Source organism: Telopea speciosissima, chromosome 4 (assembly GCF_018873765.1).
Source record: "Telopea speciosissima isolate NSW1024214 ecotype Mountain lineage chromosome 4, Tspe_v1, whole genome shotgun sequence".
In the NCBI taxonomy this organism is placed as follows: Eukaryota; Viridiplantae; Streptophyta; class Magnoliopsida; order Proteales; family Proteaceae; genus Telopea; species Telopea speciosissima.
The window spans coordinates 53629779-53701867 of record NC_057919.1 but is presented as its reverse complement, the minus strand read 5'-3'; the positions used below and the strand labels follow the sequence as shown (position 1 = coordinate 53701867).

The following is a 72089-nucleotide window of genomic DNA, read 5'->3' as shown; positions in this document are numbered from 1 at the left end:
GCGGAAGCGTCTAAGAGAATAGTTACTTTATGTTCAATCGCTAAGTGATACAGTAGGTTAACACCATATTCGGATTGACCATAACATAACTATACAAAATATATGTATAACAAAGAATGTTAATACATGGCCCAAGGCCCAAAAGTAAACAAAAAGTGGGAACAGTCCCAAGTGTCAGTACGGTCCATCAGAACAATCGTCGCAAGGACAACCCTCACCGTGTTCCTCAAACACAGCTTCAGGTTCCTCGGCGCCTATATCATCGTACTCAGAAGGCTGGGCTTCAAGTCCAGCAAGATAACCACCACCTGCATCAAAATCTAAAAAGAGGTGTACACAAGGGTTAGCTCCACTAAGCCAGTGAGGGGATGGGGAATGCACAAACACATAGTTCACAAATAGTCCATTATGTATGCATTATTAATAGATTTTATACCTAGCAATCAACTAAGTCAAAGGTATATGCTACTGTGATAACTCGGATAAACACCGTGGGTTAACTTATTGCCATAGTGAAACCTACGTTATCACAAGGGACCCTACGCCAGTCGAAGCCTCAATACCACCCAGTGGCAAACCCTGATAGCCATTACTACCCCTGGCCTGGCCTCTCTCACCTCCACAGGCGGTAGGTGCTCTGGCTATCCAACACCTAAACCCCTGTTGGAAAGGGTCGTAACATAAGGATACAAAGATCCTAGCCACAGTTATACTACATGCAAGATCCCATCGTCCTGAGAGGTATTTCGGGTGCATCAACGTCCCATACCATCTAGCACCCGGGTACCAGCACGACACGACGCATATAGACCAATATGACAAGCAATTTAAAGACCATAATCATTTCTGGGGTTTCGGCACCGGTATTTCCTGGCATCGTAACCCGAGGCTAGATAAGCCATATGTGTCATCACAGTCACATCAATCATAACAAGATAGATAATATGTAATATGTAACATGCTTGATAATGATGCATTAACGTATATAACATGCTTAATAAATATACAAACCCAAACAAAGCCCAAAACCCACTTACCAAGGATTCACGTAATGTTCGGGTGTTTGAAAGAGGTTGTCAAACACACGTCTCTGAACAAGTTAGACTACCTAGGAATGCGTGAGATAAGTGTTAGAAGAGTTTAGGTGGGCCCCTTGATGAGTCCCAAGAGTCAAAGTTGAGTTTAACAAGAAACAACACGGACAGACTCAGGGACGGAGGCAACAGAGTGAGTCCATTCCTGGTTCCGTCCAGGCTATGAGGTCAAATCGCAAGGGATGGATTCACGGACAGAACCAACCTATGGATCCGTTTGTGCATCTATCCGATATCTGAGACATTCCCGAGGGGAAAGGATCTACAGATGGAGGCACAGGTGAATCCATCCCTGGTTTCGTTCGAGCCAGACACTAGAATACACTGGACGGATCTACGGACAGAAGCACAATGCTGGATCCGTTCGTGGATCCGTCCAAGTTCCTGTCCAAAATTTGAAGGATTTTTACTTCCACCTTCAACCCCTAAGATCCAATGGTTGAAAGAGCTAGGGAGGGATGTTTTAAACCTTCCTAGGGCCCTTAGTATATAGACCAATCATTGGCCTAGGGTCTTCAAGGTTTGAACCTTTCATTGGTCAATCTAGGGTTATGGTTAATGGGAGTCAAGAACAGCAATAATATTGCAAATAAGGCATTCTTGGGGTTCAATAATAGTGTCCAAACCCCAAGAGGAGTCCAACATACCACTATGCACAAGACTTGGGTCCCAAGTAGAACCCCAGGTTGATCCACACCCAAAATGAGATCCCCAAAACCCAAAATGGAAAGGTGGGGGAGGAGAGAGAGGTGTGAGCTTTACCTTTAGACACTTGGAAGCCAAGATTCCACCTCCAAGCAATCAAGCCTCACCAACTTAGCCTTCTTCCCTCTTCCTCCTCTTCATTTCACCTCTCTTCAATGCCCAATCTAAGGTGGTTATGAAGAGTAATGGCTAATAAAGGCCAAAGTCCCCTTATAACTAAGTTATGGCCGTAGGGCCTGTTTGGTTTGAGTCTCTTAAGTTAAATCACATTTTAAAATATTACTTGGGCTTGTGGGCCCACCAACGAGGCACACATAATAAGGGGGCCAAGGGTAGGGTCCACCATGCCCGAGGGCATAGCTACGAGGTCTGGGACACGGGGAGGTGGGCCCCATATAAGAAAACACCCAAAGCGTATGAGATAGCACTAACGGATCATTGGACGGATTCAGTCCTATACGTCCGTCGGTGACTCCGTCGCTGCTGTAAAGGCTGAAAGCATACTAAAAGCCATCAGGCTTTGGCCCACACTTTAAGGCCATAAAGGGGAGGACGAACAAGAACAGATGAGGTTAGTAACTCACCCTTTGGTCGTCACGGCGTGTCCCCCATGCTTCCGAAGAGCTTCCCCACAGCAATGCTGAGTTCATCTCTGAGCGAAGTATCCAAATGGGGCGACACTGGGTGTGCCCTCTGATACTCCTCGCTTTTAGGGCTGGTACTAGGAGGGTAATCGACGAAGTCGCCAACGATGAATTTTCCCTACTACCGGTTGAGGAACCTTTCTTCGATGGGCAAACCTGTGTAGTGGTCAATGATCTTATGACTGGGCTTGACCACCAAGGAGAACAACTCACCGTCATACGTGGCAGCACCATCTACATGTCACCAGGATAACAATAAAATATTAGGACTTCGGGTGCGGGTATAACATTTCCCCCACCTTACAAGAAATTTTGTCCCCAAAATTTATCGTATCTTATAAGTTACCCAAGGAAGGGTACTTCGCTCGCATTTCCACTTCCGCTTCCCAAGATGCTTCTTCCTCCGGATGATTGCACCAGCTCACCTTCACATAGCGGATAGGCAGGTTGCGAAGGTAAACAATCTTACTATCCAGGATCTTCTCGAGCTGTTCCTTGTAGGACATATCAGCTGCAAGCTCCGATGGTTCCTGAGATAGAACATGGCTCGGGTTGTGAACGTATTTCCGTAACATGGAAACATAGAAGACGTCATGCACACCATCCAAGGATGGTGGGAGTGCCAACCGATAAGCCACCGGCCTGATCTTTGCAAGGATCTCGTATGGTCCAATGAATCTCGGACTCAACTTGCGTTTCTTGCTAAACCACATCACCCCTTTAGTAGGTGACACCTTAAGAAACACCTTGTCGTCAATAGCAAATTCTAGATCCTTTTGACGCTGATCTGCATAACCCTTTTGTCTAGATTGGGCTACCTTGATTCGCTCACGAATCAGATCCACCTTCTCGCTCGTTGCCTGGATCAACTTGGGACCAAGGATATGACGTTTACCCACCTCATCCCAGTATAGAGGTGTTCGACACTTCTTACTATACTGGGCTTCGAACGGTGCCATTCCAATGGTAGCATGGTAACTGTTGTTATAAGCAAACTCAATAAGTGAGATATGCTCATCCCAGCTGCCTTGCATATCAATGGCACAGGCTTGGACCATATCTTCCAATGTATGGATGGTCCTCTCTGATTGTCCGTCTATCTGAGGATGGAAAGCTATACTAAAACTCAGTAATGTACCCATTGCCTTCTGAAATCAGCCCCAGAACTTAGATGTAAACCTGGGGTTATGGTCAGAGATGATGCTAACAGGAACTCCGTACAGGCGAACCACATTATCAATATACCAACGAGCTAACCTGTCCATCGAGTAAGTGACCTTCATTGGGATAATGTGAGCTATTGTAAGTACCGTGGTCCCTCAGGACAAAGGTTTCCTCTGCCCTTCCCTTTGTGGTATATTGGCGACATAGGGTTTTGGGAGATACATGTGTGTGTATGGATGTGGATAACATTGTCAATGTATGATAAATAGGGGATGGGGATCATGCATTAAAATATGTTAATATAATGAGAAGTCGCCACTTAGGGTTAGGGCCTAGGACCCATTAAGTGTAGCCCTACCCGTGGTGAGCGGAATCGGGCTACGTGACTCCATATGGTTCAACCAAAGGTTCGGGTAAGGGGTCAGGTTACGAGTGTGGGAAGGTGTTAGGCACCCACCTCGCCCGGTCGAAGCCGGTCTCTCTGTGTTAGATGCTACATAAGGACGAATGTTGTCTCTCTCTTATTACGGGGATGGGGGATATTATGAACTACATTCAGATGCTATGAATTGAACTAAAGCATAATAAACTACATTATATATGTGAAAAATGCGGACTAAAACGGTAAAATATGAAAGGGCTACATTGGATCAACAAAATGCAATAATTATACCTGTATGGTTGTATGCCCCTGGCTCAAGGGAGATGGACGAATGGACCGACGTTGCTTCTTTCTTGGCAGAGTAACGGCTCTTTCGAGTGATTTGGGATAGAGTAAACAGACAAAATAACGTCTATAACAAAGGAGTTTTGATGGTTATCCGTGCACAGACGGGATACCAACGCCAAGGAGCCAAAGCGCTCTATACTCAGAGGGACAATCGAAGGATCTGTCCGCCACAAGAAAACTTCAAATACTCACACACTTATGAGAGAAGGAGGAGAAATGAGGGTGAAAAGGGAGAAAAAGAGGTTAGGAATCACTTGGGGAGGGTCTCTCTACCCAAAATTCCTTGGGAAATGTGGGAGGGGACCCTCTTATTTATAGGGAGGGACCCTTTCTCTCTCCTGGCCGGATAAGTCCTCCACGGTGCCCTAGGTGACGTCAGTAGGCTGATGTCACACCCCCTCATGGCGCCGTGGAAATCCGGTACACATCCCCATGGTGCCGTGGGAAGGTGCCCACGGTGCCGTGGGAAGGCGTCCACGGTGCCGTGGGAAGAGTCCATGGCGCCGTGGGAGCGCAGTGCTATTTTTCCTTGTTTTTGGGCCTAAGATGGCCATTTTGTGCTCAGTATGGTTCTTGGTTTTATGGGTTAGGTATCTTTGGGTCTGAAAAGAGGGAGAGTACGTCGTCCATCGTCCATGTCCCGTTGTGATCATCGCCAATTAGGGGGTGACAAAAACCAGCGTCTACAGTTTGCCCCTCTTTGGCCGAGGCCTGTGCCAATAGCCGAAGGGTAAAGACAAAAGACCAACTAATTTTGTCACCAAGAGCATGTACTGCTGACGCTTTGCTCAAAGGCAGCAGAGTTGCTAAAAACAGGCGGTTAATCACGATGAAATCTTTCGATAATCCTCAAAAGAAAAACTCGAAAGAACCAAATCTTTATCTTGTGAGCATTACTCAAACAATTTTTGAGGGTGATAAGGCACCGCTCGACCAAAGATCTAGATAAGGCATCACTCGGCCCACAAGATCCAATATGAGGGACTCCACTGGGATAGAATTTTGAGAGTGATAAGGCACCACTCAACCGAAGATCTAAATAAGGCACCACTCGACCGAAGATCTAGATAAGGCACCACTATGCCCGAAGATCCAATTTGAGGGTGATAAGGCACCACTCAACCAAAAGTCAAACTTGGATGGTTATAAGGTGCCACTCAACCGAAACCATCAAGTTTGGAGGGTGATAAGGCACCACTCGACCGAAAGTTAGTATTGAGGGATTTCACTGGGGATTTTTTATTTTATTTTTTTTGGTCCACGGTGCCGTGTGGGGGTCCGCACGGCCTTGTGTATGGGCGGCACCGTGCTTGCACAGCCCCATGTGCACGGCTCCGTGCCAGACTTCACGGCTCCGTGGGCAAACCTCCACGGCACCGTGGGCCACTGTTCCACGGGACCGTGGAGAATTCCACGGCGCCATGGGCGCGATAGAGAATTTATAAATAGAGGGCTCCCTCCCTCATTTCTTCACTCTCATTTCTGCTGCAAAGCTCTGCTGTTTTTGATTTTTGACTTCAAACCCTTTTTATCCGCTCACACCATGTCTTTCTGCCGATGAGGACGCCAGTCTCACCGGGAGCCACTACTCGGTACTACTGCTCGCGATGCACGGGCTGCATGGTATCTTTCAGGGGTCACCCTGGCCGACACTGCCCGCCATGGTTGCCGCTCCATATGGGGCCAGGTCAGTATTCTTACTCTTCCCCTTTCAATTTATGCATTTATTTATATTAGCTTCATACCTCACCACATAGATTAGAGGTAACGTCCCTAGATTCTGCCCCAAGCTCCTAATGGCACGCAAGTCCAGGTAATGCCCCTAGATATCATCCTAGGCACCTAGTGGCACACAATCCAAGCGAGGCCATCAGACACTACCCTAAGTGTCCTTTCGTACGCAAATCTAGGTAACACCTCTAGATACCCTCCTTGGCACCTAGTGGCATGCAAATCAAAGCGAGGCCATCAGACACCACCTTAAGAGTCTTTTGGCATGCAAATCTAGGTAATGCCTCTAGATACCCTCCTAGGAACCCAGTGGCATGCAAATCAAAGCAAGGCCATCAGACACCACCTTAAGTGTCCTTTGGCATGCAAATCTAGGTAACGCCTCTAGATACCCTCCTAGGCACCCAGTGGCACGTAAATCAAAGCGAGGCCATCAGACACCACCTTAAGTATCTTTTGGCACGTAAATCAAGGTAATGCCTCTAGATACCCTCCTAGGCACCTAGTGGCACGCAAATTCAAGCGAGGCCATCAGACACTTCCCTAAGTATCTTTTGGCACGTAAATCTAGGTAATGCCTCTAGATACCCTCCTAGGCATCCAGTGGCATGCAAATCAAAGCGAGGCCATCAGACACCACCTTAAGTGTCCTTTGGCACGTAAATCTAGGTAATGCCTCTAGATACCCTCGTAGGCACTCAGTGGCACGCAAATCAAAGTGAGGTCATCAAACACCACCTTAAGTATCCTTTAGCATGCAAATCTAGGTAACGCCTCTAGATACCCTCATAGGCACCCAGTGGCATGCAAATCAAAGCAAGGCCATCAGACACCACCTTAAGTGTCCTTTGGCATGCAAATCAAGGTAACATCTCTTGATATCATCCTAGGCACCTAGTGGCATGCAAATCTAGGTAACGTCTTTAGATACCCTCCTAGGCACCTAGTGGCACGCAAATCCAGGTAACGTCTCTAGATACCCTCCTAGGCACCTAGTGGCATGTAAATCAAAGCGATGCCATCAAACACTACCCTAAGTGTCTTTTGGCACGCAAGTCTAGGTAACTCCTCTAGATACCATCCTAGGCACCTAGTGGCATGCAAAGCAAAGCGATGCCATCAAACACTACCCTAAGTGTCTTTTGGCATGCAAATCTAGGTAACGCCCCCTTTTACAGCCTCTCCCTCTTTCTCTCTCTTTTTTTTTAATTTTTTATTTAATTGTTTAATTGTTGTCCTCATTATTTCGGCTAACCATTTGCCTTATTTTTCTTTGCAGGGCAGCTCCCTTCCTTCGCCCAAAAAGTATTGTGGGCTGGAGGCTGTTTCAGAGTGGTACCGCACACTTTGCCCGATGGTACAGTCGCGGGTAGTTCGGACTGGGCTGGGGCACATCGCCTCATCCCTAGCTCGCGAGTTGGACAGTCCGACTGCGAGGGTTCTGATAGAGAGGTGGTGGCCGAGCACCCATACATTTCACCTTCCCTTTGGTGAGGCGACGGTCACCGCCCTAGATTTCTACATGATTACAAGACTACCCTTTGGTGGGTTACCCGTGACACTGACTCCGGAGGAGAGGATTATAGCCTCGGCGGAGCCATCAGAGCGCCTGGAGTACTACAGGCAGTAGTTGGGGATTGCCGTTACAGGGAGAGAGATCCCCGCGTCGGTCCTGAGGGGTAGCTGGGATGAGAGGGTCGTTACAGACCAGTCGCCGTCCGTCCTTCAAGGTCAGCAGGCTTGATGCTTCCTCCTATTCTTGCTGGCGGAGGTGATCTTCAGCGATATGACGGGTACGGTGACAGCCGATGCCGCATATGTTCGCTTCTTTGAGCATTTTGACGTGGCCACGAGCTACGATTGGGGGGGCTCGACGTACGCCTACTTCCTGGATATGTTAGACTATCTGGTTGTGGGGTCACCGAACCTAATCGGATGCTGCTATGTCTTATGGGTTAGTTCTCTCAACTTTGCCTTTTTCTCTTTCCTTTTTTATTTTTATTTTATTCTTACTTTTTGAGCTCATGTATGATTGCCTATTGCAGACGTGGAGCTATGAGATCCTTCGATTTTGGGTCCCTACTTTCAGACCTGGGGATGACCCCGAAACCACCTTTCCTCGGACTACGCGATGGCGTAAGTCCCACTTGCTCAGGAGCGGTCGCCATAAGGACCTTGGGTCCATTCGCGGCCTCCTGAACGAGCTGCAGCCGACCGAGGTAAATTTAAAGTGGTTGTTTATCTTATTTTCTCTTTTCTTCTCTTCCTTTTTTTTTTTTTCCATTGATCTTGACTCTTACTTGACAGGCTTCTCTCCGTCCTTATTTAGGGGAGGTGATTTTAGAGTCGGACATGTTTGACAGGGCCTTAGCTCTCTCCACTCGCAGGATCCTTTTTGAGGGCCCATGGGGGTTTACTTTTTACTTGGGAGAGCGAGTATCCCTACAGTGGTCTGAGGCTCGCTTGGTGCCCTGCCCTCCTCCTGCTCGGGTCCATCAACCAGCCTTGATGGATCGGGATGAGATCAGGCACTTGAGGGTTGGTGAGCCCGCGATTGGGCTGGTGCTAGCCGAGACGGTCTATACCGACTTCCTTCTCCTAGAGACAGTCTACGTCCCCCTCACCCGCGAGGGTCCTTAGGTAAGATCTTCTCCATTTTCCCCTCTTCTCCTCAGATTGTTAATCTAGCTTTTATTCTGATGTGTTTCTCTTCTTGATAGTTTCCAGGTCGCCCCATGATTCCAGGGGTCTATGGTGGTGGGAGTTCTTCTCGCGCCTCCCGAGTAAGGGAGGTGGAGTCAGGTGTTGGGCCTTCTGGAGAGGTTCCAGCCCTGCGGATTGCTGGTCCAGATGACCACATTCCAGGGTATCATTCGTGGTTCATTCACCACCACGAGCCCAGGATGGTTGAGGTCAACTTACCACCCCCTCAGGTTGCAGATACGGACCTAGGCCTCCCTCTTCCTTATGATGGGGTAAGCACATCCGACTTTCCTAACTTCATCCATTATTTTTCAAATTCTTGACATCTTGGGTGATTATCATGTTTAGGTGGATGCGAGCCGATACGCCGACATGAGGCGCATGATGGCGAGCATGAATGAGGTGATCATCTCGCGTGTGGACGTGGGCCATAGTATGGTAATGCTTCGTCTCTTTCCCCCCCCTCTCTTCTTTCTTTTTCTTTATTTCAATTTTTTTATTATTATTATTTTTTTCTTGCTTATCTTTTGATTTTTCTCTCTCTCTCTTTTTCTCCCTTTTTTTAGAGGGTTGAGCTTGACCATTGTCGGAGAGAGATTGAGAGACTCAGGCTTGCAAATGATCAGCTGCAGTTCAACCTTACGCGGGTTGAGGTTGAGAGGGATGCCCTGATAGCGTCCCAAAGCGGAGAGGGGGGAGGCTTGGATGTTGACGATTACTCCCCTGAGTCATGACCGCTCCTCTTCTTTTTTTTAATTTTTATTTAGAAGTATTGTTACAACTATGTACATTTACTCTCCGTCCCCTCTTCTTTTTTGTTTATACATTTTGGTATGGATACTGGTGCAATTTTTATGTACACTTTTCTTCTTCTTTTTTTTTGTACACATAAACGAATTGTTTATGAATTCATTGGATTTTTTTCTTTGCACATGAGACTCCATCCCTTTCCTTAGAAGCACAAATTCCATTGGTAAATGGTTCCATTACATGATCAAGGACAAGAGAAATTGAGAAAAGACAGACAAACAAGTAAAGATAGGAACATCCAATTGATATCACTTATTTGTAACATCTTTCGGATAACAGAATCACCACTTCTTATGTCACATCTCTGGGATTCTGAAATTCTCCACCTTAGGTCGTTCCTGTCTCGGAGATACTAAGGAAGTGATATAAAAACTGATGTGAGTTAAACCCATGAATCTCACATAATTGTTCCCTGATGTTTCTGATTTTTCTTTCTCGGCCTTCATCCAAGGGCAGCTCCATTGGATTTCTTGGACATCTCTCTCCTCCAAATATTTCTTCCAGTCTTGGACCTTGTGGAATTCTGACTTTTCCCTTTGTATTTGATAATGCATAGGCCGGAGGTGAGGACACGGAATTGGTGTGATCAATTTTAGTTTTTCCATCAACCACATTTGGAATACCGCCGGAGATCCATGAAGGAAGTCCATACCGTATTTCTGAGACTGACTCATGGTATCAAATCCTTGAATGTTTTTGCTAAAATGGTAGGAGCGATGTCGCATCCTTCTTTAATTTGCCTAACCACTTCTGCAATTATTGGAGACATGCCTTTTCCTGGAGATGCTAACAAGTACCTCCCAATCATACAGAATAAGTACGCCCACTTTCTGCGTTGGATCTGTCTTTCTTCTTCAAATCCATTGTTGTTGAAGATCTTCACAACTTTCAACGCATCCACCTTGTCATAATTGAGAACTTGCTTTAACTCCTTCTTATTCATGGCAAAGAAATCTCCCAAATTTTTGAAGAGCTGTTCTTTCTTCATAGTTGGGAGGAACAACTTTCCTCAAGGGGGTGACATCATGCAAGCCCGGAATTCTTCAATGGTCGGAGCCATCCAGACTTTTTCGAAGCGAAACGCGTGCAATTGGGGGTTCCAGCACTTCGACACTTCCCTTAGTAAATCATGATGGAGCTTGAAGCAACCGATCCTTCCCAATACTATCAGATGGTGATCCTCTAGGAGTGTAGGCTCGTCCACATTCATCCGGAGAGTCTACTGTCGTAACTGTTCATCCGGTCCTTCTTTCTTTGGTCCTTTCATGCTACCTGTATCAAGGATTGGGTTAGCATTTTGTGACACAGAATGAATAAATCCTTTGTTAATAGCCAGCTCTAGATGACTTTTACTCCTAAGCTAGGCCAAGGAATGGAAGGCCAAATGGCGAGATTTACCCATATGTGCAAGGGACGCCGGCTGGCGGAATTTATGGGAGGAAACCAATACAACGCCTTCTTTTTTTTTCTTCTCTCTTTTTTTTCTTTTTCTCTTTTTTTTTTTGAGACCGTACCCGAATACATCGAGTTGCCTATGTATCCCTTCGGAGGAATCAGGTCGAACATAGTTCAAATTGCTTCACATATCTCAGACAAAATACTTCTTTAGCTGGTCCATATTGACCAGACCCCGAAGATCTTCTCCATCAAGGCCAGAGAGTTGGACTGCCTGTCTTGGCAATATGGTCTTGTCTTTGTAGGGTCCACTCCAATTGGGTCAGAATTTTCCTCTTGGGTCGTGGATTGGAGCTCGCTGCTCTCTAAGGACCAAATCTCCTTCTTTAATGCTCCAAGTGCGGACACCCTTATTGAATGCCCTAGCCATTCTTTGCTGATATTTCTTGAGATTGTCTATGGCCTTCATCCTTTTCTCATCCAGGAGATTGAGCTCTTAGTACCTGGCCCTTACCCATTCCCCTTCTGGCAATTGACTATCGAGTAAGCAATACGGCTTCCATCCCATATACCAGGGAATACGGGGTAGCTCCGGTAGAGGATCGGATGGATGTTCGATACGCCCATAAGGCTAGTGGAAGTTTCTCCGCCCAGTCGTTGTGTGTATCTGCCATCTTTTACAATATGACCTTCATATTCTTGTTGGCTGCTTCTACTGCTTCATTAGTCTGTGGCTGGTAAGTAGTAGACTTATGCCTCTTAATGCCAAATTGGTTACAGAGTTCTTCCACTTTTCCCCTGAAATGTAGGCCTTGATCTGAAATCAACTGTTGCGGCACACCGTATCTGTAGATGAGATTCTCTTTTATGAACTTTGCCACCTTGGTGGAAGTTAGAACTGCATAAGATTGAGCCTCTACCCATTTTGTGAAATAGTCGATGGCAACTAACACGAATTGATGTCCATTTGAAGCCTTTGGAGTTATTTTTCCAACTACATCAATTCCTCAGGTAGAAAATGGCCAAGGGGCATTTAATGAGTGTAACTCTGTCGGAAGAATATGAATGATGTTGGCAAATATCTGGCATTTATGACATCGCCTTACAAAGGCAGCACACTCAGCTTCCATAGTAGCCCAATAGTATCCCATCCTGAGAATTTTCTTGGCCAGCATCCTTGCATTCATGTGTGGTCCACATATTCCTTGATGGATTTCTTCCATAATGATTTGAGCCTGATCCTCATCCACACATAATAGTTGGATACCATCATAAGACCTCTTATACAACGAGTTTCCTTGGAGGATGAATTGAGTGGCATATTTTCGCAAATGCCTCTTCTCTCTTTCTGAAAACTCTTCAGGATATCTCCTTTTCTTGATGTAGTCGACCACTGGAGCATACCAAGGTCTTCCATCCTCGGTGAGCGTATTGACTGGTTCTCCATATGCTGGGCAGATCCTTCTTTCTATTAGGAAGGGCTGGAGTATCACATTCTACCATGGATACCAAAGTGGCTAAAGCAACGGCGAACCAATTGCTATCCCTGGGCAGATACTCAGAAGAAACTTCCTTGAAGCATTGCGTCAGTTGTTCTAGATAGACTTGGTAGGACTTCAACTTCTCATCCTTAGTCTTCCACTTTCCTTGTGTTTGACAGATCACCACAGAGGAATCTCCGTAAACTTTAATTTTGTCAACTCCTACAGACAGAGCCATTTCTAACCCAATAGCACAAGCTTCATACTCTGCTATGTTATTGGTACAACTAAATTCCAATCTGAAGGCCATTGGCAAGTAAAAGTCCTCTAGGGTTATCAATAATACCCCTGCGCCAAATCCTTTTTGATTGACGGCTCCATCAAAGTACAGTTGCCACCCCCTAGTTGGTCCGGCTTCTATGGAGTGCAAATCTTCATACGGGAAGAGGTCCTCTGTTACTCGGGAATCATCCTCTGAGGGAAATGCTGCTAGATGGTCAGAGATTGCTCGCCCTTTCACAGACTTTTGACTGACATAAGTTATGTCGAATTCTGATAACAGCAACAACCACCTAGCCATCCTCCCTGTCAATGCTGGTTTCTCGAAGAGGTACTTAATTGGATCCATATGAGAGATCAACCTGACGGGATGTGACACCATGTAGTGCCTCAGGCGCTTAGTTACCCAAACCAGAGATGTACATGTCTTTTCTACTGGGGCATATTGAGTTTCATACTTGATGAATTTCCTGCTTACATAGTAGATTGCATGCTCTTCTCCATCCGCCTTGCCAACTTGGGCCATCATTGATCCGACCGCTGTTTCTCCTACTGACAAATATAGGAGCAAAGGTTCACCGAACACTGGAGGGACAAGTATGGGAGGAGAAAGTAGATACTCTTTGATTTTCATAAAGGCATCTTGACATTTCTCGTTCCATTCTTTTGGCTCTTTCTTCCTTAGGAGTTTGAAGATAGGTTCACAAGTGGATGTCAACCGAGATATGAATCTGCTGATGTACTGGATACGGCCCAAAGACCCTCGTACCTCTTTTTCTGTCCGGGGTGGTGGCATTTCTGTGATGACTTTTATCTTGTCAGGGTCCACTTCTATCCCTCTTTCACTGACAAGAAATCCCAGTAATTTTCCTGCTTTGGCCCCAAACACACACTTCTGAGGGTTTAGCCTTAGCTTGTATTCTTTGATTCTTTCAAAAAACTTTCTGAGAGCTGCAAAATGGCCTTGTTGATCAATAGATTTGACTATCATATCATCGACATATACCTCTACTTCTTTGTGTATCATGTCGTGTAGGATAGCCGTGGCCGCTCTTTGATATGTTGCCCCAGCATTTTTCAACCCAAAAGGCATTACTTTGTAACAAAACGTGCCCCAGGGTGTGGTGAAGGTAGTTTTCTCCCTGTCCTCCGGGCACATACTAATTTGGTTATATCCTGAGAAACCATCCATGAAGGACAGTAGAGCATGGCCTGCAGTGTTGTCTACCAAAATGTCAATGTGGGGTAACGGAAAATCATCCTTCGGGCTGACCCTGTTTAGGTCACGAAAATCCACACATTCTGACCTTCCCATCTTTTTTAGGGACTGGGACAATATTGGACAACCATTGAGGGTACTGGGTTACTTGAAGAAATCCTGCATTCCATTGTTTGATTACTTCTTCCCTGATCTTCTCACTCCATTCCGGCCGCATCCTTCTTAACTTCTGCTTGACTGGGCGAGCCTCCGGATATGTTGGTAATTCATGTTGCATAATCTTTGAATCGATGTCGGGCATATCCTTGTAGGACCAGGCGAAGACTTCCTCAAATTCCTTGAGGAGAGAGATCATTTGGGATGTTTCGTTATTGTTGAGAGAAGCACCAATTTTGATTATTCGAGGGCATTGATCGGTCCCTATATTTACGGGGTGGGTATCCTCTCGAATGGGTTGAGCTCTTCTTTGCTTCAATTGTTCTAATAGATTACGATGTTCTAAGACATTATCATCATCAGAAGAATAGGAAGAAGAAGAAGAAACATACTCAGAATCAGTAATTTCATTCATGATAAGGGGAAGAGTACAGACAGACCCAATGGACTGGACATTTCCACCGGACTCAGATACAGACTTAGAGACAGACTTAGACAGGACTATGCTAGAGCTGGTTACAACTTTAGACTCATTAATATGGAAATCTTCCATCATTCTTGCCCAATTCGCTATGGATCCTTGGAGAGGTTGTATGAGAAGATGTGGTGTCGGTCCTTCTTCTTCTTCTTTAATGATCACCGCTAATTCGAACAGTTCGCTGATCCCTTGATCCCCTGTGACTTCCTTCTTGCTGGCTTGATCCAATTCCATGGCTATCCAGTCTACTTCGTTCTTAAAGAATATTTCAAGTCCTGGTAGACATTCGCCCTGCTCTTGATTGAACCATGGTTCTGGATTTCCACAGTAAGGGAAGTCTTCTCCCTCTTTCACGAAGTACCCGTTCAGAGTCTTGAAATATGGCTCACCATTTGCCGTACTATTCTTCTGTCCTGTGGCTTTCTTCCTTGGGTTCTTCAGGTTAAACCCTAATCCACAACAGTTGGCATTGGCTGGTATCTCCGGGAACGCTGGTACCCCCTGTTGGTTCTTACCCAATCCTAATCCAGGGAAATATTTCATCTTTCTCATAATCTTCACAGAGGCCTCGCTCCACATTGTCAGGAATTTCCCTAGACTCTAGTCTTCTTCACTTGCAGAGGTAGTACAAATGTGGCCGATTTCAAACCCACCCAGCTGCACTTCTTGTGAGGATGAACCACCTACTTCAATGTTGGCCAAAGTGTGTACCATTTTCAGGTCTCCAAAAATGGTAATCACTTTCTGATCATATATGAACTTTAGCTTTTGATGAAGACTTGATGCTAGGGCTCCCGTTGAATGTAGCCATGGTCCTCCAAGCAACATATTGAAGGATGCTTGAATGTCGATGACTTGGAAGTCTATGGTAAAGCAGGCTGGTCCAATCTTGACACTGGTGGTAAGAATCCCAATTACCTCCCTTCTGGAATTGTCGTATGCCCTGATGGTTTGACTGGACGACTTCATTTTGTCTAGAGATAAACCCATGCATCTGGCTGCTTTGAGGGGCATCACATTGAGGGTGGACCCATTGTCTATCAGAACCTGGGGGACCTGATTCTTGTTACATTCCATCGTAATGTAAAGTGCCCGGTTGTGATTCTTTCCTCCTGGGGGTAAATCCTCTTCTGAGAAAAAGAATGACTGAATGGCATAAGTGGCCCCCACTATGTTAGATAATTCCTTAGGCCCCATTTCTATGGGCACTTGAACCTTGGTAAGAGCTTTCAAAACAGCTTCTCGGTGGGTTGGTGACGCCATTAATAATCCCCAGATTGAGATGTTGGCTTGGGCTTTCTTCAATTGGTCTAGTACTTGGTTTTCTGGCTCAACAACCGCCGTGGATTGGCTAGACCGATATTTTTCCACTGTCAACTCTTTATTCTTGAAGTTTCGGCCACTCCTGGTTTCCGCCACCCCTGACTCTCTTTCTTTAACGACCAACCAGACTGGGCAAAAGTCCCCATCTTCTTCGTCACTATCAGTGATGATAAGAGGACCCTTGGGACAAATTTGGGTTTTACCTCCTTCATCAGACAAGGCCACAATAGACTTCTGGGCTTGATTTAGGATTTCTGACAGGGTTTCTCACTTTTTAGCAACCTGCTGGACTGTATGGGATTCTTCTGGTATCAATTGGCCAATGGCATGAAAGGCTTCCGAAGCCGCTTGGTACATCTTTCTTGCTTCCGCCAATGACTTATAGAAGCTACGATCCTTCTTTTCTCCTTGAGAAACTAAACTTTCGGACCTCTTTTCTGGGGTTGAAATAACTGGGTGGATATTCCCTGTTGGGTCATTTACTGCTTCTCCCTCATTGACAAAACACATATAGAAATCATTATGTGCTCTTGCCCACACACGGTATTCTCTGTTACCCTGATACGGAGACGGGGGAGGAGTCCCACATAGGTCTTGTGTCAAGGCCAAAGTTAACTTTACAGAGTTTTCCAAATGGTGAATTGCTTGAGGGAGCGCCCACTGTTCTCTAACAGGTTTCAGCTGTTGAAGCTCCTACTGGTACTTATCATCCAAGACCACCGTTCTTATGAGTGTTTCCTGGATTTTATCTACATCCCGGTGGATCTTGTTCACCCAGAATGATAATTCCCATGGTGCGGGTCCATAAATGTTCTCATACTTCTCCAAACGTGTCCTTGGTTGCCAAGGTTCCTCATCCTCTGTTTCTTCTTCCCCTTCGGACACTTCAACATTGGATTCCTCTGATGCAGATTCTTGCTCACTTTCATCTTCTTCAGATGATTGTTCTTCTTCCAACGGCTCTTCCCCTTCATCATCGATGTCCATAGGAAAGATACCTCTGGTGGGATCAATCTGAAATTCCCCGAGGCTGATATCATTGATCCATGCGTCCCATGTTTCACTTCTTTGGGGTGGATCTGGATAGGAGAATGAATCTGAATACAAGACCAGGTCTTCTGGAGGAGTTCCGAACAGATCACAGGCCAAAGCATTGACTAACCAAGTCATATTTTTTAGCTCATGCAGGGTTCGAGCGAGTTCATCACTCTTATTTGGCATCACCAAGCTCTCGCAACGTGCTATGAAGTTACTACACACCAGATCTGAAAATAGAGAAGTAGCCTTGTACAGGATCTCTTGAGTATGGGTGGAAACATCGAGTATATCTGTGACCTGATAGAAGGCGCTCATGTTCCAACACTTGAAATCTTCTCCGGACACCGTCCAATCGCCTCTGGGAACCTCTGGAGATGATATCTCCTCATCATCTCTGCTTTCATACTCATCTGATGATACGGGTTGAATAAGGCTAGTAGGGTCATTATTATCATCGCTTCCGATGTTATTTACCCAATCCATCGCTTCTACTCCTTCGTCCTCCATCGTTGGACTTTGCTCGGCATTCTCTATCCATCCCTCATGGATATCTTGGTCGTCTTCCTCATCTGAGTTGTTGTCAATATCTCCCCCTATATGGGCAAGAGAGACTTCTTTGGTCAGAGCTTGTCCAATAGCTAGTGCTGAGACTGCTTTAAGAAGCTGAGGTATGACTCTGGTGATTTCAGTCCCTTCTTTTCCTTCAGGAACCAGGTGAGATATTTCGGATGATGAGAAACCATATATACTTGCACAATGGTGTCATTATCTCGAGACCCTCTAATCCATACTCCAAGAAATCCAACTTCCGAAGCCGGTTGATGGATGCTATACCTCTACCTTGGTCACATGGTTGCCCGCCTGTTCGGATATTCCTGTCACAGTTGGTTCGGGCACAATAAATGTAAATCTGCATCCTTTCTGCCCGTGCTTGCCGTGACTGCTCATCTCTTCCTGAATACCACGGGATGGGCTGGATCAATGTAGTAGGATCTTGGAATGGTGTCTCTTCCTGTAGCATGTTTACTGATCCTGTAGATGACTCTGGGGAATAGGTCCCCTTCACCAGTGGTTGTGAGATTTTCCATGCAGGTATCTGGTATTCTACCCATGTGGCACCTTCTGACTTTGGATGATAGAAAGGGGAATCGGGCCGATCCACTTCCTGAGACACCTCTTGTCGAATCTGTGGTTCTTTTTCCTCCTTAAGTTTCTTGGTCAACATTGCCATATAGACGTGTGCCTTCATTAGCTTCCTCTTTCCAACTGGATGAATCAAGGTGGTAGGATCTGCTTGCTCGGCATCCTCTTGAAGCATATTTACTCCATGGTTAGGTAGAGGATTTATGGTGACATTTGGCAGCTACTTCTTCTGAAGTTCAATTTTACCCTCGTCAATCAAGTCCTGGATTGCATGCTTAAGAGCTAGGCATCTATCCGTATGATGGCCTTGTTGGTTGTGGTAATGATAGTACAGATTGGGCTTATACCAGGTAGGTGGATTGTTCAAATCCACAGGCTTAGGAGGAACGGAATTGATCATTCCCTGTTTCTTGAGCTTGGTGAATAACAATGAGGGCGTCATTCCTTCAAAGTTGAAATTCCTCCTGGATGCTTCAGATTCAGTTTGGATCACAAGAGGGGTGGATCCTGTGGCTACCACCTGGAATTCTGACGCCTGGCTGCTTGTCCCTACAGCATTTCCTCCTTTGGCTCTTGGGCTTTTCCTTGCCGAATAGCTTCCTGATTTTTCACGGGTCATACCCTGATTCTGCCTTTCTTTAAAGATCTTATCTTCAATCTTCTTCCCGATTGTCATAAGAGCATCAAATGTTTTGATGTGCTGGTAGTATATCTTCTCACGGTACTCCCCATACAGATTTTCTAACAATATCTCGACCTGCTCCTCCTCAGTAGGGCGGTTCCACATCTTCGCGGCCTTCTCCCTGAACCGTATGATGTAGTTTGAGAACTCCTCACTTGGTTCTTGCCTCAAGGTTTCCAATTCTCTTCGAGCAATATCCATCTCAGTGTTGTATGAATATTGCTTAGTGAAGGCTTTAACCACAGAGGCCCATGATTGGGTTTGGGTGTGATCAAGCTGGGTTAACCACCTCAAAGCAGATCCGGCCAAAGAATATAAGAACGCCTGTCCCATTTGGTTTTCAGAAAGTCCCCATGATCTGGCAATGGTGGCAAAAATCTTGAGATGAGCCCTAGGATCTCCCGATCCGTCGAACTTATCCAATTTCCATTTGAAATCTTCGGGGATTTTCCCTTCGGGAAAGAACACCAGGTCTTCTTCATCTTTTTCTTTGACTTTGCCCTTGACAACCACTTCCAACTCGGCTACTTTTTCTCTCATTTTCTTCTCCCTTTCAGTTTCAGAAGGGTCCATAGGGTGGCTATCTTCCCCTTCTTCTACTGGTATGATGATTGGAGTCTTGAGGGTTGCAGGGTTAGTTTTCCGGACTTCTTGCTCTGTTGGTCCAGCTATGGATCCTCCCCTAGATAGTTCATTGACTGACTGAACTAGTTGTGCCATGAGTTGCCGCATTTCGGCCATGTCTACTTGCAGCCTATCCACTCGATCTTCGACGTGACTTTCAGACACGTGATCCTCCGGAGGATTCATGTTACTCACAAGTAATATCTCAGAAGATGAACTAGAAGAATGAGAAGGAATCAGGGATCTTGAGGAGAATGGTGGGCTGGCTCGAGTCAACCTCCCGCCGCGTCGGACCCAGATGGATGAGGACGGAATCGTGCTTCTACGAAAGAGAGAAGAATACCTAGTTTAGACCCTAAGAAGGCTAAAGAAGAATTTTATTTTATTTATCTATATTTTTTTTATTTTTTCCTTTTGAGTTTTTTATGATTTTTTTTTTGGTATTTTATAACATTTGTTTCATATTATTTTATTATTTTATTCGACTCAAGTAATCGGAGTGGTCATCAGAGTTTCAGCAGACTCCTTCTGAGACCAGACTTCGAATGCCGTCATTGCCCAAGCATTTTCGAACACAACAACAAAAAACAAACAAAAGAAATCCTAGTTACCGGGTTATTGATGATTTTGTCTGGAGTCAAGATGAGATGCCTTCTTTTTTTTTTTTTTTTCGAGGGACATGTAAGGTTCCATTATATGGAAGTGGACTTCCATTTTTCTTTGAGGGACCATCGTGGGACTATGGAATTCCTTATCTTTGGCGGTATCTCATATCAAAACCAGGTTAATCGTCAAATGACCCTAAACTCGGTCTTTCTTACAGCTAACAAAGGTTAGTTTGTGTCGTACCCTAATCATATGTGGTCTATTTTCCTACATGATGCATGTAATGGGTAGGCTTCCATAGGACAGAATAAGGCCACCCTTGACAGAACCGATATACCTATCGCTCGTGGTCGTGAATTGTAGGCACGTGGTTCTTTTGATATACCTGGAGAATAGGTCACACAAACTCAGAGTAATCAAGTTAGTGCCTTTTTTGAGTGGCAAAGCACTCCACAGCACACTAGTGAATACCCTCGCTGGTGATTCTAAACTCGTACAGTAAATATCAAGGGTTGTAGCTTCGCCGCGAATTACCCATGACTACTCATGGGGTCCAACGACTAACTACGGGGGTAAGAGGAGTTCCCATGCAGTGTATGTGTGCAAGAAAGTGATACAGGAAGCGGCTATCATCCGATCTCAGAGTACTTAGCATGACGTGCCTCACCTCTCCGGGGGTAAAGGCACGACAGGGAGTACCCTCGTCGTTTGATTTCAGTTCGAGCACTATGCATGCTGCGGTTAGTACACACAAGGGTTAGCCAGACAAACATATTATGGTATTTATTTATTCATTTATTTATTTTTTTGTATTTTGTTTTGTATATTTTTTTTTATTATATTCTTTTATTATCATTATTTTTTCCCTTTTTTTAATATAAAAGTTTAGAGAGAACATTCTGTCATTTATTGATAGCACCTATTTAGAGAGTTTGACCTCGGGTGGACATTTGCCCACCATATCCCCAGTGAAGTCGCCACTGTAAGTACCGCGGTCCCTCAGGACAAAGGTTTCCTCTGCCCTTCCCTTTGTGGTATATTGGCGACATAGGGTTTTGGGAGATACATGTGTGTGTATGGATGTGGATAACATTGTCAATGTATGATAAATAGGGGATGGGGATCATGCATTAAAATATGTTAACATAATGAGAAGTCACCACCTAGGGTTAGGGCCTAGGACTCATTAAGTGTAGCCCTACCCGTGGTGAGCAGAATCGGACTACGTGACTCCAAATGGTTCGACCAAAGGTTCGGGTAAGGGGTCAGGTTACGAGTGTGGGAAGGTGTTAGGCACCCACCTCGCCCGGCCGAAGCTGGTCTCTCTGTGTTAGATGCTACATAAGGACGAATGTTGTCTCTCTCTTATTACGGGGATGGGGGATATTATGAACTACATTCAGATGCTATAAATTGAACTAAACCATAATAAACTACATTATATATGTGAAAAATGCGGACTAAAACGGTAAAATACGAAAGGGCTACATTGGATCAACAAAATGCAATAATTATACCTATATGGTTGTATGCCCCTGGCTCAGGAGAGATGGACGAATGGACCGACGCTGCTTCTTTCTCGGCAGAGTAACGGCTCTTTCGAGTGATTTGGGATAGAGTAAACAGACAGAATAATGTCTGTAACAAAGGAGTTTCAATGGTTATCCGTGCACAGACGGGATACCAACCCCAAGGAGCCAAAGCGCTCTATACTCAGAGGGACAATCGAAGGATCTGTCTACCACAAGAAAACTTCAAATACTCACACACTCATGAGAGCAGGAGGAGAAATGAGAGTGAAAAGGGAGAAAAAGAGGCTAGGAATCACTTGGGGAGGGTCTCTCTACCCAAAATTCCTTGGGAAATGTGGGAGGGGACCCTCCTATTTATAGGGAGGGACCCCTTCTCTCTCCTGGCCGGATAAGTCCTCCACGGCGCCGTGGAGATGTCCACGGCGCCGTGGGGGACTTTTCCACGGCGCCGTGGGTGACGTCAGTAGGCTGATGTCACACCCCCTCATGGCACTGTGGAAATCCGGTACACATCCCCACGGTACCATGAGAAGGTGCCCACGGTGCCGTGGGAAGGCGTCCATGGCACCGTGGGAAGAGTCCACGGCGCCGTGGGAGCGCAGTGCCATTTTTCCTTATTTTTGGGCCTATGATGGGCCATTTTGTGCTCAGTATGGTTCTTGGTTTTATGGGTTAGGTATCTTTGGGTCTGAAAAGAGGGAGAGTGCGTCGTCCATCGTCCATGTCCCGTTGTCATCATCGCCAATTAGGGGGTGACAAAAATCAGCGTCTACAGCTATCTTCGTCAATCTGTCAACAATAACCCATAAGGCATCGACACCTCTAGGTGTACGGGGTAACCCAGTGACAAAGTCCATAGTAACATGCTCCCACTTCCACTCTGGGATGGGTAACGATTGTAAAAGACTTTGAGGTCGCTGCCTATCCGCTTTCACTTGCTGACAAGTGAGACATCTCACCACAAACTCTACTACATCCCTCTTCATTCCACTCCACCAGTAGTGACCCTTCAAGTCTTTGTACATTTTTGTGCTACCTGGATGGATTGAATAAGGAGAGTCATGTGCTTCGAATAACACTTCCTTACTCAACTGTGTATCACTAGGAACGTATAGCCGGTCTCTAAACATGAGGACTCCACTCTCAATTAAGGTAAAGTCTAGTTCTCGCTGCGCGGCCTCTTTGATTGCTTCAATGATTCCTTGAAACTCTTCATCGGAGGCTTAAGTCGACTTGATCTTTTCCACCAAGGTTGACTGTGTACTGATAAGATTGCCATAGACAAGGTAACACCCTCTACTAGTAGCTCTGGGTCCATCCTCCTAGCTTCTTCAATAAGCTCTTCACTGACCGCCAAAGATGCTAAGGACAAAGTTTGTGATTTTTGGCTCAACGCATCAGCTACTACATTTGCCTTACTGGGGTGGTAATGGATGGTGCAGTCATAGTCTTTCATCAACTCCAACTACTGCTGCTGCCTCATATTGAGTTCCTTCTATGTGAAGAAGTATTTAAGACTCTTGTGGTCACTGTACGTCTCGCTCTTCTCGTCGTACAAGTAATGTCTCCAGATTTTCAGAGCAAAAACCACAGGTGCAAACTCTAGATCATGGATAGGGTAATTCTTCTCGTAATCCTTCAATTGTCAAGAAGCGTAGGCCACTACCTTCCCATCTTGCATTAGAACACAACCCAAGCCCATTTTGGATGCGTCATTGTAGACTACCATCCCTCCAGTACCATTTGGAATAGTAAGTACTGCAGCAGTAATCAGCCTTTGCTTTAGCTCCTGGAAGCTATTCTCAAACCACTCAAACTTCACTCCCTTTCGGGTCAGTCGAGTCATAGGAGCGGAAATCCTTGAGAAGTTAACAATGAATCTTCTGTAATAGCTTGCTAGACCCAAGAAACTGCGAATGTCTGCCACATTCTTGGGTGTCTCCTAGTCGACTACTGACTTTACCTTACCAGAGTCAACTTCAATACCCTTGACGGAAACAAGATGTCCTAGAAATGCCACTTATTGTAGCCAAAACTCACACTTACTGAATTTGGCGTACAGTTGTTTCTCTCTCAAGCACTACAGACAAAGATGATCTGCATGCTCTTCTTCACTCATGGAATAGATCAAGATGTCATCTATGAAAATGATAACATACTTATCTAGGTAGAACACCCGCTTCATCAACTCCACGAAGGCGGCCGGGGCATTGGGCAGCCCAAAGGACATGACCAAGAAATCATAATGACCATAGCGAGATCTAAATGCTGTCTTGCTAATGTCACGTTCCCTGATCTTCAGCTGGTAGTACCCCGATCGGAGGTCAATCTTTGAGAAAACCTTGGCCCCCTGTAATTGGTCGAACAAGTCATCGATTCTGGGTAAAGGATACCGATTGTTGATCATCAGTTTGTTGAGCTCACGGTAATCAATGCACATCCGCATACTATTGTCCTTCTTTTTCACAAACAACACAGGTGTTCCCCAAGGAGACACACTAGGTCTAATGAAACCTTTCTTCAATAAGTCATTTAGTTGCTCCTATAACTCCTTCAACTCGGATGGGGCCATTCTGTAGGGAGCCTTAGACACTGGAGTTGCACTAGGTACCAGGTCAATCATGAACTCCGTCTCACGGTCTGGTGGCAACCGTGTCAGATCTTCCAGGAAGACATCTGGAAAGTCTCTTACCACACTTATCTCTTCCAAAGGCTTAACTTTCATCTTCGTATTTACCACAGATGCCAGGTAATATTGACATCCCTCATCCAACAGTTTCTGAACTTAGAGAGCAGAGATAATAGCTTCCATGGGTTTCTCCCGCCTAATACCTTTGAACACAAACTCTACACCACTCTCTGGTTGACTTTCCTTTTAGCACAGATTAGGCTAGCTCTGTGATGGACAGCCAATCCATTCCCAAGATGATGTCAAAGTCCTTCATGTCAAGGACTATCAAACTTGGCACTAGTCTGTGATCACGAACACGTACAGGACAAGGATCATAATTCATGTCGAGTTCAACCTTGCTGCCCATTGGTGTACTAACCACTAGGTTTTGTGCCATCTTCTTTGGTTTGATAGGCAACTTCTTCGCAAAAGAAGGGGATACGAAGGAGTGTGACGCACCCGAGTCAAACAAGGAATAAGCAGGTAGGGAGCAAACATAATTCATAACTGACAAACAACAAATAACCCATCATAGAAATAAAACCTACATGTATGCACATCTTAAGAGTTGAGTGCGTTACCTGTGATAAAGCTGGGATCAGCCTGGGCCTCTTCATTGGTGACAAAGTACACCCGTCCTTGAGTTCTGCTGACTGGGGTAGGGAGAAGAGAGTGAACAACTGCCTTAGCTTGAGGTGACTTTGGAGACACAGTAGGCCATGAATTTCCTTAGTGGGGCTTCAGGCAATCTCTACCCATGTGCCCAGTTTCTTTGCAGTTATTGCATGTGAGGGTCTGAGTCCCATAGTGAGGGTTTGGCGGGGGCTTGGGCGCATCGGGCTTGTGAGATTAAATCGGGGGCGCAGTAGTGTAAGGTCTCCTTCTCTGAAACTTGCTAGATCCTCTAGAATCATAAGAGGTCATAGGCCTCTTGCCAGCTTGGATCGCCCTGTAGTTCTCTCTTTGCTCATCCTCAATGATCTTGGCCGCCTACACTACCTCAGCATAGGTGGGGTAGTTGTGCAACACTACAGATGTGCTAATGCTAGCCCTCAACCCTTTTTCGAACTTCCTTACCTTGACGCCGTCAGGCTTCTGGTGAGCAGGGACAAAGTAGAACAAATCCTCGAACTGCTACTGATACTCGAGGATTGACTTAGAGGCTTGGTATAAATTCATAAACTCTACTTCCTTTTGTCCTGAAAGTTCCAAGGAAAGAAGTTCTATAGGAAGACCTCTGTGAACTGAGCCCATGTAGCATTAGGGTGTGTGGCCCAGAAGTTTTCCTTAGTGGAAAGCCACCAAGAATTGGCATCGCCCCAAAATCGGCAGCTCGTACACCTGATCTTCTCAGCATCAGTGCACTGAAGCACTTCAAAAATCCTCTTAAAATTCTGAATCCGATGGGTTGGTAGCAAGGGGTCACCGACAGGCTTCTCAAACACAGGAGGGCAGTGTTTCTAAAATTTCTCCGAAAGCTTGGAGGGATCCGCATAAGCTGGTGCTACCACTGGAACTTGTTGAGCCTCAGGAGTAGGAGGGAGAGGTGGTACTGGAACAACTTGTGCCAAGGGAGTCCCGACAGCAGCGGGTGCCGGAGGGATTTTAGCTAGGCCCAGTAGCAGCTGCAGGAGCTGGAGGGGGAGGAACTGCATGTACTGAAGGGGGCACTTGTTGCCGTTCTCTAGAGATCTCTCGAAGTTGATTAGTCATGTTCTACATGAAGGTGCACTGTTCTTGTTGCGCTTCTCGATGCTCCCGTTGCATGGCTTGCAACGTATTACTCATCAACGCGGCTATATCTGTACTATTATTGATTGGCAAAGGTACCAATAAGGCCGTGTTAGAGGCATCGTCGGCATCGTCCCTAGGAGGGGAACGGTTTCAGTTTCGAGTATTGACCATGTTTTAGCACTTGTTCATGTTTTAAGATGCCTGATAGGGTTAGTACATGGGAAACAAAAGGAACAACAAGATTTGGCACCTAAAGGGTACAAGCACAAAGGAAAGTGTACATGATAAGAAATAACACACAAGGGAGAAACAAGGAATATGGGAGAAGTGCCGGTCCAAAAAACCAGACCAAAAGCTCGTTAAAAGGCGGACGAATTCACGGACAGAACCAGTCCTATGAGTCCATTCGTGACTCCATCCCAAAATAGGCAGGAAAGACTAACGGATAGATTTTGTACCGTGAGTTCGTTCGTTGTTCCGTCCTCGGGTTTTTTGGGTTTGAACAAACTACCGAATCGAACGGAACTACGGATGGATTTTGAACTATGGTTCCGTCCTCAAGGTTGTGCTGAAGGTTAAAAGTCCCGAAGCGTACGGATCATCGGACGGATCCTTGGTCATGGTTCTGTTCGATGTTTCGTGCAGTACAAAACACGAAAAATTATCTCTTTATGCTAGACGGATTTACGAATGGAACCACGATAGTGGATCCGTTCGTGCGTCCGTCCGTAGAATTTTCATAAAAAAATAGGACCGTGAGTTTCAAACTCATTTGGCTTTTTTGAGAGGATGAAGCCACAGAGTAGGGGAGCCCCAAACATCGTCCGTTTGAGGTTCCATTGCCACCTCCTTGTGATTTTGAAGCCCAACCACATAAGGCTTGAACCTCCATCACTCCAAGGTATTGGTTTCTCCTCCTCTCTTGATTTTCCATAATTTCTCTTATTAGTTTCTAGGGTTTTTGTCCATTTCCCTTCTTTGTTGTACAATGAGCATGAACTCGTAATTTCGGTTGTACTTCCATGATATATATATTAATTTTTTTGAGGTTGTTCATCTATGGAGAACTCCAACACACATTTTAAGGAAAAACCACATTATGTTGTGAGTATGCTTAAATTTCCTTTCTAACCCCACACACACATACTAGTTTAGATGTGTCTTTGTTTGTTTGATTTATTATACAGTTCCTAAGTAGTACTTGGGAGAAAATCCCCCAATTTCACTGTTTTTTTTTTTTTTAATGCATTGCATAAGCCTATCTTCACTAGATAGAAGAAATCCTCCTATCTCTAACTCATGTTCAAGGAAATATAGTTTCCCTAATGTTGTATTTTGACATTTAGAGCTTGTAGATTTGCTGTATATATTTATTTATTTAACTATTTTTTGTTAAAGCAACACCTTGTTTCAATTATTATACCCATCCTTATTTGTTGTTTTGAGTTAATCAATTGCATTTCTTGCCTCCTTTTCCTTGTAGGTAAGCAATCACAATGGCTCCCAAGTAAAGAGGAAACAGGGCTCTCGCAGCGGCACCATTTGATGCCAGCTTATTTGTGTTCGTCGAGGTAGAGGGCTTATTCAACGAGCACTTCCATAATAGGAAGATCCTCGTGGGAAGAGATGCCATCGCCGAGGAGTTGGTTGCCTTTAAGGTGGGGCAAAAATTCGATAGGTTGGGGTGGTTTAACATGTTGACACTCCCCAAATTCTACTACCCCAAGCTAATCAGGCACTTCTACTCTAATTTGGTCATCATTCACGAGGATGCAGTGAAGCGCTAGGTCACCTCCTTTGTGAAGGGGGTACCTATCTCCTTCGATGAGGTGGAGTTAGGGGTGATCCTTGGTGTAGCTTCTGGATGGGACCGTGTCTATTACCCGCCTGGGAGGGATCCGAACTCTTGCCTCTCAAAGGAAGATTACAAGCACTTGTATGCAACGCTCACAAATGACAAGTTCCAACATAGGGTGAACTTGACTGAGTTTGGTAGTTCTCAAAGGATCCTGACCTACCTGGCCAAGACCAACCTAGTCCCAGTCAAGGGCCACAGTACTGAGACTTCTCTGATGGCCGCCTCCCTAGGTTACTCCCTTTATGAGGGTGTGCAGGTGTGTCTGCCCTATGCTATCATTCGACATATGGGGCAAGTAATGTCCAAGACCCGGCGCAAGAACACCCTGCCATATGGGAGGCTACTCACTCGTGTCTTTTTACACTTTGGGTTGAACCTCAACAGTGAAGTTGCAGCAGAGAGATTTAAGGAGCCACTTGGGCACAATGCCCTTGCCAGGATGCACATCCAGTATGACAGTTTCAATGATGGCGAGCCCGTCAACCCGTATGAGGATGAGAGAGGCCAAGAGAGTGATAAGGATGAGGAAGATGAGGCACCAGTGCAGCATTTTGCAGGAGCTTCCAATTCAGGGACTACAGATATAAGTACTGTCCTGGTTGCCATTGGACAGTTGAACTCTAATATGGCCAAGCTCAATATGGACATGGTGCAGGGGTTCGCAGGCATACAAGGGCAATTTCTGCATATGACCATCGATTTGAGAGGATGGAAAAGGACATCCATGACATTAATGCCTACTTATACTATGAAGGTAATAATCAGGAGGATGAGGATAGTGATGATGATATGGAGGACTAGGCTCCATAGCCTCGAAAGTTATCTTTTGGTCTTTTTGATACTGTTTTACTTTATGTCTCTATTTTTTTTTATTTATTAAGAATTTGGTGACCAACTGTAATTTTGTAATTTCTTTTGGCTTTTTGAATGAATGATGTAATCGCCTCCACGGGAGGTCAAGAATGTATGCAACAGCTGAAACTATGGAAGCGGATATATATGTATATATATATATATATATATATATATATATATATATATATATATATATATATATATGTATATATATATATATATATATTTATAGTCTTCATTCTCTCTATTACCTCTATTATCATTGCTATTGTTCTCGGGTTTCACCCTTGCTAGTTTTCTTCCTAGGTTATCCACACATTCCAGTTATCCATGTTAGAAGCTTTTAAACAGGAACCTATTTGTATAAAGTAAATTAAGAATCTTCACTAGACTGTGGTTGGTGCAGAGCATCACGCTCGGATACCATGCTGTCACACCCTCATTCCGATGGGAATAAAATACAGTAAATAGGGGTGACTAGGATGACACGCGTCACCCTATAAAGCTACCAGGATCACTGACACAGTGTCCCAATCCACAGTCCTGTACTAACATCAATATCACATTAATATTAGAGTGCAAAAGAAAGTAAATATTACATTACCAAAAGTAAACAAATATGCGAAAGCATTTAAGAGAATAGTTACATTATGTTCAATCACTAAGTGATACAGTAGGTTAACACCATGTTTGGACTGACCATAACGTAACTATACAAAATATACGTATAACAAAGAATGTTTATACATGGCCCAAGGCCCAAAAGTAAACAAAAGGTGGGAACAGTCCCAAGTGTCAGTACAGTCCATAAGAACAGTCATCGCAAGGGCAACCCTCGCTGTGTTCCTCAAATACAGCCTCAGGTTCCTCAGTGCCTATATCATCGTACTCAGAAGGGTGGACTTGAAATCCAGCAAGATAACCACCATCTGCATCAAAATCTAAAAAGAGGTGTACATAGGGGTTAGCTCCACTGAGCCAGTGAGGGGATGCGGAATGCTCAAGCACACAGTTTACAAATAGTCCATGATGTATGCAATGTTAATAGATTTTACACCTAGTAATCAACTAAGTTAAAGGTATATGCTATTGTGATAACTCGGGTAAACACCGTGGGTCACTTAACTTATCGCCATAATGAAACCTCCATTATCACAAGGGAGCCTACGCCGGTCAAAGCCTTAATACCAACCAGTGTCAGACCCCGATAGCCATTACTACCCCTGGCCTGGCCTCTCTCACCTCCACAGGCGGCAGGTGCTCTGGTTGTCCAACACCTAAACCCTGGTTGGTAAGGGTCGTAGCATAAGGCTACTGAGATCCTAGCCACAATTATACTACATGCAAGATCCTATCGTCCCGAGAGGTATTCCGGGTGGATCAATGTCCCATACCATCTAGCACTCGGGTACCAGCATGGCATGACACATACAGACCAATATGACAAGCAATTTAAAGACCACAATCATTTATGGGGTTCCGACACCGTAACCCGATGCTAGATAAGCCATACGTGTCATCACAGTCACATCAATCATAACAAGATAGATAATATGCAATATGCAACATACTTGATAATGATGCATTAACGTATATAACATACTTAATAAATATACAAACCCAAACAAAGCCCAAAACCCACTCACCAAGGATTCATGTAATGTTTGGGTGTTTGAAAGAGGTTGCTGGACACATGTCTTCGATCAAGTTAGATTGCCTAGGGATGCATGAGATAAGTGTTAGAAGAGTGTAGGTGGGCCCCTTGATGAGGCCCCAGAGTCAAGGTTGAGTTTAACAAGAAACAGCATGGACGGACTCAGGGACGGAGGCAGCAGAGTGAGTCCGTTCCTGGTTTCGTCTAGGCTATGGGGTCAATCGCAAGGGACGGATTCACTGATGGAACCTACCTATGGATCCGTTTGTGCATCCGTCCGATGTCTGAGACATTCCCGAGGTGAAAAGATCTATGGATGGAGGCACAGGGTGAATCTATACTAGATTCTGTTCGAGCCAGATACCAAAATACACTGGACGAATCTACGGACGGAAGCCCGATGTTGAATCCGTTCATTGATCTGTCCGAGTTCCTGTCCGAAATTTTAAGGATTTTCACTTCCACCTTCAACCCCTGAGATCCAATAGCTACAAGAGCTAGGGAGAGGTGTTCTAAATCTTCCTAGGGCCCTTATTACATAGACCAATCATTGGCCTAGGGTCTTCAAAGGTTTGAACCTTTCATTGGTCAATCTACGGTTATGGTTAATGGGAGTCAAGAACAACAACAATATTGCAAATAAGGCATTCTTGGGGTTCAATAGTAGTGTCCAAACCCTAAGAGGAGTCCAACATACCACTATGTACAAGACTTGGGTCCCAAGTAGAAACCTAGGTCGATCCATATCCAAAATGAGATCCCCAAAACCCAAAATGGAAAGGTGGGGGAGGAGAGAGAGGTGTGAGCTTTATCTTTAGACACTTGGAAGCCAAGATTCCACCTCCAAGCAATCAAGCCTCACCAACATAGCCTTCTTCCCTCTTCCTCCTCTTCCTTTCACCTCTCTTCAATGCCTAATCTAAGGTGGTTGTGAAGAGTAATGGCCAAAGTCCCCTTATAACTAAGTTGTGACCTTAGGGCCTGTTTGGTTTGAGTCTCTTAAGTTACAACACATTTTAAAACATTACTTGGGCTTGTGGGCCCACCAACGAGGCACACACACAACAAGGGGGCCAAGGGTAGGGTCCACCATGCTCGAGGGCATAGCTACGAGGTTCGGGACACAGGGAGGTGGGCCCATACAAGAAAACACCCAAAATGCATAAGACAACATCGACGGATCATCAGACGGATTTAGTCCTGTGAGTCCGTCCGTGATTCCGTCGTTGCTGTAAAAGCTGAAAACATACTAAAAGCCATCAGGCTTTGGCCCACGCTTCAAGGCCATAAAGGGGAGGATGAACGAGTACACATGAGGTTAGTAGCTCACCCTTTGGTCGTCACGGCGTGTCCCCCATGCTTCCGAAGAGCTTCCCCACAGCGATGCTGAGTTCATCTCCAAGTGAAGTGCCCAATGGGGCAACACTGTGTGTGCCCAGTGATACTCCTCGCTTTTAGGGCTGGTACTAGGAGGGTAGTCGACGAAGTCGCCATCGATGAATTTTTCCCATTGCCGGTTGAGGAACCTTTCTTCGACGGGCAAGACTATGTAGTGGTCAATGATCTTATGACTGGGCTTGACCACTAAGGAGAACAGCTCACCGACATACGTGGCAGTACCATTTACATGTCATAAGGATAACAATAAAATATTAAGATCTCGGGCGCAGGTATAACAGGAGATCCTTCAAGAAGATCGTGGGGACTCCAACAAAGACTTGTAAAATGAAGCAACTACTTTCCACGTTAAAGACATGTTCGAAGGAGTGATTGCTGCATTAGATTGTAATGAAGATTGGAATCCAAATCTACAAGCAATGATCTACCCAGCTAAAGAGCTATACCTGATTGGACCCAGTTTTCGGAGTATCGCTTCTATGAAGGCATCAACAGTTAAATGAATTGACACATTTAACCCTTCAATGGAAATGTACTATACCCTACCCTAAACCCTAGCCAAGTTTAGATGTAGATTCTTCTTTTCAAGGAATATAAGGTTTTCTTTCCATTAATATAAAAAAAAAACCACGATGACGGACTGATAGTACAATAATGTCCATACGAAGATTCAGAATCCAACTGATGTCAGTAGTTAAATGAATTGACACATCTACCCCTCTCGTTAACATCAAACCATTAACAGCATGAGAGCCACCTAAGCTGGTCCGCGCACGTCGTGCTGCCCAAGTAATCTGCTTTTAGGGCAAGTCGTTAGGATGGTTAAAAAAAATCTTAAAACGTGGGTTTCCTTAGTCATCTCAATAATCTCAAACTCTTAACTCTAACTCTAACTCTCTCATAAATTCTTATATAAAGCTCTTCTTTTGCGACTCTGCAAGAACTCCTCAGTCTCCTCATCAGTTCAGTAGTCATTCTCTCAGTGGAATGCAAAGGTGAAGTCTCGTAAGATGGAGTTTCCGGCGAGTCGATCGTTATAGCCATGGCTAGGGTTTGATGAGCTAGATTGAATCGTCAGCAGTAGAACCCATATAAATCTATAAATCCCTCTCTGGGTTGTTCTCTAATGGCTCGACAAGGGAACGCTTTTGCCCTTTTGTTGGACGAGGAGGGCGATGATGTCACGACCCTTGTCGCCAACGTTGCCGCCAAGGTTGCATCTTTGTCCCCTATGGATACGAAGCAGCAACCGCAGCAGAAGAATCAGCAGTCTGGTTCTGTTTCTTTGGGTAAAGGGAACGAAACCGGTGAGTTTTTAGGTTTTTAGTTTTGTTTGGTTTAGGGTTTTTTTTTTTTTGGTTGCTATTGATTCTTGATGTTTGATGGATGTTTGTTTGTTCCTGATTAATTGTAGTGAGAGCGGAGGGAGGGAGAGGAAGAGATGACCGTGGACGTGGGTCGGGGAGGGATGTTGGTGGGCAGTTTGGGAACGGCCGTTCCAATGGTTACCAGCGCAACTATGGGAATTCTAATGGGTTCGCTGCCGATGATACCAGGCGAGGGCGTGGTACCAATGGTTACCAGCGCAACTATGGGGATTCTAATGGGTTCGCTGCCGATGATACCATGCGAGGGCGTGGTAAGGGAAGAGGTGGGCATGGGCGTGGCCGTGGAAGAGGAGGATTCAATGAGGATCGTAGGTTTGGGAATGGAGGTCAGCAGAAGTTTAGTGGCAGTGAAAATCAAGGTCAGGGTGGTGGTGATGGTGCTGGTGGTGATGGTGATGCTGGTGATGGTTGGGAAGAGGTTGGTGGTTCTCATGGTCGACCTTTTAGAAAGGAAAACAGGGAGTTCAGGAATGATTATCGTAATGGAGGTGGTGAGAGGAGGCAAAATTATGGTGAGCGTGATGGGGGGAGGTATAGTAGGAATGAAGGACAGAACGGTTTTGATAAGAAGGAGGAACAGTTTGATTCTAAAGATCAAACAGGAAACAATGGGAATAGCAACAATGGAGGTGAACGGTATGCTTGTTATAGCCTTTAACTTATCTCTCCTAAATTAATTTCCTTTTTGCTCAGTTCTTGATCTATGGTTTCTGTTGGCGAGATTTCTTGGTGCTTGTTTGTTCTTCGGAGCTACATTATAGAATAAGATTATGGGAAATTAATAGGAGACTGTGAAGTTGTTTCTCTAGAAAGATTTTTCCTGTTTGTCGTAGTTTAAGTTCCAACTGTATCTTACGTTGGTTACATATTGGTAACTTCTTTCATGCAACATGCTTAATTTGACCTTCTCATTCAAAAGGCATTATGGTTCTGCATTGTCTCGATGTTCTGCTAAATTTGGTTTTGGAATGGTTTTGATTAATGGCCGCGTGGAATGAATTCTTTATAGTATATATTATTCTTTGTTCACTGAGGTTGGGTACCATTAACTTGCTTCTCATTTGGAAATGGGAATTCTGCTTTGACGTGTTATATAATTCGATCCTATGTGTTAATTTTTAATGACTTTACACCATTAATGCAGCTGATTAGCTTTCCCAGAAGGGCTTCTTAAAATTGTATCATGTTATTATGTTATAATACTTACATTGCTCAATGCTGATTTTTTGGATAGGGGTGCTCCTGAAAACACTGAAGTGCCAAAAGCTGCAGAACCTGAGCAAGGCAAGTCTGAACAAGTGGCATCTCAAGACATTGCTGACAAAAATTCTCTAGAGAAAGAAGAGGAGGATAAGGTAAGTTTGTTGTCTTTGCAAAATAGTCAACTCTGATAAATGAGCCCCATCTCAACTATGTAGGGTCATCTTTGGTAATCCTTTTGATCCAATCTGATCTAATTATAATATTTTTATTGTCAATTTCGTGCAGAAAATGACCCTTCTCCAATATGAGAAACTATTGTCCGAAAAAAGAAAAGCCTTGGAAGCGTTAAAGACTGAAGAAAGAAAGGTTGCTCAGGACGAAGATTTGGAGTCGATGCAACGTGTCGGAAAAAAGAAAGAGGAAGACCTTTTTATTAAGCTGGTGGGTGAAGTAATTATTAATGTTTCATTCTCTGTTGTCCTGTAATAAAACCAGTTGTTTCTGATGCCTTCTTCCGTAACACAAGCTTGGAGAAGGTAGATATAAGAGGAACCTATGGAGAATGTGGTAAAAAAATCCATAGTGGAGTCCGACCACAACGACCAAATTGATTGTCTTCATACTATGTTTTTCATAATCTTCTGTTGTTTATTCTACTACTATGTTTTTCTTATCCTTGTCTGTTGTTCCAGAAATCTGAAAAGGACAAGCTTAAAAAGAAGGATAGCCTTGAGAAGGAAGAGAAAGTTCGCAAGGTATTGTTTGTTCTGGTTTCAATTATCATTTGTTTGACACATTGCACAAAATAGCAGGGCATAATGACCCACTTTCTATTATATAGAATAACTTATGCCATGATATTGTGTGGATTATAAGTGACAGCTGTTGATATTTCCTCACTTCTGCAGTTCTCTTATTTGTCTTCTCTGTTTCTTCTTACCTGCCTGTGTATTACATGCTATTCTCAATTGGTTGACGCCATTGAGGACCCTATTTAATTGAATTTTATTCGCGATGGTAGGACAATTTCAAACCCTAATGGTTGACCCTAGGTCTTAATGCAAACTGAGAACAAAGGTTATAAATTTTTAATGCAGAGGTTCCCATTCCTAGGTAGACTAATGCATGGGACAGTTAAAAGTAATGGGAAGAATAATAACAAACTGATTCAATTGAAACGGTAGTTCAGCTGTAGTTAACAGATTTAGAACTAAACAGAATTCCAAATCTAAAAATCGGAGAAAAGAATAGCAGAGATCAGATCTAAGAAAGGAAGGATTCAGGAATATGAATAGAAACCGAGTAACAGAATATGAAGTAGACTGACAAAACAATTCTGATTTACCACAGAATATGAATGTGAAACTAACATTTCTACAATTAGATAGAAGTATTCAGTAATTAATATCAGGATTTGAGATGTTAGAACAGATTATTTACTTGCGAACCAGAATGTGAGGTCAGGACTACCTTGATTTGGTCCACAGAAAAGGGGAAAATAGTACATGGATGAGTAAACCGAGAAAATAAGAGAGAGAAAGGGGAATTGATGGGAGGGAGATAGAAGGGGGGAAAAGGAGAATATCCTGCTAGCAACGGGAGAGAAGAATATTGCAAGAGAAAAGCGTAACAAAAGGGGACTATAACCAGTTCTCACAAGAAGAAGAAAGGAGAGGAGAAACGAGAGCGAAGAGATGATAAATCTTGGAACACGATAGCACTCAGAATAATAATATCATATTCCAGTCTTGCCTCTTATATAATATTTCAGTGATATACTCTTAGTAGAAAAAGAGGGTGGGCCTTGGTGCAACGGTAAGGTTGCTCCAATATGACCAAGTGGTCACGGGTTCGCGTCTGGAAACAGCCCCTTTGCGAAAGCAGAGGTAAGGCTGTGTACATTATGACCCTCCCCAAACCCTGCAGTGGCAGGAGCCTTGTGCACTGGGTATGCCCTTTATACTCTTAGTTGAAAACCTACTAAGCATCAAAGTCTCAATAACAACTTAAAACAAATAACTAAAAGCAATGTAAACATAAAACACGACTCTACTACTCAACACATGCCACAAAACTAAACACCTATCACAATAGGAACACTACCCCTATTGTGAGTAGCCAGCCTTCAACAAAAAGAAAGAGGAAGAAAAAGAATTGTGGAGAGAGAAAGTACAGAACTGTGATGGGGGAAGAGAGAGAGAGAGAGAGAGAACCCAAACTCGATTTCAAGCAAAATAATCTGATTTCATTTCATAATTCACTAGCGTTATGGAGTATACAATCTTTAAAATAGAATCTAGAATTTTTAATCAATGTAAACTTCCTAACAAGGAGTATAATAAAGTAAGACTTCTAAAAGAATGAAAATACTCGCTAACTTGACTTGCAGACAGAACTGGGCCCCACTGCTAATAAGAGATAAGAAAGACCAAAAATTGTAATTTTGAAATCTAAAGAATTACAATTAATCTGCCCACAATTAATTACAAGAGAACCCAATCTAGAAAAATATTGTGTTTTACCCCCGATGGGTCTTGGGCTTAGCTAATGGGCTGGAATTCTTGACTTTGACAAATAAGCTCTTATCTTTTATATTAGTAAAGGTGTGTTAGCGCAGACAGCAAACATTTGGGCAGAGTAAAGCTGATCTCCGAGCACCATTGCTCTAGCACGCGTGGGCTTTGGCTTCCAAAGCCTGTCATAACGGTTTAGCCCCATGGCTAATGCATCCACACCAGGTCTGACCCTTTCTGAATTTTTTTTTTGGTTTGGGTGGGGAAAATGAATGATGCACTTTATTTATAAATAAGAAATATGTGCTTGAAACAAAGGATGATTCACTTTATTTATAAATAAGGAAAATGAGCTTGGAAACAAAGGATGATTAGCATGGAAATGTGAAACGGCTGAATGCGGTTCATCATTAAGAGCTCTAACATACATGCACTCCTTTTGACAGCCATTTTGGGGAGGGGGGAGGTTGTACATGTGACTTTATTTTATTATTATATTGTATGTGGATGATTTAAGGTCAAATATTGTTGAGCAAATGGTCTGAAGGTCAAATGTATTAGGTTTACAGTGGATTGATGGAAGTAAATGTCATTCTCATTATTTCAATGTGAAGAAGATACTGAAGATGTGTTAGCGTGAATTCAGTATTGTATTTTACACTTTCAGTGGAGTATATTTCTATCTTAAAGTTTATGGAATCCCTGGTTTCACTTCTACTTGAATTCTCTCCATGGCATTGGATACTTGGAAGATTTCTTCGACATAAAAGTCCCCCTTTATTCAGTGTGATTCTTATTGGCTATTATTCATTCGTTCTTTCATCAGCCTATTCTCCTGTTGAAATGTATGTGTTTGTAATTTGTTTCATGATTTATAAGAGAGCAAAAATGTGGCAGCTTTGAATTTTGTGCTGGTGAATTGGAATGATATTTGTATCACTGATAGGGGAAGAGGGAAATGTAAGCTTACCAATTTGAGAAATTATGTTTTTGTTATTGTTGTGCAGTCAATGGACATAACTCAGTTCCTGGGTCAACGTGGACGGGGTCGTGGACAGGGTCGGGGTCGTGGGCATGGTGGATTTAGGGAAGAACCTCAAGATAGTGAGGCTGCTCCTGCACCTCCCATTAAGGCTGCTCCTGTACCTTCCATTGAGGATCGTTTTCAATTCCCAGTTTTAGGGGGTGCCGCTGTTAAGTCATGAGTGTTTTTTTGTTAGGCTGATTAGAGTTTCCCCCCTTTTTTATTTTTTATTTTTTGATGTCCCTATTTCATATTGTTCTTCTGAGATGGATGCGGATTTAATTTTCATATTGGAAAGATGGATGCGGATTTAATTTGTTAAGATTTTGGAAACACGATTAATATTTATTTTTGTTATGATGAAATTTTGTTAGGAGGTGTTTCTACCATTCTTTTAATTTTTCTACCAATTGGCATCTTTTGGTTTTAACATGACTAAGAAGCACATAGAACATGATTGAGGGAGGAAACAATCAGGCCACAGGATTAGGTAAAATCCTCCATAGGGTGCCAAAAGTCTGCCCATGTGGGTAGCTGATCCGGACTCCCAAAAGTCACCCACGATCAAGATACAATCACATTTGCGGTGGGAATTTGAAGAATAAAATGAAGAACTTTATCAGCATTTCTTTATAAAGGGTTAGATTGTACAATCCATCTTCCCCAAAAATTTTGCCTAACCTCTCTCTGTCTCTCTGTTTGCCTCCGTTGGCTGGCGAACCTCTGCTCACTCTTGATTTCTCTTTTCTCACGTCTCTCTCATGTTTGACCGAAAGCCCTCTTCCCCATTCCCCTATCGTATCCAATAAGGGTTTCGGTGGTTGATTAAATCCGTTCTCTTTGGGATAATTATTTCTTCCAATTCTTCTAATAGGGGGAGTGGATTCCACTATGAGCAGTATTTTCAGGCAGGAGGTGGAATGGTCATTTCTCCTCCCATGTGAGGAATTGGAGAAATTGAAAGAGACAGCGAACTGGAAGGGATAACGATTCTTCTCTTTGACAGCAAATTTCACTGTTCCGGAGAATGATGGGTTTGCCATTTGAACGTTTTATTTTGTATTTGTTCTACACTCTGAATAATTTGTGTTAATTTGTGTTCTGTAAATTTGCTCTTTTTAATAAGGGTTTTTCCGGACAATGAAGTCTTCGATGGTGCTGCATTTATTCAAACCTCCATATTATAATATCTTTGTCTCTTTGGCCATCATTATGTGATTCAATGGATATGAAAATGCAAGGCAGTGGACTAAAATCTCCTCCTCTTCAGTGTTAAATTTCTGTCATACCATTCGCCACATTATAACTCAGGCTTTCCTTCACACCCGGCGGCCGGGCTGCAGTCGGTGCAGGAGCGAGGAAGACAAGCAATGACTGCAACAAGGTCATCGTTGGGGATTGACAATTTAGTTTCCATGAGCTTTTACATTTCTTCAATGATTTCCTTTTACCCCAAAAAAGACAATTTAGATTTAAAAATTCAAATGACATATTTATACTTGTATTAAAAATTGTAGTCACTCGTAACCTCCCATCTTCTCTCTCTTCCGGCCACTTCGCCTCCGCCTTCGCTTCCTCCTCTATTCCGGAGAATTGACCATAACAGAAAGACACAATGGGACAGCAGAAGCTGCGGCTGAGATGTTATGAGGTGAGATGTTGGTTTTAGAGAGAATATTGTCTATTCCATCGTCAATCAAGGAGTTGAAACCAAGCTATTTCCTAAAATCGAAATTCACTGGATCAGCCAACGCTGATTCTCCTCCCTTTTATTCCGTTTCTAGTTTTTCCTCCTCTTGTTGTGCCATGACAACTTATCTCTCAAAAAAAACCAAATTTCTGAGACCATCGATCTTTAATTTGCTCATAAAACCTGGGTTTAGCTCTCTTTTTTCTTTTTGGTCTTGTAGGGAAATGGGTGTTTTCAGATTCTTCGATTTCAAATTGGATTGTTTGGTAAGAACAGAACGTTTGGAGCCTTAGGATCCTTCAGCCACAGAAAGAACATTTTCTGATTTGAGGAATGAAAACGGAAGGGGGCTGGGGCGGGGCGGCGTGTGGGAATAGTCTGCAAGGGCAGGGCTGGGGTTTGCAGTCTACAATTTCCTCCGGTCTTCAACATTCCGCAGGAGTGGTAAACAGCCATGGTTTGGTCCTTGAGAAACACCACCCCTTGTCTCTCCTTCTTTGTGAACTTGAATTCACCTACTTCATTCTTTTTCATGGCAAATCCTGTTTTGAAATTAATCGAAACAGACGCTGCAATTGCATCAGTGTTGGTGGGTTCCCATTGCCATTTATTCTTGCTCTTTGGAAAATCCTATACTGGGTTGCGTTCTGTGTTTTTTAAAGATTAGAAACATGATTTATCCTCTCCTATGGATTTGATTTCGTCTGAAACTGCTTTTGTGACCGAAAGCTTCTCTAATGGCTTCCAAGGCTGTTTCTATTGGGGGATCTTATACTCATCAGTTGGGTAGGTACGCTTCAAGCCTTCGGGGTTCCTGGTTTACTATGATATGGAAAACTCCTTGTATCTGCTGCAAGAACTTGTTTCCGAGCATGTTATAGGCCGGCGAGGGAGGAGGAGGAGGAAGAGAAGGAGAAGAAGGGAAGAGGGCAAGGTAGAGTGAGAGGGAGAAGGAGGAGAAATTACAAGAAAAAAAAAACAAAAACACCCATTTAAAAAAAAAGAAAAAGAGAGAAAATAATTAAGGGTAAAATACTAAAATATGGTTCCAATCCATCCATTGTAACTACCTTGGTTACAAACAGAACCCCACCAAGTTTAGATCTTTTCCCCTTTTTTTTTTCTTCTGGTAAACTTTGAAGTAGTCTATATCCAATTTGGTTCATTCCAAAAAAAGAAAAATTGATAGCTCAAGTTACCTATTTTTGCATAAATTTTTTTCTATAAAACATACTTAGGATTTGGAATAGTCTAGAATATCCAGCCATCCCCCATCATGTGGAAGATGATTTCTCATGGTAGTTTATTTTTGTGGGTGATAATTCTTTTTGTTTCCAGCTATACTATCATAGAGGGAAGAAATATAACAAGAGAAGATTACTTGGAAGCAAAGCGATTAGTGAAGCTTTCCCGTCGACCCAGCATTAAGAGCATTCAGGTATAAAATTTTGAGTTTTTTTTTTTTGGGATTGGGCTCCTCCCCTTGGAGGGCATCACCCAATGAGTGACCAATGAGGCATCCAATGGTTGGGTTGTGCCGCATACATCTCGATGACTGACTGGATACACGCTGAGATGTGTGCGGCACAACCCAACCGTCGGATGTCTTGTTCGGTGATGCCCACCAAGGGGAGGGGGAATTGCCTAGATCTATCAGATAGTAAAAAGATTTACAATATTGATTGATGTAAAGTATGCTTTACAATCACAAGCTACTAATGTTGAAAAGATTTACCAAATCCCCATGAGTAAAAAAAAAGATAAAAGAAACAACCTAAAATACCCCAGCATCCATCTCTTCACTTGGTTTTTTGTTTCTTTATTCAAATTTTTATTTTTTATTGAAGTGGGCCCCACCCTTCTTCTTCCTTCAATGAAGGAACACATTTGCAACAGTTTTTCATGTGTGATAGGAAAATGTAGTCAGGCCCGATACTGCCACTGCGTAAGGGTGTCAACCGGTACGGTTTTGGTATGGTACCAAAAACAGGTACCCAATACCAATACCGTACCATATTGTTTAAGAGTCCCATTTCCAATACCGATACCGTACCGCTTTGGTACGGTATAAAAACGGTATGGATTCGGTATAAAAACGGTATAAAATTCGGTTAACATCTGACCAAAGAAAGAAAAGAGAAAGAATTCGGTTCTTGTTGCGTCAGGAAATCTCCGATATGGTCCACCTAGGATGAACCAACAAAAAACCGAGTGAGCAAAGGAGAGCCGGTGTGGCTTCGGTCGAGGATTCTCCAATGTCTAAGTTAGTCTCCATTTTAGCAGCAGTTCAACTTCGCAAAAAGTGAGATGAGCATTTGAGCTTCATACCTGAGTATTTATAGAGTGATAAAAGGGCGGCGGAGAAGAGTCCTCGTAAGCTAAGAGCCCTATTTTTAGTAGGAGGCTGTTAGGTAGAGTTATATTCGGAAGTGGACTCTTCATTTGGTAAGAGTCCTTATTTGAGTGTGATACAGTTTTGTCGTTGCATAACGATCAGATTCGGCAGATTCAGCGTATCCTGTGACTGTCAGGATGTGGTAATGTGGCTCCATGATTCGGGCGACACTACAGTTTTTGCTTCGTATGAGGGTTCGATTTGGGATATCCGACCAATGGCTGATCCTGGAGGAGTCGGCCCGGTTGCTGACTATTGGGAGGTCGGCCTGGCTGCCAACTTGGCCGAAGTCAGCCTTGCTACCGACTAGGGTGAGGTTGGCTAGGTTGATGATCCTAGGGAGGTCGGTTAGGTAGATGACCCTAGCGAGGTTGGCCAGGTTGATGACCTTGGCAAGGTCGGCCAGGTGGATGACCCTGGCGAGGTGGGCCAGGTTGCTGACCCTGGCAAGGTATGCCAGGTAGATGACCCTGGCGAGTTCGGCCAGGTTGATGAGCCCGGTGCAGTCAGCCAAGTTGATGAGCCCAGCTCGGTCAGCCAAGTTGATGAGCCCGACGCAGTCGGCCAAGTTGATGAGCCCAACGCGGTCGGCCAATTTGATGAGCCCAGTGTGGTCGGCCAAGTTGATGACCCTGGCGAGTTCGGCTAGGTTGATGACCCTGGTGAGTTCGACCAAGTTGATGAGCCCGGTGCGGTTGGCCAAGTTGATGAACCCGGAGAGGTCAGCTTGAGAGTTCTACTCGGACCGGATCAGGGCGTGGTTCCTTCTCACGACCAGGCTCTTCCACACAGCGCTGAATTGGACACGCATCAATCTTTGATTGGGGTTGCTTTTATTACTTATCATTCCCACGGACAACTACTTGCAGAGACAGCTAGGTTGAAAAGACTCCAAGTTGGTTAAGGTGGAAAAACTAGAATCTGCAAAGACCATTAACATTTGACCAAAGAAAGAAGAAAGAAAGAGACGAGGTAACGATCTGCAGTTGCAGAGGAAATTCTTTTAATCAGAAAAAGTAAAAAAGGGCAGTTATACACCTCTTGGGTTTCTTCTCATCAAGAAATTGTTAAGTAAAAATGGTTTTCTAACTCGTTCCTTCCCTCTTTCTAGTTGCAGCTATTTGCCTGCTTTCAGTTCCCCATTCGTTCTAAAGAGAGATTCTATTAATGACGAAGACAAAAATACAAAAACCACTTTTGGGTTGGTTGTTGATACTTTTTTTTTCTTCCTTTTGATAAGGGGGCCAATGATTGAAGTTCAGCCTTCAAGTGAAGTCTAGTGCCCACTGCTTAGTTGAGTTGAGATCTGAGGAAGCTCTTCTGCTTTGGGTGTCACGAGGAAGCCAGGAAGGGCGAAGTGGAAAGGGAAACTGGGAAAGGCCGAGAGTGAAACGATTGAAAGTTAGGGATTTAGGGTTTAGCCTTTAGGTATTTTTTTACTTTACAAGTTTACCCCCCAAAATGGTACGATTTTGTCATAGTTTCGGTATAACGGTAATATTTCGATACATATCGACGGTATTGATTTAAAAACTGATGCCGTACCATACTGAGGTCAATACCATTTTTGGTACCGTATCGTACCATTTTTGCAACGGTACGGTTTGGTACGATTTTACGAGGTTGGTTTCAGTTTTAGTATACGGTTTCGGTTCCAAATTGACACCGTACCCTTACCACTGCGGCTCTTTTTGGCACCCTCCCCCAATTCCTGGCCTTTGGAAGTTATTTAGCTTACTAGTACGCCAGCCCTCGACCTCTAGTCTGGTGACTCTGTCCTTTACCCACTTTTTCTTTCCATTATAAATGGAATTTTAAAGGCTTTTCTTTCCAGAAGTTAAAACTCGTATAAAACCTTTCACTTTTAGGCACCGTTTGATATCGTTACGCGGGTTTTTGTAACGTTTCTCACCAAAAACGTATTTGGTGTTTTTGTTTGCAGAATAACGTTTCTGGGTTGCAAAATGGTGTTTGATAAACCTGTTCCAGGAGGGTTTTGTGAGAGAGATTTGTGAGGTTTGGGATTTCATCGGGTAACCATTTTTGACATTAGTATACAAAATGGTAAAAACAACAAATACTTGTTTCTACAAAAACGTTATTGTTGGCATAAATTGTTATAGATTTTGATTTATGGTTATAGAAACACATAAAACAAAACAGGTTTATCAAACGGTTTTTCTACGCTATTTATGTGTTGGGAACACAAATAGTACATAAACATAACGTTATCAAACGGTGCCTTAGTTTGAGGGTTCTACTGCAAACGTGTCATAGACATCCCACCAAATCAAAGTTTAATGAAGTCCATTAATGACGGGTTTCAACTAAACCAAGAAAGGTAAGTCACAGATTTAACGTCTCTTACCATATTCTTACACTCTGAATTTTTGTAATAGAGGGAGGAAATTGGGTGAGAGCAGGAGAAGGAAGGGGTGGATGCTGGTGGCGGGGTGGCGGAGGTGGTGATGCAAGGTTGGTTTGCAAGGAGGAGGGTGGGGTAGAGTTGTAGGAGAATGGGGAGAGAAAGGAGGGAGTAGTCAAGTAAGTGCTCTTTCGTTGGACACGGAGAAGAAGAAGAAGGGTGGCACTCATTTTAATTAGGGTTAAATTAAAGGTGTCAGTCCAGTACCGAAACCATATACCGCAACCGATACCGCACCATATGACCGTACCGTATCGTACCGAATACAATTCGGTATGGTACCGGTATGGAAAAATGGTACCGTACTGACGGTATCGATATGAAGGTTAAAACCGTTGGCACATACCGATACTGTACCGTTTTATCGAATACGGTATTGTACCGAATTAAAAGCTATATATATATATATATATACAATTATATGTCTATATATATAAGTATATATGTATTTTATATACATAATAATTTATATATACAATATAATATATTAAATATAATATTTTCAATATTTCATATTATATGTAATAATTTTATCAATTTATATATAAAAAATAACATATTGAATACCATATATAGGTATAATATTGACTGCCATACCGAATACCATAACGCATAAAAATCGTATCAAAATCGTATCGAGTTAGTACGGTATCGGTATGGGAAATTCACCATCTATCCGGTATGGTACGGTAACGGTATGGGGTTCTTGATTTCTGTACCGTACTGAAACCGTACCGGATTGACAACCGTAGGGGAAGGGGAATTGCCTAGATCTATCAGATAGCAAAAAGATTTACAATATTGATTGATGTAAAGTATGCTTTACAATCACAAGCTACTACTGTTGAAAAGATTTACTAAATCCCCATGAGTAAAAAAAAAGATAAAGAAACAACCTAAAATACCCTAGCATCCATCTCTTCACTTGGTTTTTTGTTTCTTTATTCAAATTTTTATTTTTTATTGAAGCAGGCCCCACTCTTCTTCTTCCTTCAATGAAGGAACACATTTGCAACCACCCTTTCATGTATGAAAGGAAATTTAGTCAGGCCCAAGACTGCCACTGCGTAAGGGTGTCAACCGGTACGGTACCAAAAACAGGTACCCAATACCGATATCGTACCATACCGTTTCAGAGTCCCATTTCCAATATCGATACCATACCGCTTTGGTATGGTATAAAAACGGTATGGATTCGGTACAAAAACGGTATAAAACTTGGTTAACATCTGACCAAAGAAAGTAGAGAGAAAGAATTCGGTTGCTGTTGCGTCAGGAAACCTCCGGTCTGATCCACCTGAGATGAACCTGCAAAAAACCGAGTGAGCAAAGGAGAGCCGGTGTGGCTCCGATCAAGGATTCTCCAATGCCTAAGTCAGTCTTTGTTTTAACAGTAGTTCCACTTCGCAAAAAGTGAGATGAGCATTCGAGCTTCATACCTGGGTATTTATAGAGTGATAAAAGGGTGGCGGAGAAGAGTCCTCGTAAGGTAAGAGCTCTATTTTTAGTAGGAGTCTGTTAGGCGGAGTTATATTTGGAAGTAGACTCTTCATTTGGTAAGAGTCCTTATTTGAGTGTGATACGGTTTCGTCATTGGATAACAATCAGATTCGGCTGATTCAACATATCCCGGGATTGTCGGGATGTGGTGATGTGGCTCCGTGATTTGGGCGACGCTACAGTTATCGCTTCGTATGAGGGCTCGGTTTGGGATATCCGACCAATGGCTGATCCTGGAGGGGTCGGCCCGGTTGCTGACTATTGTGAGGTCAACCTGGCTGCCGACTTGGGCGAGGTCGGCCTTGCTGCCGACTAGGGTGAGGTCGGCTAGGTTGATGACCTTGGCGAGGTCGGCTAGGTGGATGACCCTGGCGAGGTGGGCCAGTTGCTGACCCTAGCAAGGTTGGCCAGGTAGATGACCCCGGCGAGGTCGGCCAGGTTGATGAACCCGGTGAGGTCGGCCAAGTTGATGAGCCCGGCGTGGTCGACTAAGTTGATGAGCCAGGCACGGTCATTCAAGTTGATGAGCCCGGCGCGGTCGGCCAGGTTGATGACCCTGGCAAGGTCGGCCAAGTAGATGACCCTGGCGAGGTTGGCCAAGTTGATGTGCCCAATGTAGTCAGCCAAGTTGATGAGCCCGGAGAGGTCAACTTGAGGGTTCTACTCCGACCGACCGAGGCATGGTTCCTTCTCACGACCGGGCTCTTCCACTCGGCACTGAACCGGACACGCGTTAATCTTTGATTGGGGGTTGCTTTTATTACTCATTGTTCCCATGGACAACTACTTGCAGAGACAGCTGGGTTGAAAAGACTCCAAGATGGTTAAGGTGGAAAAACTAGAATCTGTAAAGACCATTAACAACTGACCAAAGAAAGAAGAGAGAAAGAGACGAGGTAACGATCTGCAGTTGCAGAGGAAATTCTTTTAATCAGAAAAAGTAAAAAAGAGCAGTTGTTCACCTCTTTGATTCCTTCCTCATTAGGAAATCGTCAAGTAAAAATGGTTTTCTAACTCGTTTCTTCCCTCTTTCCAGTTGCAGCTATTTGTCTGCTTTCAGTTCCCTATTCGTTCTAAAGAGAGATTCTATTAATGGCGAAGACAAAAATACAAAAACCACTTTTGGGTTGGTTGTTGATACTTTTTTTTTCTTCCTTTTGATAAGGGAGCCAATGATTGAAGTTCAGCCTTCAAGTGAAGTCTAGTGCTCATTGCTCAGTTGAGTTGAGATCCGAGGAAGCTCTACTGCTCTAGGCGTCGCGAGGAAGCCAGGAAGGGCGAAGTGGAAGGGAAACTGGGAAAGGCCGAGAGTGAAATGATTGAAAGGATTAGGGATTTAGGGTTTAGCCTTTAGGTATGTTTTTACTTTACAAGTTTACCCCCCAAAACGGTATAGTTTTGGTATAGTTTTGGTATAACGATAACATTTCGATACATACCGATGGTATGGATTTAAAAACTGATACCGTACTGTACCGAGGTCAATACCATTTTTGGTATCGTACCTTACCGTTTTTGCAACGGTATGGTTTGGTACGGTTTTACGTAGTCGGTTTTGGATCCAAATTGACACCGTACCCTTACCACTGTGGCTCTTTTTGGCACCCTTTCCCCATTTCCTGGCCTTTGGAAGTTATTTAGCCTACTAGTACGCCAGCCCTCGACCTCTGGTCTGGTGACTCTGTCCTTTACCCACTTGTCCTTTCAATTATAAATGGGATTTTAAAGGCTTTTCTTTCCGGAATTTAACTCCTATAAAACCCTTTCACTTTTTAGGCACCGTTTGATAACGTTATGCGTGTTTCTCACCAAAAACGTATTTGGAGTTTTCATTTGCAGAATAACGTTTCTGGGTTGCAAAATGGTGTTTGATAAACCTATTCCAGGAGGGTTTTGTGAGAGAGATTTGTGAGGTTTGGGATTTTATCGGGTAACCGTTTTTTGACATTAGTATACAAAATGGTAAAAACAACAAATACTTGTTTCTACAAAAACATTATTGTTGGCATAAATTGTTATAGATTTTGATTTATGGTTACAGAAACACATGAAACAAAACAAGTTTATCAAACGGTTTTTCTATGCTATTTGTGTGCTGGGAACACAAATAGTACAGAAACATAACGTTATCAAACGGTGCCTTAGTTTGAGGGTTTCTACTGCAAAGGTGTCATAGACATCCCACCAAATCAAAGTTTAATGAAGTCCATTAATGACGGGTTTCAACTAAACCAAGAAAGGTAAGTCCCAGATTTAACATCTCTTACCGTATTCTTACACTCTGAATTTTTGTAATAGAGGGAGGAAATTGGGTGAGAGAGGGAGAGGGAAGGGGTGTGATGAGCGATAAAGTAGTCCACCATTCAGAGGGTAACCCGAGGACTGAATCAGGCCAAACCCGAAGGCCGAGCGGAACCAGCCGAACCAAATGGTGAGGCCCGAAAATGGACACGGAAGGAGAGGACGATCACCCCAATCGCCAACACGGTCGAACACCATGGCCGAACACTACGTTCGTCGAATACCGAGCCAAACCCTCCCGGTTCGGCCTCACGGATAAGGATCACTCAAAATGAGTGTCGAGCCGAGTAGCCTGATAGTCTGATGCCTGCTAAGCCTAACACAACAATGAAGGTGCAACTCATTCGCCACCGGCACCGAGCACGGCGACCGAGCACTTAGAAGCACGACCATCCGAGACCGAGACCCCTCCAAAAGCAATAACCACGGTGCGTTCAAGATCACGGGGCCATGTCAGCATGCCCCGACAATCACGGAACGCGGATCAAATTACACTCCAATAAGGACTCTTGCCTTGTTAGGAGTCCAACCCCGGGAATAACTCACCACTCCATATGGAAGAGTCCAGCCCAAAGGGAACTCTTTCCATACAAGGACTCATCCGGCCGCCTCAACTCATCCTATAAATACCTTGGTATGGAGCTCAAACGCTCATCTCACTTTTCACTAAGTTGAAACGTTGTTGCATCGAAGACCTGACTTAGGCATCGGAGAGTCTTTGGCCGGAGCCACACCGACTTTCTTGTGCTCACTCGGTTTTTTGTAGGCTCATCCTTGGGCGAACCGGGGAGCGGAGCTTTCCACACGCAATAGGGTGGATGCCGATGGTGGGGTGGCGGAGGTGGTGATGCGGGGCTGGTTTGCAAGGAGGAGGGTGGGGTAGAGTTGCAGGGGAATGGGGAGAGAAAGGAGGGAGTTGTGAAGGAGGTGATCTTTGATGGACACAGAGAAGATTAAGATGGATGGGGCCCATTTTAATTAGGGTTGAACCGTTAAATACACATACCCTCTAAAATGGACCCAATATTCCTCATGTACCCCTAAGGTTCTGACAATTCTACACACACCCCTTGAAAATTCCACGTACACCCCCTACTTTTCAACATAAAGCCATTTAAGTCCACTCTGTTAATTTTAGGAGTTAAATGCAAACGTGAAGAAGGTAATGTGCAATTATACCCTTTCTAGGGCTTAATTACCAAAATACCCTTAAATTAAAAAACAAAATAGATAGAAGTTGAAAATACCCAAATTGCCCTTTCGCCCTTTCCCTTTTCCCAAATCACCCTTTTGCCCTTTCCCTTTCTCCCCTAAATAAGAAGGCTTTGGGTTCAAAGCTGGAGCTAGAGCAAGAACGGGTTTAGGTTTGCTGAAGTCGAACAACTCGATTTTCTGTGCCGGAGGAAGGGAAATCTTCAGCGATGGTCAACGAGAAGTAGATCTTGGGGTGTTCAATTTTGGCAATTCGATAGTTTGAGGTTTGGCCTTGCATTGAAAGAAACCATTTTGATAATTAATGTTGAAAGAGAACATATTGACGTCTCCACTCTCCTATTTTCCGCTGAGGTCTATATAATCAGACACTGATATTTCTAAATCTGGAACCCGAGGTTTCGACGTCACCGGAGGTGTAAAGATGTCATCAAACACCTCAGTTTCGAGCTTAGGAGGAGGTAGAGATCCAAAGCTCACTGTTCTAGAACAGAACGAACGAATAGGATTCTACCGCTTTCTCTCTCTCGCTGTCTTTCTCCATCTGACCTGACTGCAAATCTGAGTGATATGATTTGTTGATATACACAGAGAAAGAGAGAGCCCAGAATTCTTGATTTCTTCGAAACCCACTAAAACCCTTGACCCCAGCCCTCTCTCGGCCCTCTTCCTTCCTTCCATCTCTCTTACTTGTAAACAAGAACGACGCGCACGATGGAGAGGAGGAGCAGTAACGAAGAGGAATTGGCGAAGCTCTGGAATGAAATACCCATCCATACGTCTCCCTCCTCTGTCGTCGCCCACTCGAATCGGAGGCAAGCGAAGTTCTTTAAGCTTTGAAGAAGTGAAAACCAAAGAGAGAGAGAGAGAAGAGATAAAGAATTCGAAAATGGGAGTGTTTGAGAAGAGACTGGCAGTGGAGAGGAGAAGTGAAAGGAGATTGGGCTATGGGTATTTAAAGTGAACCATATTAGCAGCATCAATATTAGCATTGGAAGCAGTAACAATATTGAATTGCAGAGGAGCAGCAGAGAAGAAGGAATCATTGTCTCGACGTGGAGCAGAGAAGGAGCAGAGAAGAAGTTACCTACAGGTGGTCGCCGCCGGAGAGGAAAGTCGTCGCCTTTCTTGGTTGGGTTAGGTTGTTAAGAACAAATAGAGCAAGGCAAAAAGGTCTTTTCAAATTATGAACAAATAGGTCAGGCAACAAGGTCTTTTCAAATTTTAAGAGTAATTAGAAGAAAAGGTAGTTTGGCCAATAAAAAAATTTTTTAGTATTTTACACCTGAAATTAAGGAAGTGGATTTAAATGGTTTTAGATTGAAAAGTAGGAGGTGTACATGAAATTTTCAAGAAGTTCATGTGGAATTATCAAAACTTTAGGGGTGCATGAGGAATATTGGGTCTATTTTAGGGATATGCGTATTTAACCCTTTTAATAAAAACTAAAAAACGAGTGAAGAGGGAGAATGATGCTGTGGTAGTTTAGGCTGTTTTTTTATTTCTTTTACTCTTATGGAGATTTGACAAATCTTTTCAACATGGTAACTTGTGATTGTAATACATAATTTGCATCTATCAATACTTTAAATCTTTTTTTTATCTAGTGGATCTAGGAATTTCAACTTGTTAGTCAAAAATCCAACACCCACACACAGAGGCACAATGCACGTGGTGGAGGTAACGCAGGCGCGCCAGAACCTTTGATGCAGGCCCAAACGGAACTGGAAACGGCCTATCTTAGCTTCCAACTAGGACGAAACGGCCTATTCCAAATGACTAAACAGTCTGTTCCAACTTACAGCCAGGCTGAAACGGCCTGCTCCGACTAACGAAATGGCCTGTTCTAAGAGGTCAAAAATGACCGATTCTGACTTCTAACCAAGACGAGAAGGGGATCCTTCCGTGCCTAAGTAGCTCTAAGGTCTTTTAGATAAAAGCAAATCGCGATGGACAAAGCAAAAGAAGAAGATTGAAGATCAAATTGCTTACTTGCAGTCTGTATCCGATTGGAGTCATTACAACTTGCGAAATCCGACATTGACGAGATTTACAACTTGACGTTTACAGTACAACTGTTCTACGACCAAATCGCATAATCTCACAAAAACGAATTTGATGAAGCTTCACAACTCCGCCAGCCATGGATTGATGGAGCTTGCAACTTGATGTTAATGGTCGCATTCTGAAACACGGGCCAAAAGACAAGATTGCTGGAGTTGTTCTCCAAGCATCTCCCAAAAATGGTTTTGATGAAGCTTTCAGTCTTTCACAACTCTGCCAGCCACGGACTGATGAAGTTTGCCACTTGATGATGATTGTTGTCTTCTGAAACACGGGCCAAAAGACATGGTTGCTGGAGTTATTCTCCAAGCAAGACCTATATGAATGTCCCTTGAAACACAAGCCAATGAGGCATTGGTGGCTGGAAGCCAACTCTAGCAAAAATTACGGAGAAGGATGAAAGATTACATCCTGAAAGATAAAAAAAGAAAATGATAAAATAAAGATAAAAACTAGAGTGTTTTGTTGATCCGTTAGATGTCTTCTCTTTTGCTTGGCTTTTGTCTTATATAGAAGATATTCACTTGGTAACTCCCATAATCAACACTTCCACATGCTTCCTTGTATTGGAGCCACTTTCACTCCAAAGTGCTAATCTCCTGTGCCATGTGGCCATGTGGGGTTTGTAACCTCTCACCATCTATAGTCATGGCGGGTCCCACCTTTTCACTTGGTTATTCAAAATCAAAAGGGAACTCTTTGATGGCCACGTGCAATGCCCGGCCTTAAAGTACAAATAACTGAATCCCAATTTGTGAAATTTGGGTGCAAACACAACTCTTTTTTTTTTTTTTGGGAGTAAGAAAAAAAAAAAAAAAAAAAATCCTCTACAATGCTCTAATCTTGTGGTGCAATGCAGTATGGGCTTTGAGAGCTCGACATGTGGAAGTTGCGACATCCAACAATGCTGAGCTCGAGAAGAATAAAAAAACTGTCTTGCATCGAACTTGCACCATTGGATGAAGCTTCTTCCACATGTCAAGCTCTTAGACTCGCACTGCAGTGGACCGCAAGATGCCCACACTGCAGAGGATTTTAATCCAAGAAAAGCACTCATGATCATTATGTTAAGAATTTTTTATTTTTTTTTTTAATTCTTTTTCATTTCAAAGTGAAGAAGAAAGGCCTTTTGTTATTCAATTTAGTGGGAGATGCTTTTTCCCTAAAATCTCATTCAATATTGATTAAATTGTGCATTTTTTTTGTTGGGTAATATTATCTTATTGATTTATCTTTTATATAATATGTTTATTAATTTGGGAATATATTGTTTGTTCATATAGGCTGAGAATGGGGATATCTTTGATTGTGTGATCATAGATAAACAACTTGCTTTTGAACATCCTGCTCTTAAGAACCATACAATTCAGGTAAGATGTTCATGATCAGAATTTCCATTTCAGATTCTAGCATTACGATTTATTTAAAAATTTTATTGTTACGGATTGTGTTCCATGTCCGGCTGTGTAACATATGTTAACGCCTCCTTGTGTCTATCTGTCTCCTATTGTGGGAGGAGAGAGATAGATATAGGAGGCGCTAGCATATGTTACACATGAAACATTATCACTATTTTTATATGTTTGGTCATAGCTTATTTTGTTTTGAACTCGTCCCATTGTATTAATTTTCAAGGGTAAGAAAACGCTACCTAGTCGCATGCGGCACGTGGCTCCTGCATCTAGACAAAAGATCGTGCGAAATGACCTCCACACACTCAAGGATTTCTGCATTTCCATGGGGACGCGACAGTCATTTAGTGTAGCACCATGTCTAGGTGCAAGAGCCACGCACCGCACGTGACCAGGTATCGTTCTTTTCCCTAATCTTCATATACTTGTTCAATGAAAATATTTCACTATTCGGGCAAGCAGCAAAATTTTGCCACTGCACTTGAAAAGTAGAGCTAGAAAGGAAGTGTTCTTATATCACCCTAATATCAGCCTTTTAATAGACCAGGAAGGGTATAAATTTTTGTAGAATAGTAAGATGAGGGTCTGCAACTTACATTTTAAGCTATAGACCTAAGGCTGTTGGTCACATGGTGAAATAGTGTTGAGAATCTAGTAAAAAATTTAAAGAAAAAATAATGTTGTATGGTAGTGCATGTGCGTAGACACATGATGGGGCGAAATGACCACCCCACCCCCATGAAAGCCAATTTCACTTCTGCTGATCGATGCTTCCACATGCACAAGGCCAAGCTCTTGGATAGAAAACTCTTTCCCGAAATTTAAACATTCCTTTAAACCACTTCACTTATATTTGTACAAAGGGTAAGGAAGAAAGTTCCCTATGATGCCAATGTAGGGGAAATCTGCACATCATACCAATGGCAGTGCAGACAATGATATCATGCATATAAGACCCACATAGTCAGAGCAAGAAAGAAAAAATAATAAAGAATCCTATGTAAGAGGGAACTAATACTCTGACATCGTGGCGATTCTTTTACAAAGAATAGTTTTTGTTAGGGAAAAAGTTGGACACATTGCCCGAGCACCCGCAAGCTAGCATTGAGTAGTTGAGCTAGGGTTTCGCAAATTGCAATTTATTCTTTTAGGATTAAATTACACTATTACGAAATTATCTATAAAATGAGTTTGATATTTTTTTTTTTTTAACTCTATTATACAGATGAAACCAACTTCTATCCCAAAGGGAGTGAAGGAGGGTGAAGGTTCAAACCATATACATGCATTTATAGGACTCAGAGGTGGAGGATGTCCAGTTGGATCGGTTCCTGTTCGAAGGCTTCAAATTCATGACATATTAAGATACAAATCAATTTCATCTTTAGCTTTTGGAAGGAAATATGTCGACCCATCACAACATCAAGTAAGTATAATTGAGTGTGAGTTACATTTTCCATAGGTTCTGTTTGTTTCGCCGTAAAATTTTACCTGAAAATTTTTACTTGAAAATTTTCACTTCAAAAAATTTTAGATATAAAATTTTAAATGTTAAAAAGTGTTCCAATGTTTATTTTTTTATGGAATCAAACATTAGAAGATTTTTTAACATTTAAAATTTTACATTTACGAAATAAAATTTACTGTATTAAATTTTACACCAAAACAAAAGGAGCCATAGGAAAAGATGTGAATGACTCATGGTGAAGAGATACCTTATCTTCATTTCAATTGGATGATGGGACTCTAAAAGTAGTGTCAGACTTTGTACAATATGGGGGATTGTGATCTCCCATTCACCTTCTAAGGGATAATTAAGGCTGCGTTTGGTATGCATTCTAGGCCAATTTCGTATTTTGGAATGATAAAAAAAAATGTTTTTATCGTCTGAGAATGTGAAATCAACCTAGAATGCATTCCAAGTAGGGTTGTAATCGGATCGGATTCAGCTCGAATAGTGCTGTATCCACATCTGCATCCGATTAGCTATCGGACGGATTTAGATAGTGCTAAACGGATACGAACACAGATACGGATCAGATATTTTATCCGTTTACATGTAAATATAGTTTTTCGGATAGCTATACCCTATCCGTATCCGCATCCGTTTAGCTTTCGGACGGATTCGGATAGTGCTAAACGGATACGAACACGGATACGGAAACGGATTTTGGCTATTCATTTACACCCTTAATTCCAAGAATGTATACCAACCCAACCTAAGATTGTGTTTGGTATGCATTCTAGGTTGATTTCGCATTCTCAGACGATAAAAACATCTATTTTTATCATTCGAGAATGTGAAATCAACCTAAAATACATTCCAAGAATGCATATCAACGCTGCCTAAGTTTCCCTTCACTTGTACCGATGATGTGATCATATGAACGGACTTTAATTTATATTATCATTAAGTCTCATACTCTAATATTCATGGTCATAAATACCCTTCTTGGGTTAGATGCCTACAATGAAGAGATTACTTCTTCATAATAGGTGAAGGGAAACTCAATCCAAAAAAAAACCCACGAATCTATGTTGAGATTTGTTAAGTACTATTGCAATATTTCATATGCTTTATTATGAAATTAGAGAAGTAGTTTTCTATCCAGGAGTGTGGCCTACGCCAACATTTTAATGTGTCTGGCTCTCTCCTCCTCAAAACAAGGGGGGCAGAAATGTCTTTTCATATGGGAAGGAGAGAGATAGATAGACTCATGGGAGTGTAGCCTATGCCAGAATTCTTTTTGCTATGAAATTATTAGTTAAAACTTAGAATTCGTAAGCAAAATGATCTCTCTCTCTCTCTCTCTCATGATGAAAAGATAAGTATTATTTTCTTTGTAGAATCACTACTATTTTAATTCAGAGATCTTGACTGCAAAAATAGTGAAGTTAGACAATAGTTTTCATGCACGGCTTGCATGGAGTATAGTTGGATGGGCATAAATGCTCTTTTGAAATGACCAAAACCCCCTCCACCTGTAAAGACAGTATTATGTGCAATAGTCCCACATCGGTACCATAAGGGATTGGATGTGGGCATATATGATATTGGGTTCCCTCCCCTTGTAGACTGGTTTATGAGGGTGAGTTCTTCCAATCGTAACATTAGTGCTTTCATTGACCCGTCCTTTGCGGTTGGCTACTTGGGAGGGTGAGTTCTTCCAATCGTAACAGACAGGCTCGATGCGAGAATCTCCCGTGCACGAGTCTAATCGCCTAATTAATTTTTCAGTGGGCAGTGGTAGAATCACATGGAGAATTTCTCGGATCCAGAGCAAAGGTTAATCTATGGAATCCAACGGTGAAAAACGATAACCAATTTAGCCTTTCTCAGTTCTGGATTGTCTATGAGGAGGACGACGTGCCATTAGAGACCATTGAAGCAGGATGGATTGTAAGTATTTCTCATCATCCATGCAATTAGTAAATTCAAGAATGCATACCAAAAATATGAAGAAGAAGTTGAAGCCATCTTCATTCAATTAATTTCTCTCAGGTATTTCCTCATACGTTTGGTGACCAGCAAACTAGGTTCTTTATATTTTGGACGGTAAGCTTCTTCACCAACTCTAGCTTCCGCTCTTCATGCTTATTTTCTCTCTAATTATGTGAAATTACTTTATTGACTAACTCATTCTCATTAATTTGTTTTTTCCATGATCACCAGAACGATGGTTATAGAAATGGGTGCTACAATCTTTTATGCCCTGGTTTTGTGCAAGTGAACCATAGAGTACCACTTGATTCTACGTTCAGTGTAATGTCCAGTTTTGATGGAGCACAATTTTATATTAATCTCACAGTGTTCAAGGTATACACTTTTTAGAAAGGGAGAACAAGGCTACCTGGTTACGTGCGATGCGCGGCTTCTACGCCTTGACACAGGGCCGTGTGAAATGACCACCGCCCCTCAATGAGAAGGTGGAAATCCCTAAGGGCATGGTGGTCATTTTGCATGACCCTGTGTCTAGGCAAAGGGGCCGCACACCATACAAGACTAGGTAGCGTTCTCTTTCCCTTTTAAAAATTATATGTAAATATTGGTTTTAAAAAGAATAGGGAAAATTTAAATTAAAGAATTTTTCTAGGCATCACTATGCCTAGTGAAGTATAACATTTCACTATTTACCACTTGGCAAAACATGGGCGGGTTAATACATATAATAGAGGACCGCATATTGATCTCAATGACCAAATTTTAGTCCAAAGTAAGCGGGAAAAAAAAATTGCTCAAAACTCTATTCAGAATTTATAGTAAAATTACTAAAAATTGCTTCTTTTGTAATTTTAGCTAATTCCTCCTCTCATTTTAAACCGAAATTATACCAATGAGATGATTGCTTGGTCCTCTTATCACATGGATTAACACAAAGATTATCATGTGACAAAAAGTGAAGCATTGTGAGAAAAAAACCCTAAAAAAAGTTTGGGGGGTGGGGGGGAGGGGGGGAAGAAGAATTAAATTCAGGGAAAAATAGCTCTGATAGGATGAGGCAAAATGACCGCCACACCCCCATGGAAGGCAGAAATCTGTCCCCTATTGATGCTTCCACGCGTATTCCCATTGCCCCCATACTGGCGCAGAGGTCACACTTCCTTTCAGTAACCCTTTCCCTTAAACTTAATATATAGCACTTATTAGTGTTAGTACTGATGCATGTTTTAATTTGGTTGTAGGACACAGAGACCCAGAATTGGTGGGTATATGTAAATGGAGAACATATGGGTTATTGGCCAAAGAACCTGTTCAGTTATTTATCCAGTGGTGCAGCAAGTAGGGTTGATTGGGGAGGTGAGGTTTTTAACTCAAACCCCAAAGGCCTGCAATGGCCTGAAATGGGTAGTGGTCAGTTACCTGTTGGAACCAATTTCGAAGGCCAGAGTTGTTCCACTTCCAGTATACAGGTTCTCCAAGGCTCACAGTGGAATGACTACGGTTTAACTAGCTCTTTTTCAACTAAACCTAATTGCTATAAGGTAATTGATGGTGGACTACAAAATCAATGGGGAAGAGTCATCACCTTTGGTGGACCTGGTGGGACATGTTAAAATGTTGTTAAACTCAATTTAATTTAATGCTAGTATATAAATTAAAGGGCAAAGACAACGTTAATTGGTCGTGTAGTTCCTGCACCAGCATGGTAACCAATGAAAATGTGCACAGAGGCATTGGTTTGGATGTAATTTTTTTATTTCACTTGGGGTTGAAGAGTCTTTTCATGCACAAAAGCATTGATTTGTGTCTAGACGTAGGAACCACACGTTCTTTTTCCCATAAATTAAATTAATTAAAGCTGCATATAGGAATGATTTAATTTATAAGTCAATAAGATTTGTCCTTAACTTTCCCATTTTATTATGTGCAAAACAAAGAACTATTTACTTTCTACCTTTATTTGTGCCACGTGGAGGGTGATGTGGTAATTCTAACGATTACTTATTTAAGAAATCATGAATTGATCACATGTTAAATTTTATATTAAAATTCAATTATATATCCTCCCATGTATGTTCATGGATTTGTGTAATGTGAATCGTTCATGTATTGATATGCTCTTTACTAGATTTTTCAAAAAGCTGTTTTGCCATTTTATCAAATCCATTTGGATTGAAACTTGACACTTGAGCTAGGGATCTTGGGGTCTATCAAACTACAAATTTCAGTCTCATATGACTTGTTATGTGGTACAAAAGATGAGTGAGATCCAGTGTCCTTGTTTTAAATATTTTATTTAAAAATTGAAAGAATAAAATATGAGAGAAAGAAACAGTAATTATCTCCTCCAATTCGCGGGCACCTGCAATTCCTCCAATTCCTCTAATAAGAGGAGTGGACCCCACCTTGGGCAATGTTTTCGGGCAGGAGATAAAATGGTCATTTAGACCTCCACGTGAGGAATTAGAGGTATTGGAGGAGACAGCAAATTGGAGGGGATAACGATTCAGAAAGAGAAGTATGGTACTGAGGTGACAAAAAGGTTAGAGATAGGAGGTGGTCGCAGAAGTTTAATGGGCGTTGTGTGGGGAGAGATTATAGAGGGAGAATTTTTATAAAAAGATAGATGCATTATAACTAAAAAGAAAAGAGCTTTAATGTCCCATAAAGTAGTCAATAACTCCTACAGTCATGTATATGTTTCTTGAGTCAGGCAGGTCACCAGGTCCATGCAGTCAGTCCATATGTCGATAGAATCGGTTCCCATTGCTCCTATGCGTTGTAATCCTTTCGCTTCCTTTCAAAGAAAAAGTCCTCATGTGCAATAATAAAGTCTCTTTGATCCACTTTCCCAATTTCCTTGGAGAAACTCCCATCACATATCAGAGCCAGAGAATCACTGTGAAGTTCAAGGTATTATGTCATGGACATTGGAGGTATAGAATCTATCAGCATGTCCGATGAAAGAGGAAAGGAGAGAAGACCTAGATCTGAAATACATCGTTAACATTTTGGAGAATGATAGATGGATTAGGGGGTGTTGGGAGATGGAACATTCATTCCTCGCAATCCAAATAAAATAGCCAGTAATGGAGAAAATCGATAGAAAAAAATTTCAATCCAATAGAGGTAGAAAGTTAAAAAACAAAAGATTCTCAATAAGCTCAAGTAAAGATGAAACTTGAAGGTACTTCAATCTCAATTCTAAAATACCTGCCGTCCAAATCCTGTTAGAGAAGAGGCATGATAAAAATAAATGCTACACAATTTCCCTTTCCAAATTGCAGCTAATACACAAAGAGATAATTAATTTTGATAAATTGACTCAAAATAAATTTAATGGCAATTCCATAAAAAAAATTTTAAAAATTTTAGAAAAAAATTTTAAACTTCGGATGAACTTTTAATTAACAAACAAGGATCCATACAGACCTAAAGGTTGAAGATCGATCCCTAACATGAATGCTATTATTAGAAGAGACCAAATCCAGAATTCTAGCCGCAATTTTTTTGTAGTTAGGACACCCTTCTTAACATAAGGACATAACAAAAAATCATCATAAGGATGGTATGCCAAAGGGACTTTAAGGATTTCTAAGGCAATATCATTATGGAAGATACACAAGATCAATGAGAAGTTTCAATCACGGCCACTAATTAATTTTTGAGACATAAGTGAAAGAAGATACTAGATCCATAGATAAACCCAAAAAAGGTTGAGTTCGGCATGGGATCCAGGTTCCTCCCAAATTGGAATGGAATCACCTTTGCCCACCTTCCAACAGAGCAGTCTCTGTAAGAGAAGGAGAGAAAAAGTGAGGCTAATCCAAATCCAAGACCCACATTTAGTCTTAAATTTAAGAACCTTACCCTAGAGGGATGAAGAGCTAGTGGCCAATTTCCTCCCAAGACGCAAAATAAGAGATTGATTATGGATATGGCTCAATTTGAAACCTAGTCCACCCAATTTCTTTGATTTACATAAAATAGACCAAGAAATGAGAGACAATTTACTGTGATTTGGAGATTCTGCTTACCAAAGTGAGCACTGATCGCCACATCGGGTGTGTGATTATGGTGTGTGTTGTGTATATCCGTCATTCCACGGTCCTAAAAATTGGTTAACCTTTTGGGATTGGTGTGTGGTTTGTGTGATTACACTTTCATCAAAAAAAAAGTGATCACTGATAGAGAATTCAGAACAGAGTAGATGGATTTTGGAAACAGAAAGCATGACATGAGATAACTAGGCATTGAACCAAGAACGGGTTTTATTAGAACTGTCCTAATTACTTGAGAAACTAAAGAAGACTTTGAGGTTTGTTATTCAAGGCAGAGATGTAAGAATAATCTGATATACAGTGATAGATAAATACCTGTAATTGCACAACAATTGCAGAGAGAAACGAACCAGAAAGGAACAAGCACGAACAAATTGAGTTGAGTAGTATCTGATAGATACTCTCCTTAAGGTTTTAGATGCCCCTACTTCTGCAACAAGGTTGACCTTGCACCTAGCCCTCCAAGATGAAACAACTCCTAAACGTATAGGTTGCAGAATCTAATACGAGTACAGAAGGATTCCAAAGGCTATACTATCACTCTGTATTATAAGAAACTACAGTAGGTATACAGTCTATGGAATGGACAATTGCAGAGACAGAAAAACTTTTTTTTCTGTTGTGTGAAAAATGGCAGGCAAGCCATGGTATGTATATAGAGTTCAAACACCCTTTCATGAAAGGATATACCCATACATATATATGTAGCCTATATGTACAGGAAGGTACTCTTCTAGGGGGAGGTATGTCTATATGTATTCCTCCACGTACAGGGAGGTATCCATTCATGGGATTGTGTCTATTCGTATACGTGTACATCGTCTACGGATATGGTACACATGGATTTCCGAGTTTTAGAAAAAACACAAACGCAAGACTTTCACTATCTAAACAAAAGGTTTTGTCCACACCCACACCCTGGCTTCGGCCATGGCCACGGCTTTGCTCGGCGCGTGCGCGATTCAAAAGTACCCCAAGGACCTCCCACACACAAGAGAGAAGAGTGACTACCCCTCTAAGAGGCTCACACCTTAAGAAACCAACCATATATATATATACCACTCAAATTACTTTTCCACAACCAATGTGGGACTATTCTTGAGCTCCATATTACCTCTTGCACACAAAAGTGCACAACAAATTCAAACCTAAAAAATGGATGAAAAGTAAAAAAGGAGGGAATGAACAAAAAGCACATTTTGAAACTTTAACTCTAAAAGGTACTTTTAAAAATAATAATACAATAATTCCCCCACAAGTTTCAAAATAGTGATACATAATGAGTGACAAGTATATTAGACATAATAGGACACATCGTTGTAGGTGTCTTCAGGACTTGAACCTACACTACGTCTGATGAACTACACTACAGAGTACAGGTGAAGTCAGACTTCTTGAACCTTTTCTCATCGGTGTAGCCGACTAGTTCACCAGCCACATCCTACCAGTCGATCGTTTATGATATTCCTTTATGAAGATTGATATTGCTAACTGGCCTCGTCCCCTATCTTGGTCTCATAGATGTTTAGAGAATTCGTCTATAACACTCTCATCGGTAGGCGGCCTCACCTCCTACATTTATTTAGGTCAGTCTATAGTGTGCACCGCAGTTGACACACCCCCACATCACATGAGATTCGACTTGATTAAGAGTCTATAAGACTCATCCTCCTTACTTTGTGGTGGTACTACTTTCCTATCTATTTAGAATGAACTAATATATAGTAGTACTAAACAGGTCATCTAGTGATTTTGTTTGTATCCTTTGAACTTAATTCAAGAATTTACCTCTTCACATAGGTGTGGTGTCCATCACATGACCTATGTCATAGGCCTTAAGCTCATTCTCTTAGATGAATCATGAATTATTTTTGTAGGCAATAGTTTTGTGAAAACATCAGCTAAATTACTTTCAGATTTCACAAAGTCAATCGCTATTGTTCCTTTATTAATATATTATCTTACAAAATTATGTCTTAGGCGGATGCGGCGTTTCTTTCCATTGTACATTTTATTCTTAACTTTAGCTATTGTCGCTTGATTATCACAATGAAGTGATATCGAAGGCAACAATTTTGGCTACACTGGGATATCTGCCATCAAAGTTCTGAGCCACTCTGCTTCAGTTCCCGCCTTTTTCAAAGCTATAAATTCAGCTTCCATGGTGGATCCTGTTCCACAGGATTGCTTTACTGATTTCCACGAAATCGCTCCACCTCCTAGTGTGAAAATATATCCACTAGTCGCTAATAGTCGATAAAGTTTTCTTGGTATCCGAAATCTAGTTAGCATCACAATAGCCCTCTAACACGGCTGGTTTTTCGCTACTATTGAAGACCATAGTCTATGGTTCCCTTTAGATATCGCAATGGTCTTGTCATAGCCTGCCAATGCTCTATACTTGGATTATGAGTATATTAACTCAATTATCCAACCGCTAAAGTGATATCTGGTGTGTAGTTCATTAGATATGTAACTGAACCAATAATTTGAGAATATTTCTTTTGGGAGACAGGTTCTCCCAAATTCTTTTGTAAGAAACAATTAATGTCCAAAGGTGTTTTTACTGGTGATAAATCATAATAATCATACTTTTTTAGTATATTTTTGACATAATGGGATTGAGATAATATAATCTCTTTTTTCTTTCTGATGATCTTAATGCCAAGAATGACATCAGCCTCTCCCATGTCCTTTGTATCAAGTTTAGACATCAGAAAACTTTTGGTTTGTTTTACTATGTCTAAATCTGTTCCCATTATCAACATGTCATCTACGTAGAGTACGATAAACACACCTTTACTTTTATAGAACTTGCTATACAAGCACCTGCCAGCACATTTATGAGAAAATCATTTGAAATAAATACTGAATCCAGTTTTTCATGCCACTGTTTTAAAGCTTGTTTTAGTCCATAAGGTGATCTAACCAACTTACACACCTTGTGTTCTTGTCCAGGCACAATATAACATTTCGGTTGTTTGATGTATATTTCTTCTACCAAGTCGCCATTTAGAAATGTTGTTTTCACGTCCATTTGGTGTATAACCAAATTATACATAGACACAACAGTCATCATTACTCGTATAGTAAGTAGTCTTGCTACTGGAGAAAATGTGTCAAAGTAATCTATATTTTTTTTTTGTCGTCTAAAGCCTTTACTACTAAACGGGCTTTAAACTTATCTAGTGATCCATCTGATTTCAATTTATTTTGAAATATCCACTTAGTGTCCAATACTTTGGAACCTTTAGGTACAACTAATATCCATATGTGATTAGCTAGAATGGTGAACTCCTGTTCTCGTGGTGGCGAAGGAAAGCTAAGATCGTTATGGTGGCTGATATATGGAAGCCTCTGCTTATAATTGTGTGTCAACAAATATGGACTGAACGAAATTCAAGAAGATATGATAACCTATGTTGCTCTCCAATGCAAGTCATGCACAAATGCATCAATGAGATTTCAGATTGCTCCATGGCCAGGGGAGTCCATATTAACTCAGTTAATGTGCTCATGCTTGCAAAGTTTGGTAGGGTAAGCATTGCTACACCCAAACCAAAGGAAACTCTTGAAGTTCACTGGAAACTGCCTCCTGTTGGATGGTGGAAACTCAACATTGACTGTTCGTCAATTGGAAACCCCGGTTATTCAGGTGCAGGGGGTATTCTTAGGAATCACTTGGGTGCCACCTGTAGATGTTTCTCCATGTTTCTAGGAATTGGAACAAACTTTCAATCTGAAAAGGCCACATTTTTTATTGGCATCAAAGAAGCGAAAGATCTGGAGGTGGAACGTATCTGGGTGGAATGCGATTCAGCCACGGTGGTAATAAGCATCCTAACCTCTAGCATCCCCTGGGATTTCATGCAACGCTGGTGGCGGCTGACAGTTATCTAAGGTCCATATAAGGGTGCATCACCCACTGTTACAGGGAGCTAGGGTAATGTCCCAGCGGATGCTCTTGCAAATCGAGCAGCTCGCCTTAAAATTTCAGAGAAGTGGAATGACTCTCCAAACTTCATTGCCCATGGGACTTCTTGGGAAGCTTTAGGTAGACCATATTACCGCTTCTTCTGATCTGTTGTGAGGGTACCATGCCCGAACAATTTTGTTTGTAATTGGCTGAAGATGCTTTTGAGTATGAGCATCTGAACTTCTTTTCTTTTTGTATCTTTCGTTATAACATCAATATATACTTGCTGATCTTCTAGCAAAAAAATTAGCTAGAATGGAATGTAGTTCACTTTTAATGGCCTCTTTTCAAAACACAGCATCTAAAGATGTAACCGCTTTTTTATACGAAAAAGGATCCTTGTCAAAAAAGTAAACAACCCAATCACCCTCCGAAAAAATAGCTTTCCTTTACCTCTTACTTTTTCGTGATTGGCTTGAATCACTAGGTATAGTCTTAATTTCCTTTGACACTTCTTGTCCAAAAGATGATATACTACTATCAACCTTACTCTCTAGTAAGTTAGACTTAAGAGGAAATACATTCTCAAAAAATTTTGCATCCCTTGACTCAATGATGTTATTTTCTTCATACACATCATCTATGGTTTTAATAACCATAAATTGATATGCAGTACTGTGCACTACATATCCTATAAAAACACAATCACGTGTCCTTGGTCCTAGTTTCCTTTTCTTTGGTTCTGGTATAGCCACTTTGGCTAGGCAACCCCATACCCTTAAATGCCTTATAGTAGGTTTTCTTCCATACTAAAGGTCAAAAGGTAACAATCCTATTTTCTTATGTGAAACTCTATTTAACATATAACATGCCGATAGAATGGCATCCCCCCCACATGTCTAGGGGTAACCCTGAGCTTATGAGCATTGAATTCATCATCTCCTTCAATGTTTGATTTTTTCTTTCTGCCACCCTATTAGACTCAGGTTGATTAGGGACGGTGGTCTCATTATTAATACCATGTTCCTCACAGAACTGAGCAAGATTAGAGTATTCAGTACCTCTATCAGTTCTAAGTCTTTTCACTTTTCTCCCTAATTGATTTTCAACTTCGGCTTTCTAGGATATAAAAGCATTACTTGCTTCATCCTTGGACTTAAGAAAGTAAATCAGGGTGAATCTAGAGTAGTCATCTATGAATGTAACAACATATTTTTTGCCTCCTCTAAATTCAAGTGACTTAAAATCACAAAGATCACTATGCACCAAGTCAAGAATGCCACTTTGTCGTTCTATTGACCTATGTGGTCTTTTAGTGAATTTTGCCCCCACACATGTGGGACACTTAGTCAACGGTTGCTTAATATGATTGTCAATTAAGCCTTTTTTTGTACATATAAGAAATGTAAGATGCATTGCAGTGACCTAATCTATCATGCTATAAATCATAATAATCAATAAGGTAAGCAGAAGAAGCACTTGGCTTTTCTTTTATTATCTCAGAAACACTTAATATAAACAATCCATCACTAAGATACTCTTTGCCCACAAATACATCATTTTTTAGAACAACAAGCTTATCAGATTCAAAAAGTAACTTCATTCTTGCTTTGTTGAGAAGTAGTCCCGTAATAAGATTGCGTCTAATTTCTGGCACATGCAGCACATTATCCAAGACAAGTGTCTTTCTTGAGGAGAGCTTCAATAAAATTTTCCCCCTGTCGATAACTTTGGATGAGTGGGAGTTGCCCATATAGACCTGATCATCTGAAATAAAGTAACTCAAAAAAGAGTTTCGGTCCCCACAGATGTGCCTTGTAGCACCTGTGTCGATTATCTAGTCAATTGGCTTTCCAACCATAAACACTTCGGTTATCATTGCTGCAAAGATTTCCTCTTCAACAAAATTGACTTTTGCCTTATCTGGCATCACCTTCTTCTTATTTCTGCAGTCTTTCTTGAAGTGACCCGGCTTGCCGCATATGAAGTAATTTCCTTTCTTCTTCTTCAAGTTTGTATCCTTCTAAACATGATTTCCTTTCCTCTTAAGATTTGGTTTCTCCTCTGTTTCCACCAGATTAGCATTGGATCTAATATATCCAATAGGCTTTTCACCTTTGTGTTTGATCTAGTTACGTTCCTCTATTTTGATTCGAACTACCACCTGATCAAAGGACTATCTTTCCTCATGTGTTTTATAGTAGTTTTGAAATCCTTCAAGAGGCAGGTAGTTTATCAATCAAAGAACTTGTGACAAATTCATCCTGTAAAACCATGTTCTTGTTAGCCAAATTTCCAACCATGACTTGTAATTTGTCTACTTAAGCAGAAATGGTTTCACTTTCATTCATCTGGAAGTTCATGAAATTTGACACCACATACTTTTTTAAACCAGCATCCTCAAGAGTATATTTCTTGACAAGAGCAGTCCAAATCATGTAGGCATGGTGAAAGGAATTGTAAACATTGTACAGATCATTTGATAGAGCATTCAGAATACGATTTTTGCATTGAAAGTTTGCTTCTATCCAAGCAATCCTCTTCATATCAAGAGCAATATCCTCACTTGCCGGTGGCTTAGGATCAGTCAATGTAAATGCTACTCCGATTTGCGTCAATGCAAACAGCATCATCTGCTTCCACCTTTTAAAATTCTGCCCAGTGAACTGTTCTATCTTTTCAAACTCTGAGACCATTCTCAGTTTTTCCATACTCGGTTGTATGGATGCAGCAGTACTTTGGGCAGCAGCAGTAGTAGGTGGAGGGTCCACAATATTATTCTCAGCCATAGTCTTACACAGGAGAAAAGACAAATAATCTAAAACCTTAAGATTGTTATTCAAGGCAGAGATGTAATACTAATTTGATATACAGTGATAGACAAATACCTGTAATCACACAACAATTACAGAGAGAAACGAACCAGAAAGGAACAAGCACGAACAAATTGAGTTGAGTCGTATCTGATGGATAAGGTTTTAGATTCCCCCACTTCTGCAACAGGGTTGACCTTGCACCTAGCCCTCCAAGATGAAACAACTCCTAAACGTATAGGTTGCAGAACCTAATACAAGTACAGAAGGATTCTAAAGGCTATACTATCACTCTGTATTATCAGTAACTATAGTAGGTATACAGTCTCTGGAATGGACAATTGCATAGACAAAAAAACATTTTTTCTGTTGTGTGAAAAATAGCAGGCAAGCCATGGTATGTATATAGAGTTCAAACACCTTTTCATGAAGGGATATACCCATATGTATACATATATAGCCTATACGTACAGGAAGGTACTCTTCCAGGGGGAGGTATGTCTATATGTATTCCTCCACATACAGGGAGGTATCCATTCATGGGGTTGTATCTATTCGTATACATGTACATCGTGTACGAATATGATACACATGGGTGAACCGTATGGGTGAACCGAGTTTTAGAAAAAACTCAAACGCAAAACTTTCACTATCTAAAAAGAAGGTTTTGTCCACACCCACACCCCAACCTCAACCATGGCCTTGGCCATGGCCCGGCCTGGCTCGACACGGCATGCGTGCGCGATTCAAAAGCACCCCAAGGACCCCCCCATACACAAGAGAGAAGGGTGATTACCCCCTCCAAGAGGCTCACACCTTAAGAAACCAACCATATATATATACCACTCAAGTTACTTTCCCACAACGAATGTGGGACTATTCTTGAGCTCCGTATTGCCTCTTGCACACAAAAGTGCACACCGAATTCAAACCAAAAAAATGGAGGGATGGTAAAAAGGAGGGAATCAACAAAAAGCACTTGAAAATTTGACTCTAAAGGGTACTTTTAGAAATAATAATACAACAAGGTTGATAATCTGTTATGGACTTTATTGACAATAGAATGAAGAGTACTACATATGGCTCTAGAGGCCGGTAAAGGAGTCCCAAGATAAGAAGTGGAAGTCATCTCCTTCATTCCAAAAATGGAACAGATTTGAGATTTCAACCTGATTGGGATATTCTTACCAAAAAAAACCTCACATTTATGATAATTGATATGTAATCCATAAAGGTCTTCAATGAGATGAAGAATGATTCTGCGTATAAAATAAAAAAAAAAGAAGAGATGAAGAATGATATGAATAGTATTAATATCATCCAAACTTGCATGGCGAAAAATCATGGTGGTGCCATTTGCAAATAATGAGTGAGTGATCTTTGGGCTAGACCTAGAAATTTTGATACCTTTAAAAATGTGTTTAGATTGCGGTAAATCATAAGTAAATGAGAAAGGACCTTCCGTTATTTTTGTAGTACTTTGGTCCATTCCGTTAATTTTGGATGTTAGATGTTAGTTTTAAGGAATCTAATGACCAAAATGCCAATCCACCAAATTAAAGAATAAAATGACCAAATTGCCCTCATCTTCCCCAAATGGTTTAGGGTTTGAAACTGAAAATCAAACCCTAAACCATTTGGGGAAGATGAACCCTAAAATCAAACCTCCAAAATTGAAAATCAAACCTCCAAGTTCTTTTACACTTGGGGTTATTTACAAGGCCTTTTGTTGGATCATTATCCTCTCAGGTTCCCTACTCGATACAATTGTCTGGTTCCTCTCATAGGGGGTGGAAATGATGACCTAACCCTCTTCCCGAACACATTGCTCGATTGAGGTTAAGTCGTCATTTCTGTCCCCTATGAGAGGAACCGGACAATCGTACCGGGCAGCAAACCTGAGAGGGAAAAATTCCCTTTTGCTACACATTTTGTTTCCTTTCTATCATAAGAAAGTGACATTGGATAGGCTTGAGTTTGATATTTAGATAGCACTTTAAAGACAAACAATAAATTAGGGTACCTTCTGGATGAGTCCTTATTTTTCACATATGGTTTGGTGATGATATATGTCTTTTTGCTTTTATAAATGTCTCTTGATGTTGTCATGAAATCGTATGTAAAAAGTTGTTACAATCCACGTACGGGGAGTTGATTTGGATTCTTTCTGCATAGCCTTCATCATCTCTAGGTCTTCCGTTGAAAAAGTATGGCCCACATTGTATTGGTTTTTTTTCTTCCTAGATAGATAACCTATAAAATATTTAAAAAAATGATTCACACCCGGTGTGGGAATTCTAGCCACAGACCCTCTATTTTTTTGCCACATGTACAACATGTTGTGGCATTATTATATTGAATAAACAGGGAATGCTCTAAATAGGGTGAAGTTAAAATTTGGAGGCACATATCTAGAGTGGCCCAATATGCATTGGGATTTCCCTTATAGTTCCAGTGGTCTCTATATTATTCAAACAATGTCACTTTCTCAAATAACTTTTAGAGCACTTAGTATGAAGAAATTTGATTGGGTTGGAATTCAATACATACATGACTAGGTAATGATGCTGACATGTCCATAGAATTCGCGCACAAAACTATCTGATGCTTTTGGGTTGCCTACACCTGGCTTGAGTAAGGATTTTAAGAATCAAAATTGGATTGGCTAGATCAGCTGATCCAGAGTCAAGTGGATTGGGTCTTTTGGGCCAATCCGATCGATCCCACCGTGTCTATGATTATAAAAATACAGCAGCAATGATGAACACATGGTCAAAATGGCTAATTTCTCATAGTTTTATTTAGGGTAAATTACACGTCACCCCCTTGTTTTCAAACGAAACTCAAATCATCTCCTGGTTTTTTAACATACTCAATAGTAACGGTGTTAGTCTGCTGCTAGTTATTGGTGTGAAAGGGCTATTTTACCATTGTACTAAAACATTAGAATTAAATTTACAATACTACCCTTCAAAATCTATGTTTGGATGTCAAGGGTAGTTTAAGGATTTAAATTTATTTAACTGGCTGACATCATCACTTAACAGCATAAAACTAAAGGTAGGGACTAATTTGTCATATTGGGGTCTAATACAGGGGGTGATTTGAGTTTCGTTTGAAAACCAAGGGGTGACATGTAATTTACCCTTTATTTTATTATGTTGTTGTTTATCATTTGAGCTAGCTAGGATTAGGAATGGAGATGAGAAAGAGGTCCACTCTATTTCATAATATTTCTTGTGTCATAATTTTATTACCCCTAGAAAATTATTCAAGAAATTAGATTTTGAGCTTAAATGCAATCCTAAGTAATCCAAAACATAACTACTTAAATTCCATTTTTTTTTTCAAATGTATAAAAAGTCATCCTAACAACAAAAAATGGATTAATTCCATTACCACTTTACTTATTTCTGCTGATCGATCCAAATAGGATTTTTCTCCACTCAGGTTCCCTCATCTGTAGGTTCTTGTAAATACCCACCTAGAATCGTGACACATGGCATTAGTCGATCTAACGGTCATAATTTAAAATAAATTTTTTAAGTTGTTATCTAACCCTAGTTAACCAAACCCATACCCTGGTTAACCTAATCACACCCCTAACCTTATCCGGGTTTACAAAATCATTTGACCTAACCATGGTAAAAAAGGAGTTTTGAAACTTGAATCGTTTTTTTATTTTTACTCCTCCCTAACCTGGTTCTCGCAGGGCCGTTGTTGGAGAGGTGAAGCAGCGGCGTTGAAGCACGACATCTCTCTGTCTCACTGTGCTCCTTCCCTAACCCTGGTTCTCTCTCTCTCTCTCTCAAAATCAAAATCATTTTTTTATTTTTACCATGAACGACTGCCCTAACCTGGGTTCTCTCATGGCCATCGCCGGAGAAGAGATTATTGCTTACATCCCCACTAATCGGTTGCATAAATAAGTTAACATGATTTAATGGTCTTCTCCTTCAACTATAGGACAATCCTGGTCACGGTGCAATGCTTTCACTTTGTGAGGAAGAACCCAGATACATCTAGCAAATCCTTGTGGGAACACATTGAAAGTTTTCTGGTTTGGATGTTTATATTATCTTAATGAATTCTCTCAAATGAAGAATCTAATCAGGCCCAAGAAAAAGATAGTTCCATTTTCTCCACTCTGATTGTGCAAACAAAAAAAAAATTACATTATCCTTCTCATAGTACTTTTTTTTGAGAACTGCTTCGATGAGTTTTCAAAGGTGGGTTCCACAACTCCTGGTTGATATCCATCCAAACAGTAGTAACTTTGCGGATTGTAGTGACTCTGCTGCAGCGAAAAACTAAATTCAGAGTTTCCCCCAAATTGTGACTCTGTGTGTACCTTCTCATGTCTCAAACGAGTTGTTCGTACTGCTATTCTATTACACGAAAATGCTGGAAACTAGAAGTGACAAACCAAATTGAAATCTCAACTCAATAGCTTTAATGGAAAATTCCCATCTCTACTCTGTTCACATTGGCATTGGTTTATGAATAAATGAATAAACCTCAGAATCTTAGACACATAAAAATCAAATATTTATTCGAGTTTCAGCTTCAATGGATAACCAATACATAATAAAAATATATAAAAAAAAACCCTTATCTTTCTCCAATTGCCATGAACGAACAAACAAGGGAAGTTGCCATAAAAATCCGAGTTCACCATAGCCCAGATCTCAAAACATAGTGCACGCCGGAGTTATGCTTCAATCTCTTTTTCCCGTGCTTCAACTTCGATGCTTCACCTTCCTCCTCTCTAGCAACGGCAAGGAGCACTACTGCGCCTTCCTCCTCTCCAGCAACGCTAAAGTGTTTAAGACCACACCTTCCTCTTCTTCAGCAGTGGCATTAGCGAGAAACTTTACCAAATGAAAAACCCCTTTTTTGAATGACAGGCATGGGTTTGGTAACATATGCCGCTTCATGGAATCGCAGGTTAGAGTAATGCTTCAACTTCAGGCTTTCAACGTCGTGCTTCAACAACCTCTTCTCCGACAAAGGCCATGTGAGA

At 42.0% G+C, this 72089-nt stretch overlaps 2 protein-coding genes across 2 annotated transcripts; both read left to right on the top strand.

The window, feature by feature from the left end:
• Positions 1 to 32720: 32720 nt before the first annotated feature.
• On the top strand, positions 32721 to 38016 carry LOC122659412 (RGG repeats nuclear RNA binding protein A-like). The gene is made up of 7 exons (XM_043854527.1): positions 32721 to 33014; positions 33122 to 33202; positions 33275 to 33731; positions 34330 to 34450; positions 34584 to 34739; positions 34991 to 35053; positions 37819 to 38016. The coding sequence occupies exons 1-7, from the start codon at positions 32834 to 32836 to the stop codon at positions 38014 to 38016; spliced, it is 1257 nt and encodes a 418-aa protein (XP_043710462.1). The 5' UTR covers positions 32721 to 32833.
• Positions 38017 to 40810: 2794 nt separating this feature from the next.
• LOC122659411 lies at positions 40811 to 57889 on the top strand. The gene is made up of 7 exons (XM_043854526.1): positions 40811 to 40963; positions 52706 to 52792; positions 54060 to 54260; positions 56073 to 56234; positions 56337 to 56390; positions 56508 to 56651; positions 57518 to 57889. The coding sequence occupies exons 1-7, from the start codon at positions 40811 to 40813 to the stop codon at positions 57887 to 57889; spliced, it is 1173 nt and encodes a 390-aa protein (XP_043710461.1).
• Positions 57890 to 72089: the final 14200 nt, after the last annotated feature.

What these genes read in the sequence shown, in the direction of transcription:
- LOC122659412 (XM_043854527.1), top strand. Translation starts at nt 32,834, where the DNA reads ATGGCTCGACAAGGGAACGCTTTTGCCCTTTTGTTGGACGAGGAGGGC. An exon ending in GGGTAAAGGGAACGAAACCG is followed by an intron (nt 33,015 to 33,121) that starts GTGAGTTTTTAG and finishes GATTAATTGTAG; the next exon opens with TGAGAGCGGAGGGAGGGAGA. An exon ending in AAGACCTTTTTATTAAGCTG is followed by an intron (nt 34,740 to 34,990) that starts GTGGGTGAAGTA and finishes CTGTTGTTCCAG; the next exon opens with AAATCTGAAAAGGACAAGCT.
- LOC122659411 (XM_043854526.1), top strand. Translation starts at nt 40,811, where the DNA reads ATGATTTCTCATGGTAGTTTATTTTTGTGGGTGATAATTCTTTTTGTT. An exon ending in CCAGCATTAAGAGCATTCAG is followed by an intron (nt 40,964 to 52,705) that starts GTATAAAATTTT and finishes TTGTTCATATAG; the next exon opens with GCTGAGAATGGGGATATCTT. An exon ending in TCGACCCATCACAACATCAA is followed by an intron (nt 54,261 to 56,072) that starts GTAAGTATAATT and finishes TTAATTTTTCAG; the next exon opens with TGGGCAGTGGTAGAATCACA.